Consider the following 61,711-nt stretch of genomic DNA (forward strand, 5'->3'; position numbering starts at 1 on the left):
ATTCCATGTAAAGCCCATCTCATTCCGAGCGGTATTGCAAGTGATCTTTTAGGGCAGTTCTGTGCTTTTACATTCTTCCTCTGTTACCTACTCTTGCTTTCATCTCTTTGCACATTTATTATTACAATTTTAAATTAGTTTTTGTGTGGCCACATTAGTCTCTTTAAATAGCTTTTCTTTATTGGAATTATTTTTATCTTCAGAATTTCACTCTTGAATTTTCCATTCCTTCTCAGCTGATTCCCAATTTATAATTTATGAACTTGGGCTCCTGATTATCCTTTCTCTTTGAAATGTTTCTCCACACTGCAGCCCACTTCACTCAGTTGCCAAATTGATCTTCCTAACGGGTAGGTAAACTCTTTCCCACCTTCCAATTTAGTTAACTCTGGTGGATATAGGTTAGAGAACATTGACCCCCAATATGAAATCCTCTGTTGGATATTCAAAGCCTGTCATAACCTGACCCCCTGCCTACCTTTTTAGTTTTTCTTTACCTATTCAGTGACCCATTGACATTGGCCTCCTCAGTCTTTTAAACAAGATATACATGTCCTGACTTATTTTACTGGTATTTTTACTAGCCATCTGGAAGTCTTAGATGACAAGTCTCAGTTAAAGTCCCTTTCCTTATCTCCCTTTAATTCTAGTGCTTTTCTACAGATTATCTCTAATTTATCATATGTATGTGATATATGTTTGGACATGTTTGTCTATTTTCTCCTTCAGTAGACTGAGCTCTTTTAACCCAGGAACCATTTTTCTTTTTCTTTGTAACCCTGAGAGCTTAGCTTATTACTTGGCACTTTAGGAGCTTCATAAATGCTGCTGCTGCTGTTGTTCTTTTTTTTTTTGTTTGTTTATTATCTCTTCCTTATTTATTTGTTTGTTTCCCAACTACATGAAACTTTGATCTTTTTTCAAGCTTTTGAGTTCCACATTTTTCCATCACTCTCTTGACACCCACCTCCATTTCTTTGTGGCAGAAAACATTCTGATATAGGTAGTACATGTATAAAATCTGCATTTTAACATATTTCTATATTGGTCAAGCTGTGACTAGAACTAAGAACTAGAACTACGGAGGGGAAAACATGATAAAAAACAAAAGAAATTTTAAAAAGTGAACATGTTATGTTTTGCTTTGCATTCAAAAAAATGGATGTAGATGGTTTAATAAATCGTGACTTAACTCAAATCTAGGGTATATAAGACTGTGCTCAGCATATATTGTTTATCACAATTTACAAGTTGGAATGGTTACTTCCATCCCAACAACACCCACCTACATTTGTACTCAAGAACAAGTTTTTCCTTGTTTATGAGAACTGAGTCTAGTATAGCATTTCTCCCAGTGCTTCCTCCAGGTTTTGAAGGATGCTGCTTTTGACAGCAGCAACAGACAGCTAGAGTCTCCCATCACTACTATTTATTTATTTTATTTTTTTGTACTAAACTTGTGATCTGTTTCTTTAAATTCTTCATCTCCTTCCTCTTTTTGTTCAGGTGGTCTCTAGCATATATTCCCTTGACAATCTAGCTTGTTTCAGGCTTATTTCTTAGAAGAAAAAGTTGCTTCTTTTTCTTTATTTCTTTTAATCACAGCTTATACTATTCATTTTTATAAAAACTTGAGGTTATCAGATAGTCTTATTGATGACTACCTTAGATTTTCATCTCGAGAATTTCTGCTCATCACTATTGCAGTTTTTCTTCCCACATTTTAACTATTCTTTGTCATCTGGCTGGAAAGGGCATACAGGTAGGCATTTTTCTCCCTCCCTGCTTTTCATTTAAAATACTTTCACCCAAAGTCTAGAAATCTAATCAAATAAATTTTTATTAACCAGTCCTAGCCAGGGACTCATTAATCCTATCATTTAAGTTGTGATGTGGAATTTCAAACAGACAAAATCTTTTTAACAATTTATTCACGACTAATTCATTCATTTACTAATTTTTCCTTTTCTCGTATGAAAGAGACTTTTGACTGACAGGACTTCAGGTTCTTGCCCTAATTCCTGGAGTCTTTTTTTAAAAAGTATCTTTTGTGGCATTAAAATACCAGGAGTGTAGTATAGGAATCTTTAGATTTGGCAAGTACTGAAAGGGTCTCAGATGTGATTCAGTTCTGTTTTTATAGTGTCAAGTAGTATTAGCTGGGTATCACCAATCAACACTACTTGTCTCTTCCTTCCTGGCTATTTTTTTCACCTATTGCTACCTGTGGATTCAAAATTATTGAAGGTGTTTTATGTCCTCTTGTGGTAGTACCTTATAAGGCATAATGATATTGTTGTTAAAGATACAGTTGGAAGGGACCTTAAAAGCCATTTTAATCCAACCTCCCCCCTCCCCTCTCATTTTACAAGTAAGCAAAGGGGAAGTTAAGAAACTCCTCAAAAGTCCTAAGAGGAGTTTCCAGCATTTTAACTTTTCCCAACAAAATTTTGTCAAGGTGGCCCTTGACTAAAAGGGTGGGACACTCCTGGAGGGTATTGTGAGAAGTAGTAAAATCTAGATTGTCTTGATTCCAGAGTTGGGTGTTCTTTCCACTCTACCATGCTGCTTCCATGCTTTTTGACTCATGGTAATATTATCTTAATTAAGTCTTCCAGTAGAGATTTCTTTTTTGGAGAAGACCAAAGTTATTTGCTATATTTCTTGGGGCTGTATTTTGCCCCTGATTAATACTGTCATTTATTTTATCAGTAATGTTTCCAGTTTGGGAAGGCTTGGTTATTTTATTTGATTTTTACATTAAGATTGTAGCTTGAAGGCAAGATGTAGAACTCTTAGGAATTATGAATAATTTAAATTTTTTTTTTTGCAAGGCAAACGGGGTTAAGTGGCTTGCCCAAGGCCACATAGCTAGGTAATTATTAAGTGTCTGAAACCGGATTTGAACCTAGGTACTCCTGACTCCAGGGCTGGTGCTTTATCCACTACCTCACCTAGCCACCCCTTTCTTTTATTTTTTTGAATAATTTTTTCTAAATGATTAGAGATTAGGAAGAAGGGAATCATCTCAAATTTTTTTAACAAAGTTTGAAGTGAGGTCCTGTGCTAAGGAGGAGGGTGGAGAAAGGAATTGTGAGTACCTTAAGGAAAGATAAGGTTGGAAATAAGTCTCTCTGGACCATGGGACAACCAGGCTATTAGATAGGAATGGAATGTTTAGTAGGAAAACCCAGGTCATTTTATACTATATCAGTGTATGAAATTATAAGCTGTGTTTGAAAATTCAAGTTTACATCAAAGAAATACTTATTCATTTATTTTATTTTTGGGGGGGTAAGGTTATGGGGTTAAGTGGCTTACCCAAGGTCACACAGCTAGGTGATTATTAAGTGTCTGAATGCAGATTTGAACTCAGATCCTCCTGACTCCAGGGCTGGTGCTCTATCCACTGTACCATCTAGCTGCCCCTAGTTTTAACTTTTTACCCTTATACTTCCTTGTACAGAAAGGTTGCTGTGTCGAAAATTTTGCTGTATGTTTATTCAGATGCAAAGATGCAGAATCCTACCTAACAAAACACTTAGTTGAGCTCTTTCAGCAAAAGACTATTTATTAAAAAAATAAGTTCATAAATCAAAATAATTCTGAAGTTTCACCTCATATCCAACAACAACCTGGAAAATATGGAAGAAGACAGGAATATCAATTGTAGGGATGCAACAGGCCAAATGACTGTTGAGTCGACCATTCTGGAAAGCAATTTGGAATTATGCTTTAAAAAAAAATGACTAATGGCCATACCCTTTGACCAAATGGTCTCACTGCTTTGCGTGTATATATATATATATATATATATATATATATATATATATATATACATACATATATATATCTTAATACAATTAGAAATAGAAATAGAGTCCTTTATAAATAAATCGAAGCATTTTTTTTCCTGGTAGTAAAGTACTATTGGAAAAAAAAATATATGTTCATTAATTAGAGAATGGACCCCCCCCCCTCCAAAAAGGCACTCTTATTTTACCAAAAGAACTGACTAAAATGAAGAATTCCGAGAATTAATGAAAGACTTAGGTGAACTGACAATGTACTCAGTTAAATTTTAATTTAAAACAATTTTTTAAAAACTCAAGTAAACTGAATGCTATGTAATAATAATAATAACTACACTTAACCCTGGGAAAAAGATGGAAAATTCTAAAATTTCTTCTTTCAGAGATTGGAGATTATGGGGGTACAAAACTATATACATTGCTTCCAAAAATGTTTTTAAAAGATTAAGTAATTTTTAGAGGTCAAATTGAAGTTAATGAAAAATAATTACATTTTTTAAAAAAGACCTAAACAAAGGCCAGAATAACAGGCTTCAGTAGTTTTGTCAACCTCCCTCTGCCCACCCCACCCTTAAAATTTGTTGTTGTGAAGAGTCTGGACATGACGAGCCATTAGCAGTATCTACTAAATTGGTTCATCACCTGGTGCCTTTGATGGGCATTTAACTTACATTTCAGTTGCTTGAAAAAAAAAGCTGGGTAGTAGGGAAAACATAGTCCAATTTCATCTATTACAAAGACCTGGACAAAGCTTTCAAGTTTGCTTGATATTAAATCTCTTCTCTTTCTACTCTGTACCATGTTAGCAAGCAAACAGAACTTGACATGACTGAATCTTGGTGATACTATTAGAGGAGTCTTAGTTGGAATCCATTAGTAAATGTATTTATTGATTTAAACTGTATGACAATGCATAGGCACTTAATATCTCATTCTGTTTTCTCTGTCAAATTAAGTTTCTGTATATGAACAAAATTATAAGGACAGACAAGTGGAATAATAAGCGGAAATTAAAACGAGGAAAGACAAGACTGTCCTTTGTGTGCTTTGACTTGACCTGTTGGTGAAAAATCTTTGCTTCCTTTTTTTTTTTTTCCTTTTTCAAGGTGTGAAAGGAAAGGATAAGTAGAAATAGTTATGGTAAGAATTGGAATCAGCTTTCTGGAGAAATGTTTATCTGGCAGTTTGACAACTGGAAATCTTAGATTTTGTTTTGTAATAAGAATCTCCCCAAATTTCAATGCAAGTGAATGCATTATTCTCCTTTTTAATAATCCTCTTTTCTTCCATATTTTCTGCAATATGTATGTCTTCCTCATCTTTAAAAAAAACTCACCTAAATTATCTGCTGGTTTTCATCCTAAAATTCTCTTCTCCTTTGACTAAATTCCTAGATAAAACTCACTCACTTTCTTTTTAAACCCTATGCAGTTAAGAGTTTTGACCTTATCTTTCAGCTAAAACTTCTTCAGCGTTACCAATGGCCTCTTAATTGAATCTTTGCTCAATTTTGATCTGTCTTGACTTTGCAGCATTTGACAATTATCTCTAGTATTCAGTCTATTTTTTTCTCTAAACTTTTTCTCTTTTCATTCTCTTCTCAATTTCACTGTTACTTTTCAGTTTCCTTTGTTGGTTCATCATCATTGTTATATTTCTAATTGTGGATGTCTCCAAGACACTGTCCTGGGTCCTCATCTTTCTATGTAGTATTCCTAGAGATAGATTTTGTATTCTGTATTGTCTCCTTGAACTCCAGTCCTTCACCAATCCAAGTTGAATGTGATGAGAGAGAAACCATAGATATCTCAAACTGGTTATCTCATCTCAAATTCAGCATATCTAAAGCAGAAGTCATCATTGACCTGAATTTTCCCACTACAATTTTTTTTTGGTGAGGCATTGCGGTTAAGTGACTTGCCCAAGGTCATATAGGTAGGTAATTATTAACTGTCTGAGACTAGATTTGAACTCAGGTCTTTTTTTTTTTTTGCAGGGCAAATGGGGTTAAGTGGCTTGCCCAAGGCCACACAGCTAGGTAATTACTAAGTGTCTGAGACCGGATTTGAACCCAGGTACTCCTGACTTCAAGGCCGGTGCTTTATCCACTATGCCGCCTAGCTGCCCCAGACTCAGGTCTTTCTTACTCCAGGGTCAGTGCTTTATCCATCTAGCTGTTGTTATCTTCTACTTTTCACTGTTACCCCACATATATAGCAAAATCTTATCTTTTCTACCACTACAATCTCTGTCATATATGAGATGTATTCTCTTCACCTTACAGACAGCTAGGTAATACATTGAATAGAGTTCCGGGCCTACTATTTGCCATCACCCCTGTAATAAAGTAGGTTTGACAGTAGATTTCTATGGAGATAGAGCTTTAATTGAAGCATTTAAATCTTTCCCTTCTAGTCAACTTATACTGTTCCATAAATGTTTCTTCAGACTGCCCCTTTTAAAATAGGTTTTTTTGTGCACAGTACATATTTGCAAATAAGGAAATCAGTCACAAGAGCTAAACTATAGTCTTGTTTTAAGGAGTTTAAAAATCTTGAAATTTGAGACCATTTTTTTGTCTTAGTGCACTGGACATATAGAAAACAGATTTTAAAAGAGTTCATTCTGTTTACACCTGCCAAATTTTCATAGGAATTTTCTCTGTCATTAATGTAGCATTTGGGGAGACTTCTGTTAACTAAATGCTGTTAAAAGGAGTTGATATTGTAATAAACTTGATTTCCTTATTTCTTATTATTTAATCAATTTAGCCTTTTGACTTTTGAAGCTTGAAATTGCCTTTTGTCCTTTTTTTTATTATTTATAAAATTTGTTATTGTATGATAAAACCCACTAGGTTTCTTTTCATCTCTGACAATTTTATTTGAGAAAATATCCTTTCTTGTTTTAATCAAGATGAATATGTCATTCCTTCTAAATTTAAATAAAATTTTTATTTTTAATTTTTTACAATTTTTCCCCTAATCCTAATCCCCCCCCCCCCCCCCCCCCCAGAAGGCAGTCTGCTAGTCCCCACATTGTTTCCCTGGTATACATTGATCCAAGTTGAATGTGATAAGAGAGAAACCATATCATTAAGGAAGAAAAATAAAGTATTTGTGCCTGATTGTTGCACTAATAGAATGAGCAAGTCCATCAAGATTGATCATCACCCCCATGTTGCTGCACAGTGTTCCTCTGGTCCTGCTCAGCATCAGTCCATGCAAATTTCTCCAGGCTTCCCTGAACTACTATATCTCCTGGCCTTCAATAGAACAACAGTGTTCCATCACATACATATACCACACTTCTCTGAGCCATTCCCCATTTGAAGGACATCTACTTAACTTCCAATTCTTTGCCACCATGAACAGTGCTGCTATAAATATTTTTGTACAAGTGATGTTTTTTTTAATACATTACTAGAATATTCCTTTTTAAGAGCAAACACAATACCCCCTCCCCACCCAAAATATAGAACCACATGAAAAATAAAGTAAAAGAAAGAGGAAAAAAAACGTGTTTCAGTATCATCAACTCTGTCTCGGGTGGATCACATTCTTTATCATAACTCTATCATAGAAATTACTTACATATTTTTCCACACTTGCTGTTGCTGATTGTAATTCCCTCTCCATCCATTCTTCTCCATTATCATATATTATATTTTCTCTCTCCTTTCACTCTGTCCCTCTTCTAAAATGTGCTGCAGGGGTAGCTGAGTGGCTCAGCAGACTGATCACCAGCCCCGGGGCCAAGAGGCCCCAAGTCCACATACCATCCCTGAGGCCCAGCAACCACCTGGCCCCATGGTCCCGGACAGGTCACTGGGATTCAGCCCCTTGCCAAAAGTAAAAAAGAAAGTATTTTATATCTGACTATTCTTTCCTATGATCTATCCTCTCCTCTATCACCCACATCCCCCCCAATTCCCCCTTGCCCATCTCTCTTTTTTACTTTAGATGTCTATAACCTATTGAGTGCATATGCTGTTTCCTCTCATTTCTGATGAGAGTGAAGGTTCCCTTGTTCCCCCTTGCCTTCCCCCCCATATCATTGCAAAAGCTCATTGCAAAAAAAAATAATATATCTTTATATGAATTATCTTAGCCTGTTCCTCCTCTCCTTTCTTACTCCCAGTACATTTCCCTTTTAGCCATTGACTCTAATACCTTCTCTCCTGTGCTTCATCTATAAAAGCTCCTTCTATCTGCTGTATTAAATGAGAAGTTTCCTGAGTATTATCAATATCATTTTTCTATGCAGGAATACATGCAGTTCATCATCATTAAGTCCCACATATTTCACCCTTCTCCTTAGCTCTCTAGGCTTCACCTGAGTCCTGTATTTGAAGGTCAAACTTTCTGTTCAGCTCTGGTCGTTTCAACAGGAACATTTGAAATTGCCGTTTCATTGAAAGTCCCATCTTTTCCCCTGGAAGAGGATGTTCAGTTTTGCTGGGTAGTGGATTCTTGGTTGCATTCCAAGCTCTTTTGCCTTCTGCGGAATATTATATTCCAAGCCCTATGAGCCCTTAATGTAGTTGCTGTTAAGTCCTGTGTGATCCTGACTGCAGCTCCACGATAATTTGAATTGTGTCCTTCTGGGGAAGCCTTAATTCTTAAATTTTACATGGTCTTTATTAAAATTCTAGGGTAGGTGTATACCTCATAGTTCTGTTAATAAAGCTATTTAAAGCTGTTGATGTAATACACATTTTAGAAGAATTCTAGTGAAGATACACTTTTTATCTTGAAATATGAATTGTTTCTTCATTCTAGATGTAATTATACCTATTAAAGATAAAAATTTAATTTTTCCCCTTTTAACTTAAGAGTTCTTTTTTTAACCTGCCAAATTATTTGGTAGTCATAATTGTGACTAGTGATAGGTTATGAGGGAAGTAAATAACAAAATAAATTCTTTTATTTAGGTGACTTTTATACAAAATGCTTTTTGCAAGTCTATCTTTTGCTGTGTCAACTACCAAAATAATTGTTTTTATGATAAATACAATATTATACAAAATTTTTAGTGATATTGTACAATATTTTAGTAATAGAATAGTGCTTGATCTGAATATAGAAAAAATTTTAAGATTACTGTTTTAATTTAGACAGGATACCAAGTTGATATTTCAGCTCCATGTACTAATTGTAATTATAAATTCTTTAAAATCTCTTTTTTTTCCTGTAAAAAGACCTTTGACAACAGAATTGCTTTTACCAGTACTTACTTAAGATAGAAGAATGTTATCTGAGTCATGAACTTTATAGTTATGTACCACACCTTATTTATTCCTCTAGGTTCTCAGGCAATTCTAACTGTTCTTAGGTTGAGATTCCTATAGATCATGAGAAAAAAATCTATTGTTCTCACCTTACTACTTTTAGTGCAGCCTGTTCCTGCAAATGAGATAGAATATCATTAGTTTTAGTAACATTTATTTGAGAATGAAAAGGAATGTCCAGTAATAGTTAATTCGCTGACCATCTACAAATTTAAAAAAGAGAACACAAAGTACAATTTTATGTAGGAATAACCTTTGAATTTTGCTTATTTTTAAACTTGTAAAAGTTAGGGGTTAAATATTATAGAAAATCTTTAGAATTTTTTTTTGTTTGTTTTTCTGCAAGGCAGTGGGGTTAGGTGATTTGCCCTGGGTCACACAGCTAAACAAGTATTAAGTATTGGAGGTCAAATTTGAACTCAGGTACTCCCTGACTCCAGGGCTGGTACTCTATTCACTGTTCTACCCCCAAAATTTTTAAAATTTGACAGTCAGGCCAAATGAAATAAAAAAGCCAAAAAAATGTTTTTGTTCTATGTCCTCTTTCAAACTTCTCCGAAGTTCTACTTTTTTAGTTTTGCTCTGTCTATACAATTTTAATCAATATGTACACTTGTGTTTTTTTTTTTATTTTGTTCATTTTGTATTACTTTGCATAGGTCTTTGCTTGCATGCTTTATCTTGCCTTTTTAAAGGCATAAAATTACATTTGTCAGTTCTTGAAGACATTAAATATTATAGTTAACTAGTATTAGCTTCTTTTCTTGCTTATAGATATTAGGATTAGTTATGTCAGCTCTTAGTCTGTATTTCTATTGCATTCTGAAAACCTAAAGATCTTCTCTTCTAGGAAGGTTGCAGAGTGTTTTAACTCCATATAGTTTCAGATGTTTGTAATAGCTGTCAGAAAACATATTAGCAGCATAATATGTGTGCATGCATATGTATGCATAGATGTAAGAGCTCTGAATTTGTAGTCAAAGGCTTTTCTGAACTTAACATTTCTGAACCATGTCTTTTTCATGTGTAAAATAGGAAACAATCAGTAATTTATTAAGTGTTTAGAGTGTGCAGAGCTTTGGGAATTCCAGGACAAAAATAAGTCTTTGCCTTCCTTATATTCTGTAGGGGGATGACAAGAGGAATTATATTCATATACTACCTACCTCTTAAGATTTGTTGTAAAGAAAGTGTTGGATGTTCCACATGTTGCACATTCACCCCTACAATAAATATTAAGTGCATAGTAAACACTGTGAATCACATAGATATTAAGAGAGATGTGGATAGAGCACTGTTCTTAGAGAACATTCAACCTAATTCAGACAAGAAATTATTTTCTAATAATTAATAGAGGAGAGAATTGTGCAAAAACATAAGCAAAATGCCACATGTTAAATGAATACAACAACATTCTGTCTCGATTAGATGAAATATAATAGCTAACTCAATTTGTTCTATTTTTGTATTCCCCACAGCAAATGCTGAACACATAGGTGTTCGACAAATAGTTATTGATTGATAAATTTGACTGACGATATGCTTCTGATCACTTCTTGAGTTGATTTTTAGAGGGATTTAAGGAAGCAAAATATTCAGATTCTTCTGTTCTCTTGTGGAATCATGGTAATGCTGACTTGGTTCCTAGGCCTGGAATTTCAGTCAGATTATATGTCACATACCTAGTCCAAAAGGCCCTGAGAAGGGTAGATTGATCTTGACCTGGATTGTTTTGAACTGGAGTTTCAAGCTCCCACTTTGGTGGAAAGTACTGAACAATTTTCAGTAACCTTGGAAATCATATCCACCTTGTTCCTTTTGATTGATCTTGGTATTGTCCTGAACTTTGACTATAATTCCCTAATGGCAAAGATTGCATTTGTGTATTGTAATTTCCTTAGTTATAATGTCATTGTTTCAAAATACTTGGTATATAGTAAGTACCTAATATATTATCACATAAGTGATTGAATAAGCACTTGCATGCTCTTTGCCAATCATGGTGATGGTTTGGTGCTTCTCATCAAATTCATGGTCTTATATTGAGAGGTTAAAAAACACTATGTGCTAGTTGATATGCAGATTAAGCTGAAGGGGCATAGTGAGAAGGTCATTTGGATTAAGTTTGTATGTTTAGCCCAGAGAAGAACTGATTGCTTGAGGATGGGAGAGGACCATCATGTGAAAACTTAATTGTTTAACCTTAGAAGGTAGATAAAACAGAAAAATGACAAATATATCTACTTGATTTGAAGGAGGGGAAAAAACCTACTTCTAACAGTTAAGATCTGTTCTAAAGCGAATTGAGCTACTTTGGGAGGTGATAAGACTCGTAGGAGGTTTTTTTAATTTAAGTTTTTTTTTGAGGCAGTCAGGATTAGGTAATTTGCCCAGGTTCACACAACTTGCTAGCCAGGTGTCTTTGAGTATAGATTTGAACTCAGATCCTTCTGACTCTTAATACTGGTGCTCTATCCACTGTGCCACTTGATTCTCCCACAGGAGGATTTTTAAAGTAGATGGCTGGATTTCCACTTGTTGGTGATTTAGGACCAAGTTAGATTAGTGTACCTCATGTGTGTGTCAATTTCATGATTCTATTGTTTGGTTATTGAAAGGATTAGTTTAATTGATCTGAGGGCCAGTATGCCATAGTGAATATCCTAGATTCAAAACCTGCCTCTGACACATTGAGTGATTGAGGTCACATCACCTCACCTCTCAAGAGATGTAGACAACTCTTAAGACTTGTAGAGTAAGTACCAACCTGAACAGGTAAAAGGAAGTTGAGACTGCGACAAAGTTAGAAATACTGGGGAGGGGCAGTATACTTTTTCAGACACTTATACTAATTTAAAGAAAATCTAGACTATATCAAAAACATGCTGAAATATAATTACATTTAGAGCAAAATTTTCCTAATTTTGATCTTAAGATCTTTAAAAAAATGAATTTTTTTTTTAAAAATCATGGTCATCTATGCTGCATTAAATGTAAATTTTAACTTCTCATATTTGGTAGGTCTCAATGATTTCACATCTACTTGTAGAGGCTCCTTTTTTAGTTCATGGGACAAGAATTTTTCAAAAATGGTGTGATACAGCAGAAGACTTAAGAATTGAAGGTCATGGTTTGCTTAAATAAAATTTTAGTTGTTAATATGCCATTTACTTTAGGGGATTCTTGCAGGGGATTCTTTTGACATTGAAAAGACTGTTCAAGATACTTGATTTTAAGAATGAAAGTTTAAAATTTTTTTTTAAATGTATATTCAAATCAGAAGTTGTTCTATTTTGATCATAGTTTTTTACTTTCACCCATAGTAAGCTAGATTTTTTTATCTTTTTCAGAGCCCCCTCAGTAATGCAAATAAGCAGTTATTCTATAACTTAGAGGAATGGTTCTTAATATTTTTTATCATTATTTTAGTGAAGCCTCTATATTTTATTTTGTGCTTTTAGAGGCTGATTAGAGGCTCATAAACTTCATCAAATTGCTCAAAGGGGTCCTTGACACAGAACTGGTTAAAAACCTCTGTCTTACAGGATCCACTAGGGTTCTGAGTGGTTATGTTAGCTAGAATGTGTCAGAGGTTAAACCAAACTTGAACCTAGGTATGACTTCTGAGGCTGAGATCAGCTTGCTTTCTACTGTGCCCAATGCTCCCTCTCTACTAAGTTGATGAAGCAACAAGCATTTAAGTGGTTATTATGTACCAGACACTATCCTGACTCTAGATAAAATGCTATAAAACTTTTTCTATTTTTCAGCTTCATTTAATTTTACTCAAGTCATTTCAGAGCCTAGGATTTGAAGAGATAAATGTTATTTTATGTGGAACTAAGAAGTTTTCTGCCTGAAAGATATTATGTTTTCTAGGGACTAAGAGGTAGGGAAGAAGGCAGTGAAAACCTGGGGTGGAGGGGAGAGAAGAAATTGATTTCAGATAAATAATATCAACTTGTAGAGTAGAATTTTGTCTTAACCTACAGGCAAAGAACCGAGCATAAGATTTTTTTGTTGTAGCACTGTTACATGTGACAGTCTTCGTATTAAAAGTATTGCTTGAGGAGTGTTTTGAAGTCAAGAATGTGAGAGCTGGAGGTAGTTGGGAATGCTTGGAAGGCATTGGGGAGAGTCATATAAAAGTTGTGGAGTCAATGAAACCAATTTAACCCAAAGCACAAAGTCAAAGTCTCAGAAGGGGGAATGACGAATAATGTTGGAGGGATAGTTTGAAGTTTGGTTGTAAGAAACTGAACCAATGGAGCTTACCCTCGATCGCAGAGACAAAGGAACCACTGGAATTTAATAAATAGCAGATGAGTAGCATGGTCAGACCTGCATTTTAGGAAAATCACTTTGACAGCTGTGTGAAGGATGGAATAGAGAAAACTATAAGGCAGGAATGAATTACATTATTGTAGTAGTCTTTGGGAGAAATGATGAGTAACAGGATAATGTTTATGTACATAGAAAGTAATAGATGCAAGAGGTACTGTGTAAGGTAGACACTAAGATTTGTCATCTGATTCAATATGTGAGGTAAAGGAGAATAAGAAGTTAAAAATGAAACTGATCTTACAAATCTGACTGATTGATAGTGGTGCCCCTTAGAGAAAGAGAGAAGTTTTTGAAATTGTGAGGGTTTGGGGAGAAAGATAATTAGTTCAGTTTTGGATAAAATATTAAAAGTTGTTGAATAGTTTTGATTTGGTTCCTAAGAGAAACCATTTTTTAGGATTTAAAAAGAACTCACTTTAAAATGTTGAAAGGTTTCTTGTGTAGATACAATATAGTGAAGACATGTCAACTTCATATCTAAGAGAAAATAGAGCTCTTGTTTGGACATCAGACTTATTATACCCTAGAGAATAGTCAATTTTTTTTCTTTTTGTTTTCCCCTTTTCTGCAAGGCAGTCCTTGTTAAGTGACTTGCCCAGGGTCACGAAGGCAATAAAATACTTGACACTGTAGCTGATTCAAACTCAGGATCTCCTGACTCCAGGTCCAGTGCTGTATCCATCACCACTCAGGTGTTCCAAGAATAGTCATTCTTAGAGATAACTGTCATTCTTAATAATAATTGAATCTTAAAAAAGTTATAAATTGGGGGTGGCTAGGTGGTGCAGTGGATAAAGAACTGGCCCTGGAGTCAGGAGTACCTGGGTTCAAATCTGGTCTCAGACACTTAATAATTACCTAGCTGTGTGGCCTTTGGGCAAGCCACTTAACCCCATTCGCCTTGCAAAAAAACCAAAAAAAAGGTATAAATTGTGTTAAATTTCAAGTTCTAGTAATAGGTGAACTTAATCTTGGTAATCTTTGTGTTATATATTCCATACAAATTTCCAATTTTTAAAAAAAGTTTTTAATAATAATCTTTATAAAATTAAGTACATTTTTGTTTGCCACCTTAAGCAGAGAATTCATTTTAAGTTTTTTCCCCTTTTTTCTTTTATTAAAGATTTTATTTGAGTTTTACAATTTTTCCTCCAATGTTACCCCCCCCCCACAGAAAGCAATCTGTCAGTCTTTACTTTGTTTCCATGTTATACATTGATCCAAATTGAGTGTGATGAGATAAATCATATCCTTAAGGAAGAAATAAAAAGTATTAAGAGATAACAAGATCAGAGAATAAAATATCTGTTTTTTTCCTAAAATAAAGGGAATAGTCCTTGAACTTTGTTCAAACTCCATGGCTCTTTATCTGGATACAGATGGCATTCTCCATTGCGGACAGCCCAAAATTGTTCCTGATTGTTGCACTGCTCCTTTGCAGACAGCCCAAAATTGTTCCTGATTGTTGCACTGATGGAATGAGCAAGTCCATCAAGGTTGATCATTGTCCCCATGTTGCTGTTAGGGTGTACAGTGTTTTTCTGGTTCTGCTCATCTCACTCAGCATCAGTTCATGCAAATCCCTCCAGGCCTCCCTGAATTCCCTGGTTTCTAATAGAACAGTAGGGCTCCATGACATACACATACCACAGTTTGCTAAGCCATTCCCCAATTGAAGGACATTACTTGATTTCCAGTTCTTTGCCACCACAAACAGGGCTACTATGAATATCTTTGTACATGTGATGTTTTTACCCTTTTTCATCATCTCTTCAGGGTATAGACCTAGTAGTGGTATTGCTGGATCAGAGGGTAATGCATGTTTTTGTTACCTTTTGGGGGTAGATCCAAATTTCTCTCCAGAAAGGATGGATGAGTTCACAGCTCCACCAACAGTGTAATAGTGTCCCAGATTTCCCATAACCTTTCCAACAATGATCATTATCCTTTCTGGTCATATTGGCCAGTCTGAGAGGTGTGAGGTGTTACCTCAGAGAAGCTTTAATTTGCATTTGTCTAATAAGTCATGATTTAGAGCAGTTTTTCATATGACTATGGATTGCTTTATCTCCTCATCTGTAAATTGCTTTTGCATACCCTTTGACCATTTGTCAATTGGGGAATGGCTTTTTATTTTTAAAATCATGACTCAGTTCTCTGTATATTTTAGAAATGAGTCCTTTGTCAGAAACATTAGTTGTAAAGATTGTTTCTTGGTTTACTACATTTCTTTTGACCTTGGTTACAGTGGTTTTTATCTGTGCAAAAGCTTTTTAATTTAATGTAATTGAAAATATCTAATTGGTTTTTGGTGGTGTTCTCCAACTCTTCCTTCGTCATAAACTGCTCCCCTTTCCATACATCTGACAGGTAAACTAGTCCTTGATCTTCTAATTTGCTTATAGTATTGTTTTTTATGTCTGAATCCTGTATCCATTTGGATCTTATTTTGGTAAAGGGTGTGAGGTGTTGGTCTTAATCTAAGTTTTTTCCACACTAACTTCCAATTTTCCCAGCAGTTTTTATCAGAGAGTTTTTATCCCACTAGTTGGACTCTTTGGGTTTATCAAACAGCAGATTACTATAACTGTTTCCTGCTATTACACCTAGTCTATTCCAGTGGTCCACCACTCTGTTTTATAGCCAATACCAAACAGTTTTGATCATTTTAACTTTTTTCTGGTCTTTGTTGTATAATCTGTTTAAATAACTTTTGAAATATGTTGAAGAATTGAATTTATTTTCTTTATTTAAAATTTTTTGAACCTATTTTTATTTTACATAAAAAATGTGCCTACCAAAAAAATGAGAATTTATAATATAAAACAAATTTTGATTTCAAGAATGCAATAAATATTATACATTGTGCTCAAAACTATCTCTATTCTTTGCTTTCTTGTAGGTTTTCTTCTGTTCTCTGCTGTGCACTTTTTATTTTTTCCTTCCACCTTCCCTCAGGAGAGCTATAATTAAGCATTGCATATACATAAATTATATTTTCATAGACCTATGCACTTATATACATATTCTCATAAACATATATACCCATATATACGTAGACATTTTCATAAATTATGTATACATATACATATATCCACATACATTTACCTAGACATACAGATACACATGCATATTCATAGATACTTGTTTTGTGTATAGCTCTCATTTTTATAATATTTCTTGGAAGCACCAACACCTCCTCATTCTTCTTCTCTTACTACTTTCTACTTGCTACTTTGCCCTCCTATTCCTTGAAAGGTGGTTACCGTTCAAAGAGTCCTTTCTTCACACTTCTGAACTGTTGATTAAGCGACACACCCTTGTGTATATTCTCTTATCTTAATCCCTTACCTTCTAACTCCATTTCTCTCTATCCCTTCCTCTTATTTCTGTCTGAATTTAGAAGACAGTCATATACATACATGCACACACATGTATTTATATGTATATATGCATATATGTCTTTAATCCATTCCTGATGTAAGTAGGTTTCCAGAGCCACCAGCAATCCTCCATCTAATTTCTCTGCATTAATTCTTCTTACACCTCATTTGTATAGATGGTAACTTTTTTTTATATATTTTCTTAGACCGTCTTACTTTTAAGAATTCTATTCTACTCAGTTATACCCCTCCATTTTTCCTTTTAACTACCCAGTTACTAATAGCAGTCTTGGACATGGTTTACATTTCTATGTATAGGTAGAAAACAATTTGTCTTCATTGAGTCCTTTAGTCTTTGATATTTACCTTATATTTCCTTTAGTTCTTGTATGTCAAATTTTCTATTAAATTCCTGAAAAAATCTGGCAGTTCATTGAATGTCCATTTTTTTCCCATTCAGGATTATGATGTTTAACTTTGCTAGGTATGATATTTTTGCTGCAAACCCAGTCATTTTCTCTTTGTGTTGTGTTCCAAGACTTGTGGTCTTTTAAAGTGGCTACAGCTAGGTTGTACCTTGTTTGAATTGCTTTTTCTTGTTGCTCTTAATATTTTCTCCTTAATCAGGGGTTTTGGAATTTAGTTATGATATTTCTGTCAGTTTTCCTGCTAGGATCCCATTCAGGTAGTGGTCAGTGAATTTTTTCTGTTTCTACTTTCCCCTCTTGTTTTAATATTTTAGGACAATTTAATACTTTGAAGCTTTCAGTTAGTTCAATTATTATGTTTTCTCTTCTTGATCTGTTCTCTAAATCATTTTTTTTGTGAGGTGTTTTTGTTTTATCATTTCTTTGTTTCTTTTAACTTCATTGATTTCCACTTGTTCAATTTTGATTTTTCAAAGTCATTTTCTTTATTAAGATTCTATATCTTCCTTTCTAGTTGGTTACTTTCTTTTCATAATTTTCTTTTTTCCTCAATCTCTTTTATTTGATTTTAAAAATCTTTTCCTGAGTTCCTTTTTATGAATTCTTTTTGAGCAGAGAACTAGTCATTTTGATACTACTCCTTAGAGTAGAAAAGACTTTTTTTTTTTTGCTTTAGTGTCTTCCTCTGAAGATGAATCTGATCTTCTCTATTCCCATAGTAATTGTCTATGGTTGGGTTCTTTCTCCTTAGCAGCTTATTGTTGACTTCTACTCCTGCTAGGTGGGGGGTGGTGCCTCTGGTCTCAGGAACTTTGTCCAAGGTCCAGTCTATGCATTCTTTTCCCCCTCTCAAATCACAACTGGGGCCTCTCAGCACACTGCTGGAAATGGTCTTACTGCCTGAGAACCCTCCAGTAGCTATAGACATCTGGCCTGGAACCCACACCAAGAACTCTGTTCTCCTCTAAGTGTTAAAAAGCCAGTAGTATCCCATGTCCTTCTTGTCCTTGTGTCTCACCTGCACAGCTGGTCCTATTTGTTACCAAACAGAGGTTCCCCTACTCAGATGCCTGACTCCTCATGCTATTCAGAGATGAAAATTCCTGTGGCTGTGGCAGAGGCTGCCTCTTGGGCTCACCCCTTGCTGTGTCAGGGAGCTATCCTGGAGGTGTTTACATTTTACTCAGCTAGCAGGATCATGATCTTTCTTTGCATCTTCTCCCATCTACCCAGAAGGAGCACTGTCCTGCTAAAAAAAAAAAAGCCTCTCTACTTTTACTTTGAGGTATTTTTTTGACTTGTTATTGGAGGTAATTTGAAGAGCTTGGAATTTTCTGACCTACTCTACCATCTTTCCAGACTCTCCCTAACAATTGAATTATGAGTATTATGATGTGTTTTGACAGCATCAGAAAAAATGGCATTGTCAGTACAGAAATTCTTGTGGATATGTTATTTCATTGATTTGGGAATTCCTTCTGTTTATGAAGATTGCAATTCATCAGTGCCTGGTTCTCTTCTGACTTTTGTCCTTCCATAAAGTTGTTAAAAGAGTTTGTTTAACTTGCTGGAGATTTTCCTCAATTACTTCTGAGATTTTTGAGGGTACTGGTAGAAAACTCTTAACTCTCCATCTGACATCTCTCACCAAGGACCAGCCTATCTATTATTTATATTATTGTTTTCTTGATGGCATTTTTTCCAGTTTTTGTTCAGGGATCCTCATTGTTGTATTCCATATATCACAGTCATATAGAAAACTTGTAGAATAATAGTAGTAAAAAGATGGGGCCTTTTCATGGGGTCTTTAAAGAAGCCCTGTAATTTCCTAATGGCAGTCAAGACTAGTCATTTCCTTTTTAACTTGGGGTCCAATTTGTTCACTTATTGTCAGCTCAGATATAAATTCTGATTGACTAATATATAAGCTCTGTAGATTTCCATCCAAATTCTTGTTGTAATCTGTGCGATAGCCTATTTTTACTGACTTGACCAAAAATTGATGCTTTCTGCCACATTTTTTTTAATCCCTGTCCCACTCTTACCATCCCAGGCAGCACTCTGAAATCTGAGGTCTGGAGCACTCTGCCTTGTCTCCCTCAAGCCCACCTTTGTCCCTTCCCCCTGAGACCACCTGTTTCTCCCTACTTGTCTAACTGGTGACCAAACTCAAAATTTCTGATATTTTGGAGCTGAAGCCCAGATGTCTTCCTCTTCTCAAAAATCTTTAGCAAAGGCTCATTTTTGGTCAGAAAAGTGTTGGATTTGGAATCAGGAGAACTTTGTCCAAATTACACCCCATCACCTAGTAATTGTATGTGTTTTTCAGTAGCTGTGTGTGTGGTGTATTTTAATTCTTCGACTGAGAAGACAGTGATGTTATAATTAAGATTTTTTTATTTTTTCTTCTTAAAATCAAACAAGCAAGTTATTGAGTTTAGCAGAAATTGATTAAGCAACTCCTAAGTGGAAAAATCCTGTCATATATGTTAAGTATATGAAGATTGAACCCAGACCTTGTTCTCAAGGAGTTTATCTTCAAATTGAGTTTACATGCAGTTTTATTACAGCCTTAAGTAACCATTCAACCCCTTTTGAAATATGGATATGGTAACTTATTTAAATAAAGGGAAAATTGCATAGAAATGTTGTAGCATTTTAATGTTAATTTTGTAAAAATGATTAACAAGGACAATTTGTATTTGACAAGGTGAAATAAGACTACAGATATCTCAGTCTTTTTTGAAGTCTTACAACATGTACAAATTGATATAATAGGGTAGTAGAAGAGGCATAATTTCATGAAATCTTAAGTCATTTTTATGTCTCCATTATGTATTCTGTACTTTTTTTTAAGGTTTTTGTAAGGCAAATGGGGTTAAGTGACTTGCCCAAGGCCACACAACTAGGTAATTATTAAGTGTTTGAGGCAGGATTTGAACTCTGGTACTCCTGACTCCAGGGCTGGTGCTCTATCCATTGTGCCACCTAGCTGCCCCTATTCTGTACTTTTAACCAGAGGGAACAACAAAAAATACCTGCTTCCATTATTAGTCAGTACTCTTTAGTTCAGGGAAGCTTAAAAAAAAATTTTTTTTTAATTAAAGATTTTATTTGAGTTTCACAATTTCCCTTCCAATCTTACTCCCCTTCCCCACCACGGAAAGCAATCTGTTAGTCTTTACCTTGTTTCCATGTTGTACATTGATCCAAATTGAGTGCGCTTATCCATACTCTTAAACCCTCTTTTAAATAAGATTGAGATTATCTTGCACAAATTTCCATTTTTTTGCGTCTCAAAATTTTTCAATCTTTTCTGTCTTTCCTTTTTTCTGTTTATAGGCAGGTGAGGTTGCATTCCTTACATAGACACACACACAAACACACAAACACACACACCCCAACATACCCATATGCCCACCCCCACTCCACTCCCACTTACAAAGTTATGAAGTAGCTGTATCTATTTTGATTGAATGAACAACAACAAAAATTTTTTTTTAACTTTTGCTATATTCCAGGCACTCTGCTATGCACTGAGGGTACAGGCAAAAAGGAAGCTTGATAATTTCTTTATTCTAGTTGCTTACATTCTAACAGGAAGGTCACATAAAGGAGGGACAAAATTGTAAAATAGGTGCAAATCATGATCTGGACATGACCTTGAAGTGGAGTGGTAGCCTGATTCTAGGAAGACTAGCTAAAAGCTCACCTATCAGACCTCAAGGTCCCAGGGCCAGAACCTACTTTCTTTTTAGAGAGTAATAAAAGGATTGGGGTCTAGGCAGCTTTTGAAAATTACTGGGAAGAATCATTATTTTGTATCTTAGTCTTTTGCTTATTTTTCTACTTATTTTCTCTCTTCACCAGGAGAGGCTTGCCCAAGGCCACCCGGCTAAGCAATTATTAAGTGTCTGAGGTTGGATTTGAACCCAGGTATCCCTGACTCCAAGTCTGGTGCTCTATCCACTGCGCCACCTAGCTGCCCCTAGATGTCACTTTTCAAATACTGTGTAATATAGCTCATCCTACTGCCTAAGTTCTTGGAGACAGCTGACTTGGTCACTAGAGATTGTCCTGGGGCGCAAGAGATGGGATGCTTTTCCTAAAGGTGAATTTAACTTCTTTAGAGTACATATGAGTTTTATAATAATTATTTGCCAGGGGTCCTTTTAATTTCTACTTTCTACATGGTGTTAGAACTAGTTAGAATTTATGGAAGACTATCCTCAAGTAGTGGTTCATTTTGTATATGTCTGTGTTATATGTTGACAATTGCTTTAGAGTTAGATACCAAGTACATGAAAATAACATCAATGAATTTTTAAATTTTGAGAATGTAATATGTGTTAGAATTGATCCAGTTGTTCTGGGTGATATTTTAATAAAACTTTTGTGGGACATGAGACTTGTATGCATGAAACAACTAGAAAACAAGAGAGTCTAAAGTAGTACTAGAGTGTCTGATAGACACTGAATGTAATAAAGTTAGAGGGAAAAGAGGTGGGTGGAAAAGGGAACAAGTGTTTACTATATGCCTGGAACTGCACTAATACGGGCTTTACATATATTTTATTTGATCCTCATCACAGCCTTCTGAGGTGGGTGAGGAAAAATGTGTACAGGAATCATAAAAAATTTTCAAATATAAAGGCATTGAACTCTACCTTGAAGGCTTGGAGAGGTAGAGTGGAATAGTTGAGTTGCCTTTTTCCTTTATCAGCTGTTGCCAGATGTTGCTTTGACCAGAATATCTCTCCTTCCTTAGTCAACTGGGAAGCAAACTTAGTCTCGGACCTTTTTTCCCCTATTAGATCCATATACTTAGAACTAGAAGAGATCTTGGAGGCCATCATTTAATTCAATTTTTTTTGTTTACAGACAAGGAAACATAAACCTAAGAAGCCAAATGATTTGTTCCGTTTTAGACTGGTAGGTAGTAAGTGGCAGAGTTGGGGCTAGGAACCCATGTCCTGTGAATCCAGACTGTCTCTTACGTATCTGAACTGGTTATTGCATGAGTATCTCAATCTAAATGTGTTTAAAACAAAACTCATACTCTTTACCCTCAAATTCACCCCTATTTTCAAATTCCCTATACTGTTGAGGATTATACCATCCTCTTAGTCATGGCTTACAACATAATTTTATCTTTAATTTCTCACTCTCAGCCCATATATTCAATCCAGTTGACAAATCCTTTTTTCCTTAACATTTCTTTTTTATACAATCTTTACAATCTTAAATACCTCTTACCCCCCCCCCCATCCTTCCCCATTCCAATCCATCTTTACTCAACTGCCAAAATGATTTTTTTGTAGAAATAAGTGCAGGTCTGACCCTGTTACTATCTTCTTGCTCAGTAAATTCTAGTGTCTCCTAGTTTACATCCAGGATCAAATGTAAAGTCATTTAAACTCGCTTTCCAGTCTTAGAAATTTACTCCCCTCCAAAGTATCTATGATGTAGCTACACTGATGGAGTTGCTGTTTTGGTCACATACAAAATTCTTTTCTCCAATGATTTTGCCTTTGTACTGGCTTCCCATACCTCACCCCTCTTAGATTCCCTGACTTTTTTCAAGACCTAGATTCTCAGTTTCTGTAAGGGACCTTTCATCCACTTGCAGGAAGGTCATCTACCCTCAGCTGCTACTGCTTTGCTCTCTAAAATTATCTTCCATCTGATCTCTGTATCCTCTCGGTGTATCTACTTTACCTGTTTGGAGACACGAATACATGGATAGAGTGCCAGCCCTTGAATGAGGAAGATTGATCTTTTTGAGTTCAAAGCTGACCTCAGACACTTACTAGTTATGTGACCCTGGCAAGTCACTTAAGTCCATTTCCTTCAGTTTCCATGACTATAAAATAATCTGGAGAAGGAAATGGCAAGCCACTCTTTGCCAAGAAAACCCCAAATGGAGTTAGGAAGAGCCAGACATTCGACTGGCCAAATTCCTCACTTTTTTCCTCCTGTTTCTGAAACCAGGGTAATAATCCTTTTGGCCTTCTAAGAATTTTTAAAATTCGGTCTAGGGAATATTTTATTTTTTATTTTTTTATTCTTTTTTCATTTGGACCAAAGAAGGGAATAGAAGCCTGCAAGTGAGAATAGATCTAGTAGTAGAAAGCTAGAATAAGATTTATCTGTATCTCAGAGGCTTATATAAGTTTATTGTATTTTATAACATTATCTCTTTAGAGCTGGCTAGAGGTTTGTAGTTGGGGAAGAGAGATTAAGTGTCAGTAGGGTTGGTATTTTTTTTTTTTCCTGAAACTTTCCCAGAGGTATCAAATATGGACCCCTCAACTCTTGAATGTGATCCAGATATTGGAAATTATTTAATAAAATAAATAAAAACCAACAAAACAGATGATACTAATGTAGTTTTCTAAGTCAATATGTGACTCACAGAAATCCTTGTATATAATTCAGTGCTCCCCCATTTCTCCTAGTGTGTGACACAAAACCAATATTTAGGCCCCGTCCTATAATGGTACTGGAATGAAAGCAGAAACTGGGACTAGAGTGTGGTGTCAGTAGTAAAAGAGTTTTTAGTTTACTTTATTGGACAACTGGAAATTGGGTAATTAAGTCAGTCTGTCTATAATCAAATTTATGTAGTTGTGAATCCCCCCCCCCCCAAGTTTATTCTCATTGAATTTACTAGAAATAAAAACTGACCACTGGGTAGAAATATTTCATATTGTCATATTTATAAGTAAGAAAGAACTGTGAGAAATTTCCCTTCATTTGTATAATTATGTATAAATATACTCTTTGGCAGGATCCTTTTCCTCTCCTTTGGGTTTTTTCTGAACGTGACATTTTATTTTACTAAGGGCAAAAGTGGTGAAACCTGCAATTTTACTTTTCTCATTGCTTTTTATTTCCAAATTTTGTTTTCAAATATTAAAAGCAACATTTTAATGTAAATAATCACCATGTTTACTAGAAAATGATTTGAAGAAACTTATAGTTTGAAATCTTAACAAATTATACTAGAGTAATTCCTAATGATTAAATCTGAACTTTTTTAAAAGATGAGATTTTTTTTTAAAATCTTAATTTTCATTTTAAAGCCTGAAAATGTTCTCCTCAGTTACTTTTGGATTTAAGAATCCAAATATTAAACCATTTTTGCATGCCTGGTCACTTCGATTTTTAAATCTTAGAGTGCTTATTGTTAATTTTGTGACTTGAACTTAGTTTTTTGCTATAGGGAGCAAAATTTAGTAAATTAATGCAGAATATATTTATGAAGCTAATTTCCTTTTTAAAAAGTTAATAACATATTTAAATCCAGACAAATAGTTATAAAAAGCCTAATCAGAATGTGACCTAATCAGAATGTTCATTCCCTAATGCAGTGTTGCATGCACTGCTGAGCATAATGTGAAAAAAAAAGTGCCATAAAAAGTTAAGTACCAAGTAACTAGCTGGAAAAAGACCTTAATGGGAGAGCAGCCATAGTCATTAATCTGGCAGAATAGTTCTTGTGGAGATATTTATGTGTGTTAAGCCATACCAGCCCTTTGGTAAGTGAAATAGGCCACTCAGAATTAAATAATTTATGAATGATAAAATATCAGATTTCTTACGGTAGCTCTTAAATACGTAGTGTTCCATTTTTTTCAAAGTATACTACTATTTACTTCTGTTTTAGAACTCTTGACAACACAAATCACATTTTGGTCTTCTTATCATTACTGTGATGGCTGATTATTAGATTGGATAGTTTTGTAATTATGAATGTCCCTACAAATGTTCTATATGAAAGTAAGTAAATTACAAATTCTTTGCTAATGCTAGCAATATCTTTTTGTTTTAGGTTTTTGCAAGGTAATGGGGTTAAGTGGCTTGCCCAAGGCCACACAGCTGGGTAATCATTGTCTGAGGCTGGACTTGAACTTAGGTACTCCTGACTCCAAGGCAGGTGCTCTATCCACTGCGCCACCTAGCTGCCCCATAGCAGTATCTTTTGTATTTTATTTTGTTATTTAATATAAATAGTATTTTTTCCAGGTACATATATATTTTTTTTCTTTTGCAAGGCAAACTGGGTTAAGTGGCTTGCCCAAGGCCAAATAGCTAGGTAATTATTAAGTGTCTGAGACCGGATTTGAACCCAGGTACTCCTGACTCCAGGGCCGATGCTGTATACACTGTGCCACCTAGCTGCCCCCCATATAATATTTTTAACATGAATTTTCTAAATAAAATTTTTAAATTCCAAATTTTCTCCCTCCTTAAAATGACAAGCAGTCTTATGTAGGTTTTTCTACACACACACGCGCGCGCACACACACACACACACACACACACACAATCATATTTAAACATTTTCGTCTTTGACAGTCATGTGGAAAAAAAGTAAACAGTTGAAGTCTGAATGCAAATGAAAGTTATTTGGAAGTGGATAACATTTTTTATCATGAGTCTTTTGAAATTGTCTTGGATTATTGTAATGCTGAGAAGAGAAAGTCTATTATAATCAATTATCACATAATGTTGCTGTGAACAATGTTTTCCTGATACTGCTCACTTTACTCAGAATTAGTTCAGGCAAATCTTGTCAGGTTTTTCTGAAATCTGCCTGTTCATCATTTCATCAATAGTTTTCTATTAAATGCATATATCACTCCCCAATTGATGGCCATCCCCTTGAGATTTCTAGTTCTTTGCCACCATAGAAAGCTGCATTTTTTGTTTTGCATTTTTGTACCTGTAGGTCCTTTTTTCCCCCTTTGTTTAGATCTCTTTGGGATATGGACATGGAGAGCAGTATTTCTGGGTCAAAATATATGTTCAGGTTGATTGATCTTTGGGCAGTTTCGGTTTTTTTTTTTTTTTTTTTTTTTTTTTTTTTTTTTGCAAGGCAATGGGGTTTAAGTGGCTTGTCCAAGGCCACACAGCTAGGTAATTATTAAGTGCCTGAGGCCAGATTTGTACTCCTGACTCCAAGGCTAGTGCTCTGTCCACTGTGCCACTTAGCATCCCCATCTTTGGGCAGTTTCAAATTGCTCTTTGGGGGGGGCAAGGTAGTGGGGTTAAGTGACTTATCCAAGGTCACACAGCTGAGTCAGAAGTAAGTGTCTGAGACTACATTTGAACTCAGGTCCTCCTGACTCCAGGTCCAGTCCTCTATCTACTGTGCCAGCTAACTGCCTCCAGAGCAGATAATCTTAATGTTAAAATATTTGAGAAATATTCGGATTTTTGGGTGGCTCACATTTATATAACACATTATATATAGAATAAGTTCCCTTGCATGTTGTGTGGTTCCTCTGAGAAATCCATAAGACAGGAATAGGATGAAAAAACATAGATGGTGTTGTATGCCTGCTGTTATAATAATTATGCATCCTTTGAAATACTAGATTAGCATACTAAAAGTATACTGATAAGCTGAAATTTATTATTATAATACAATGCTTGTATTATAAAAATTTTAATATTCTACTGTAGTATAGTACATGAATTTTAAAAGAGAATTTAAAAGTTATTAAAGTTTTCATTGAGACTTAATATTCATTTTAAAAATTCACTCAGTTCATACAAGTCTTACCAGGTTTTTCTGAAACTATCTTGCTCCTCATTTCATGAACAAGTTATGTATATAATTGTGATGGAATACTATTGTGCCATAACTTGTTCGGTCATTTGCCAGTTGATCATCACCTCAATTTCCACTTCATTGCCATCACAAAAAAATGGTGCTTTAAATTTTTTTGTATTCATAGGCCCTTTCCCCTTTTCTTTGATCTATTTGGAATAGAGACAGAAAGCATATACAGATTTATGGCCTTTTGACTATAGTTCCAAATTCTTCAGAAGTATTGGACCATTTCACAACTCCACCAGTAGTGCAGAATGAGTCATCCTTTTTCTGTGATGTTAGACATCTGATGGGTGGTACTTTAGGGTTTTAATTTGCATTTCTCTCAATTGCATTTCCTTTTCTTCTTCTGAAAGCTCTTTTGGAAACTAGGATTTTCCCAAAACAGTTTGTGCCTGAAGTAGGTGGGACACCATGTTGTGTAGGATTGGGTAGGAGAGAATATGTAATTTTTAAATGCCATGTACTTGTTTTTTTTTTTTTGGCTAAAATGTATATTCTGCTACTTGCTGTAAATTCTTCATCTCCCCCCCTTCATTTGGGCTGCATTGGTTTTGTTTATGGGAAACTTTAATTTTGTGTGATTAAAATTATACATTTTATTTCCTGTGATCCTCTCTATTTCTTGTTTGGTTATAAACTCTTCCCTTACTCTTAGATCTTACAACTATATGTTTTCCATTCTTTTTTATTTAAGGTATCATTCTTTATGTCTAAATTATATACCTGTTTTGACCATATCTTGGTATATGGTGTGAGATAATTGACCCTTGCCTAGTTTCTGCTGAACTGCTTTACAGTTTTCTCAATGATTTTTACAAAATGGTAAATTTTTATTCCAAAAACTTGATCTTTGCATTTATCAAACACTATATTAGTATGGTCATTTACTATGCTGTATTGTTTACCTGATCTATTCCAGTGATTTATTGCTCTATTTCTTAGCCATTTCTAGATTGTTTGATCATTACTGCTTTGTAATATAATTTGAAATTTGATAGCACTAGCACTCCTTCCTTCTTCATGTTTTTTATTGATCCCCTCGAATATTCTAATGATCTTTTACCAAAATAAATGTTGGTATTTTTTTTTCTAATTTCATAAAATTATTCTTTGATAGTTTGGCATAGCACTGAATAAGTAAATTATTTGGTAAAATTGTAATTTTTGTTATATTGGCGTAGCCTACTTATGAGCACTCAATATTTTATTTTATTTTTTATTTTTTTATTTTTGCAAGGCAAATGGGATTAAGTGGCTTGCCCAAGGCCACACAGCTAGGTAATTAGTAAGTGTCTGAGACCGGATTTGAACCCAGGTACTCCTGACTCCAGGGCCGGTGCTCTATCCATTGCGCCACCTAGCCACCCCCACTCAGTATCTTTCTAATCTGTATTTGTGTGAAAAATGTTTTGTATTTGTGCTTATATATTCTGGATTTTTTTCTCAGGTATTTTGTCTACAATTATTTTTACATGAAATTTATCTGTTCCTTTTGGATTTTGTTAGTAGTCTATAGTATGTTGATGATCTATGAGTTTATTTTATATCTTGCAACTTTACTAAAATTGTTAATTGTGGGGGCGGCTAGGTGGCGCAGTGAATAGAGCACCGGCCATGCAGTCAGGAGTACCTGAGTTCAATTTTGACCTCAGACACTTAATAATTATCTAGCTGTGTGGCCTTGGGCAAGCCACTTAACCCCATTGCCTTGCTAAAACCTAAAATTGTTAATTGTGTCAACTATCTTTTTTTAGTTGATTCTCTTGAATTCTCTAAGTATACTTTCATAACTTCTACAGAAAGTGAGTTTTTTTCTCATTGCGTATTCTAATTCCTTAAATTTTCTTGTCTTTTGTTGCTACAACTAACATATCTAGTACTACAACTGAATAATAGTGACGATAATGGTTATTCTTGTTCAATCTTCCTGGGATGACTTCTATCTTATTCCTGTTACAGGTAATATTGACAATTTTAGAGATATTATTTATTTTAATAAAGTGTTTATTCCTATGATTTTTTAGTATTTTAATAGGGATGAATGTTGAATAATTTGTAATAATGTTTCAATTTTGAAAACTTGTAATTATTACTTTCTTGTAAACATGTAAAATTAGACTAAAGCTTACCTAGAGCATTTACATAGCTCAAAGAATATTCATCACTGAATTACTTGATTAGTGACAATATAATCAAAATAAAAGTACTGTCAAAATTAATTTACAGATTAAGTGTTCAAAACCAAACTATGAAAAAGACACAACCAAATTCTTTTGGAAGAACAAAAAAAAGTCTAGATTTTCCTGGGAAATAATTTGAAAAGGCAGAAATGTAGGAGGAATAGTATTTCTAGTCCTCCAATTATATTTTAAAGTGGTTATTGTCAAAAACATTTGTTATGCTGTTTAAAAAAAATTGATAAGTATAGACCAGTGGAATATAGAAGTTAACTGGAGTTCAGTTAGTATTAGGGAAGATATTTGAATATTTGTCAAGAAGTTTTGAGAAAGCTAGGAAATAGTCCACTATAAATTGAGACCAACAAGTTATGCCATATACTACAATATTTTCAAAATGGATATGTGAGGTGAATACAATTTTAAAAAAATCAGGAGAGAAGTACATGATATACAGTTCACAATTATGACTTTTTTAACCAAAGAAAGATAATTACAAAAAATATGATTTTAGTTAAGAATTAAAAGGTGTTTTTTTTTTTTGTGAACAAAATTAACTCAACTAGGAGAAGATAGGAAGTAATCAAATTGGGAGGAAAGTTTTCTTCAAGTTATCTCTGATATGCATATCCATGACATCGTTCTTTCTCTGAATGTGGAGGGTTTTTTTCCATTCCAAGTCTTGGAATTGTCTTGGATCACTTAGAAGAGCTAAGTTTGTCTTAGTTGGCATCACAGAGTGTTGCTGTTACTGCATACAATATTCTCCTGGTTCTGTTCTACTTTATTCATTATCAGTTTCTTTCCAGATTTTTTTGAAATCTACCTGTTCATTAGTTCTTATAACACAGTAATATTCCATTTCATTCGTATACCACAACTCATTCAGCCACTCCCTAATTGATGAGCATCCTCTCACTTTCCAATTCTTTGCCACCCTGAATATTTTTATGCTTGTAGATTCTGTTCTCTATTTTGAGATCCAGACCCAGGAGTGTGATACTGCTGGATCAAAGTATGTGCACAGTTTGATTGCCCTTTGGGCATAGTTCCAAATTGCTCTCCAGAATGATTGGATTGGTTCATAACTACACCATAGTCATTAGTGTTTCAGTTTTCCCACATTCCCTCCAGTATGTCATTTTCCTTTCTTTTCATCTGATAGAGGTGTGAGGTGGTATTTCAGAGTTGTTCTAATTTGCTTTTCTTTAATCAGTATTGATTTAGAGCATTTTTTTTATGTGACTAGATAGCTTTACTTTTCTTTTGACCATTTATCAATTAGAGAGTGACTGGTATTATAAATTTGACTTGGTTTTCTGTATGTTTTAGCAATGAGGCCCTTATCAGAAACACTGACTGTAAAAATTATTTCCCAGCTTTCTGCTTTCTTTCTAATCTTGGTTGCATTGGTTTTGTTTGTGCAAAACCTTTTTGATTTAATTGTAATCGAAATGATCTATTTTATATTTTATAATGTTCTCTTTCTCTTGTGTGATCATTACCCTCTCCATAGATCTTACAGAAAAAACCTATTTCTTACTCTCTTAATTGGCATGTGGTATATCCCTTTATATCTAAATCATGTATCTATTTTGACTTTATCTTGGTTAGGGTGTGAGCTGTTACCTCTTGTTTTAACTGAGTTCTATGTGATCTCATTCCTTTGACACTGTTTCCATATTCTTAGAATTTCTGTCATAATGGTTCTTAACTTGGGGCCTGAAACTTAATTTTAAATATTTTGATGACTATATTTCAATATATTTTACGCATTTAAAAATGGAATTCTGAGAATGGATTCTTATGCCTTCACCAGAGTGCCAAAGGGGTGACACAAGACACCAAAAAAACCTTTTCAACTTTTGAGATAGCTAACTGGGTTTCTCTGGCAATGACTTATTTTTTCAGAGAACTATATACCTTAATTCACTCTCAGAGAAGTGTGATTACTTTTAAGTAGGGTAGGATAAATCTTTGTAGCCATATCCTTTAATATTGACATAATCATCATTCTTATCACCTAGGCATAAGTTATTTTCAACTTTTTCCTCCAGAATCAAAAGAGAAACTGTGCCAGATAGAAAAACGCTAGGAATAGTGTGATCTGTTTTGGATAACTACATCTAGCATTTAGTTTTTATTTAAGGCAGTGGGGTTAAGTGACTTGCCCAAGGTCACACAGCTAGGTGTCTAAGTGTCTGAGGCCCCATTTGAACTTCCGGTCCTTCTGATTCCAGAGTTGGTGCTCTACCCACTGCGCTACCTAGCTACCCCATATTCAGTTTTATTATAGACATTGGTAACTTGAAGAACATTCAGAGCCCAGAGTGACTAAGATGATGAATAACTTCTAGGTTATTTCCCTAACTCTATAACCTTTTTTTTTTGGAGAGTCACTTCATACCACTTTACCTACTATTGGATTGGGTCTCAACTCCCCAGTCCTAAAAATTATGGATCTCAAGGTTTTAACACAATAGGTCCACGATACTGTTTTGCTTTTTAGTCTTTCTATACCTTATTGATCCCCATACACTCTAGTAAAATGACCTTGTTCTCCTTGCTGGCTGCATACATTTTCACTGACTCTTTATCCCACCTCCTCTGTTTCAGCCTGACTTCTCTCAAATCCCAGCTAAAATCCCACCTTTCTTTATTGATAGTGCTTTCCCTCTGTTAATTGACACTTAGCACAATGCCTGGTACAAAAGTAGGTACTTAATATATGTTTATTAATTCAGTTGTGTGGGTGCTGTCTCTCCTTTGACTGTGAGCTCCTTTAGCACAGGGTCTATCTTTTGTCTGTCTTTGTCTGCCTAGCACTTAGCACAGTGACTGGCATGTAGGCACTTAATAAATGTTTACAGTCAGAAGTGGTCATTTTAGGCTGAAATTGTCATAAGATTTTAATGAAGTCTGGGGCAATGGGCCTAGAGACAGAAGGACCTGAGTTCAAATCTGCCCTTAGATACTTAATAATTACCTAGATGTATGACCTTGGGCAAGTCACTTAACCCCATTGCTTTGCAAAAATTAAAAAAGAATTTGGCAAATGATAGAAAAAGACATTCCAGTCAGGTGAGAGAGATTATGAGGAAAGGCAAGGGGATCTGAATGCCAAATATGTCTTATACATGGGTCATTCAATTACTTGGGACAGAGAAGTATGTGGAGGCATTAGAGTTAGACCTGATTTGACCAGGTTTGATTAATGATACAAGTGACATACTGAAATGCAACAAAAACTATAAATACAAATTTAACAATTGAAATATTATATATATATTATGTGAGCTTATTTTTCTGACCTCTTCTCCAGTTTCACTAGGTTGAGTTTCACAGAGATTCAGACTTTCTACTATAAAAATAGTGATAGATGTTTTCTCAATTCATATCTTAGTGAAGAGAGAAAATTTAAGGCTCAACTCAAACATTGTCTCTCTTGAACCTTTCATGGGTTCTTCTTATTTCCATAAATCTATTAAGTGAAAAGGAGAGATTCCTCTGTGTGTGTGTGTGTGTGTGTGTGTGTGTGTGTGGTGTTCGTTCCAACACCACCAGTTCTGTCGCAGGTGGATCACATTCTTTATTATATGTTCATCACAGAAGTTACTTCCATATTTTTCACTGTTGCCATTGCTGATTGCAGCTCCCTCCATTTGTACTTCTCTACTACCATGAACTATATTTTCTCTCAAAAGGAGAGATTCCATTCAGAATTCCTGTATGTAATACTTTGTTTCTATTTAAATAGTGATACTTAATCACATTCTAGTTTGTATTAGTTGCCTGTGTTGTATGTGTCTCTCTTTAGTACTACTTACCACCCCCACCCCCACCACTGCCACTATCACCACTATCCCCAGCCTACAAACTTATGGCTGTTCTTCACACATGACATTCATATCTCCCATCTCCATGTTTTTGTAATGACTATTCCCATATCAAGAATGTACCTGCTTACCTCAGCTTCATAGAATTCTCTTGATCCTTAAGACCCAGCTCATGTACTCACATTTTCAGCATGAAACTTTTACCTAACTTTCTAACTGCCAATGCCTACTTTGTATTTAATTACTTGGTAATAATAATAGTGATGATAACAGAATTACCATGCATATTAAGCTTTGAGGTTTGCAAAGTATTACACATGCTATCTCATTTGATCCTCCATCTTTTGGTTGATTTTAAACTCAGCACATGCCAGCATATTAAAAATTATAACACATACTTATAATAAGTGGAGTAAAGTTACAAACTAACTAAATACAGTGTAAAAGCTAAAAAAGAAAATTGAGTATTTTGTTTAATTGAACATCCTGATGAAACTTGAATAAAGGTGACTGCTCAAAAAGGTTGTATAACTGCCCAAAAAGGTGGTATAATTTTGTCATAATTAAAAGAAGTTTGCTTCAGACCTTGAAAATAATACTCACTGATGATCTTGAGTATTCAAGTCCAGACCCTTATTTTATAGATGAGGATACTGAGGATCTAGAGGGTAAAGTGTTTTATTCAGTGACATATAAGTAGTAAGTTGTTAAGCTGAGTTTTGAATGCAGGTTATTTTATTCCAGATCCATTCGTTCCTTTTACTACTTCACAAAACATGGAGACGTGGTCTAAGAAAATAGTGGGTATTTAGTTTTCAGAAGAGATTTATAATGGACTATTATGGTAGGTGTCTTTAAATACTTTAATGACAGAAAATAGACTTTTCCCTGTCTTTTCCTCCCCACCCATAGGAAAAGTTTAACAAAGAAGGTAATTTATTACATATTAAAATAACTGTATGGAAACTTTGCTACAGAGTTCTCCCAGGGTTAAACTGAACAACTAGTTTTAAGGCATTTCTGTTTATTAAAAACAAATAAACAGATAAAAGAAAGCATGAATGATTGAAAATCTTTTTTGTTATTGTTAAGTCACTTCAATCAAGTCCAATTCTTTATGACCTCATGTCGGATTTCCTTGGCAGAAGTACTGGAGTGGTTTGCTATTTCTTCTCGAGCTCATTTTACAGATGAGGAACTGAGACAAACTGACTTAACCAGCATCACTTAACAAATATGTGTCTGAAGGCAGATTTGAACTATTGAGGGATGAGTATTGCTTGTTCTGTTATGTCACGATGATGAGTTAAAGTCTGAACAATCCAGTAATTGATTTAGGATTTGCCTCAAAGTCATCTGTTTTAGTGTTCTTTCTGTTCCTTTAAGGACCTAAATATAAGAGTTCAAATTAAGATATCTTAGGAATCTAGTTCTTTCACATATACTCAAGCAACATGCAAGAGAATACCAGATTGAGCATGGATTGAAAAAAGACTTGTAGAGGGGCAGCTAGGTGGTCCAGTGGATAGAGCACTGGCCCTGGAGTCAGGAGGACCTGAGTTCAAATGGCCGCCTCAGATAATTAGCTAACTGTGTGACCTTGGGCAAATCATTTAACCCTATTGCCTTGCAAAAAAGCCAAAAAATAAAAATAAAAAGACTTGTAGAAATAGTTCTTAATGCAGATAATGTAAAAAAATTCTTTATTGGTATATAATAAGACATTTAGGAAAATTAATCCCCAACAGTTGAGAGATTGACTTAAATCCTGACAAATAATAGAGTTTGCTAGTTAAACTAGCAGAAGTTGTTGATTGTCTTGACAAACTGGGTTTTGCCAGGGTGGGAGTGGGATAAAGTGTAAATCTTTGGGAGAGAGAGAGAAAGAAGAGTGTGTGTGTGTTTGTGTGTGTGTTGTAAGCCATAAAGAAGTGATTAAACACCTAAAAGCCAGTTTAAACTGATGACTAATTTTGGTTTGTAGGCAAATGACTGGGGACAACCAGACAAATTTTTATGGTTTTGAGCTGGAAGAATCTCCTCCTGGTCTAACTATTTTAGTAGCAATACTTTATTATGCAGATTTTTACTCATTTGTTGACAGGTTTGGGGTTTAAAAATGTTTTTGTTGTATTTTAGTGACTTAAAAATCATGTGTTCTGCAAAATCTGGTACTGGTGTGAATGAAGAAATGATTGAAAATAATACATTTCTCTGAAATTGATACAAATATATAACAAAAAACAATTTCTCCAATAAGTAAGTGTTCAAAGATTTTGAAGTTTTCAAAAGAAATGCAAATAAAAGATTAATAAATAAACATGGAGGAAAAACACTCTGAGTAACTGATATTAAGAAAAATACACATCAAAACAACTGAGGTTTTACCTCACTATGCAAAGTGACAAAATGATAAAAGACAGAAATGATCAGTATTATTGTAACTGGTGATAGTGTTATTTACTTTCATTTAATGCCAACTATGATAAAAGTGGGGATTGAGGGAGGTACAAATCCAAAATGGTTTCTGTCCTGAAAGAATTTGCATTCTATACTGATTGAATACAGCATATAAACAGGTGAATAAAGTTGGGAAAGAATATCAGATTTCTACTTTTTTTTCATAAAAGAAAACTGAGCATTTTCAGATACCCATTTAGGTTAGTGGATTCTTTGTTCAAATCTAGTTTTCTCTAGCATATACCACATTTCCTTCTCTGTGGTGCTAGATTCTTACAAGATGAGAACACTGACTTATAAAGATTCACTGTCATTGACAAACTCCTTTTGAATTTTTGAACTCTGTCTTCTGGCCTCTCCCTTGGTGACCCCTCATTAACCCAGCTAGAAAAACCTTGGAAAGATTTTCTCTTATCTACTATATACAAGCACACACAGAGCAGCGATTGTCTGTCAGTAGTATAAAATTTCTTCTTTCAAATAACAGACAAGAGAATCCCTTACTTTCCCCTTCAATACCTACTAGTCTTTTGCTAGTCTTAGATGCCTTAGATTTTTTGTTTAAATTTTCTTAGACCCCATTACATTTATCTTCTTTGATGGCATTCTGATAAATCTTTTTTGCTTAAAACTTTTTATTATTAATTACCAAAGGACAATTTTTTTTGTTAATATGCTATTTTCACTTTTTTTTTAGTTTTTTTTGCAAGGCAAATAGGGTTAAGTGGCTTGCCCAAGGCCACACAGCTATGTAATTATTAAGTGTCTGAGGCAATATTTGAACTCAGGTACTCCTGACTTCAGGGCCGGTGCTCTATCCATTGTGCCACCTATCCGCCTCTTTTCACATGATTGTTCATTTCTTCTTTCCTCTTAAATAAAAACTTGAAAGTTTTGCAGAATTACTAATCCTCAGTTTTCTAACTGAAAGTAGAATTCTTTAGTGTTATACAATGGTCATTAAAATTTGAGCTTCACTGGGACCACTTATCTCTTTAGTTTAAGTAGTAAATTTGACTCCCACAAAAACAATTCCTCTAAATTTGAGGAATAAGAACTGACTAAAGAATGGGTAATTTAAGTTGACATCCAATGTAGTTCATAACAGATGTGGATTTCTCTTTCATCCTCAAAAGTTTCTCACTTCATCTTTTCATCTCCACTGACTCATTCTATATCTGTTTTTGTGCTTAAATTTCTTGAAAAGATGATCTACAACTTGTTAGTCCTCTATAATCCAACTTGTGATTCTTATCGTTCTACTGAAGCTGCTTTCTTCCACATTACTAATGATCACTTAGATACAAATCCAATGAATAGCCTTTTTCCTTAATCCTCATTCTGCCTGATCTTTCTGATCAACCTCTTCCTTGATTCTCATTCTCTCTCTCCCTCCCTCCCTCCCTCCCTCCTATCAAACCACTCCGTCTCAGTATCCTTTGCTGGATCCTCATCCACAATACACCATCTAATCATAGGTTTTCCTCATAACTTAGTCCTTAGGCCCTCTTCTTTTTTTCTTTCTCTGCTTCTTTACTTGGTGATCTTATTAGCTCTCATAGATCAGTTAATCATTTCTATGCTGATGATTTTCAATTTACCTTTCCTGCCTCAATCTCTCTGTTGACCTCTCTTTTTCATATCTCTTGACTCCTTGATATATCAATTTGCCCCAAAATGAATTCATTTTCTTTGCAAAGAGAGGGTTTTTTCCAAACTTTGTTGTTGCTATCAAGGTCATTTTCTCCATTCATTTTCCTAAGAAAGTGGGTCACTTTCCTCACTCATTCCCTACCCGCTCAATAAACTCCAGTGACTTTCTGTCATCTCCAGGATAAAATACATTTTTCTCTGGTTGTGCTTGTAATTCTTTCAATTCTCATCTTTATTTCTTAGCTTTCTTTATTGACTTTCTAAATTCCTTCTACAGGTAGCCTTTCTAGCTCATTATTTTCCCCACTTTCCATCTGTTAATCATTGCTTATTAGATTTGAAAGCTACTTGAATGCTTCTTTTGCTTCTCTTTCTATCCCCAGGGCTTATCACAGTGTCTGACCCATAGTAGATGCTCAATAATTGTTGTTGTTTGTCATTTGTTCTCAGAGAAGCCCATGATATCAGGAAGGTGACAACATTTGATAAGCATGTGAATTGGATTTGAGTGAGGGGGTACTGCTCACCAACCTCACTTTTCCTCTTGAGCCATCTGGGATGCTTTGGCAGTCAGGGTTAGGTGATTTGCTTAAGGTCACACAGGTAGTGTCTGAGGACAGATTTGAACTCAGTTCCTCCTGACTTCATTGTCAATACTCTACTGACTAGATTATTCTCTAGATTTTTATTTTGTCTTCTTACTGGTCAAATTTTTCCTTTATAGATTTATCTCCCCTTGATGTATTTTCCAGGTCAGTTTTTATTTTCTTATTAGATTTGACATCTTTTCTTGATGAATCATGAGGTCATTAGCTTCTGTTGGACCAATAAGTAATTTTTTTTAAGGTTTTATTTTTACAAGGCAATGGGGTTACTTTAAGTGGCCTGCCCAAGGCCACACAGCTAGGTAATTATTAAGTGTCTGAGGTCTTATTTGAACTCAGGTACTCCTGATTCCAGGGCTGGTGCTCTATCCACTGCGCCACCTAGCTGCTCCAGCCAGTAGTAGTTTTGGAGGAGTATTTTCTTCAGTTTATACTTTTATAAATCTCCTAATTCTCTTTTTATAACTTTATTGCATAGCTCTCATTCTTTTTACTGTTTTTAAAATTTTTTTTTGCTTTAAAAATTGTCTTGGGCTTAAATATTTTCAAGTCATTTTCTTTTTTCTTTGCTTGTATTTTGAACTTTCTAGTCTGATTCTTTTTTGTTGTTTGATTGCTCATTCTTTCCAGAGTATTTTTTTTTTTAGGTTTTTGCAAGGCAAATGGGGTTAAGTGGCTTGCCCAAGGCCACACAGCTAGGTAATTATTAAGTGTCTGAGGTCGGATTTGAACTCAGGTACTCCTGACTCCTGGGCCGGTGCACACCGCACCACTTAGCTGCCCCAGAGTATTTCTTGACCATGAATTCTGTGTCAGTCTTGGACATGCTCACTTCTGAGAGGAAATTTTGAATCTTTTGCTAATTTGACAACTGTCTAAAAGTCAGTATGTTGTTTCTAAGGTGGTTTGTTCTATGACCTAGGTTTGAGTCTACTGGATTGCATAAGGTTGAATTTCATTAGGTTATTGCTGGACTCAGTAGCTCTTTGGGAGGTTCTGCAAGTTTAGAATGACTAAATCTCTAACTCACTTTGGTCTTACTCTCTTGCCTTGGTTATTCCACTGCAGGCTCTATGCAGGGTAAGAAGTTAGACGTCAGTCTCCCTTCTGCTCTTGAGATCAGCGCCTCATAGCTAAATTTTTGAAACTTTTTCCCTTACTCTCAGTGCTCAGTTAGGTCCTCTCGCTCATGACTGCAGCTGCTTCTCTCTGCACTGTTACTGTGACTCAAATTGGGTAATGGGTGACAGAGCTGCCAAGCTGGCAGCCATTTCTAATCTCAGTACTGTTTCAAGGGTGCTTTTGTTTCTGCTCTGGTGCTTCTAGCCCTGAATTCCTGGACTTTAGAATGCTCCTTATCTTTGCTGCTACTACCCTGTCTCCCCCAAATGTCCAGACTTTTCTCTATCTTTCTAAGCTGTCCTTATCTTGAAAAATGACTAATATTTTCTAGACTTTTTTGATCAGAATTTTCTAGAGCTGGTTTTGCAGATGGTTGTGGAGGAGTAATGCTGGGTGAGCAAAAATGCTGAGCCTTGCTCCATCACCTTGACTCTCTCTGATTAGATAATTCTCATTAAGAACTAGAACATAGAAGAATTGAACTTGTGAAAATTAGATGGAGCTAAGTTGGAAAGAAATGAGCAAGGTAACTGAGGACAGACAGTAGTGATCACGAAATTCTTTCATAATCTCTGCTTCTCTTTTTTATTGTTGGAATATTTCAGGGAGACTTGATGTGAGAGGAATGCCCCTAATAGTATATTAAATATTACCTAAATGCTGGAAGAATCCAGTTATATAACTTTTTTGTACGTAGACCTTTCTCCACTTGGTATATTACAACTTCTAGATCTTCTTTTGACTTTGCTATTTAAAGACCAGTTTGTTTTCTTTTGAGGTACTATTTAAATATTCAATTTTTAGTATAAAGAATAATTAATTTTTAGTATAAAGAGTAATCATAGAAACCTCGGCTTGGAGCTGGAAAGGTCCTTAGAGGCCAATGAGTTCAACTCCTTCATCCTCCATTTTGCAAATGAGAAAGCTGCAAAATAAAGAGGTTAAGTGACTTAACCTAACATTTCCCTACTGAAAATGTCTGATAATAGGATTCAAATTCATGTATTCTTAAGATTTGAAGCCCAGGGCCCTTGTGATTTCTGTTGTGGTGGACTGTTTAAATAGAACCTGAGTTCTCTCATTTCCTGCAATGCAGATGACAGGGTAACAACGCTGACTGGCCTTGAAACTTGATTGTTGTGCACCTTCCTGCACATCCTAGAAAATAAAAATCCTACTTATGTGGCATAAGGACCCATCCAGTTTTATTAATTTCTGAAAACCACACAATTCCTGTATCCTTTCATGATGACCAGATTCCATCTAGAGACAGGGTGGGTCTGAATCCAGAGTCGCTAAGGGCCACTAAATTCTTATCATATATCACATATCCTTGCTTTATTAGGGCAAATTAAGATCTTGTTTTGCTAGTACCTCATTTCATCCCAGTGTGAAATCTAAGGATGGTGTGAGTGGTAAACCCATTGCTAACAGATGTCATATACTCTTCTCTTGAATCAGTAAGGTTAGGAATTGTAAAAGTATAGATGCTCTGTTAGATTAAAAACTATGCCAATTCTTCATTGTTACTTGAAATTCCAGATACTGTACTTTGCCCAAATGCCTCCAATGTAAAGGTTCACTTAGGTCTTGAGTTTTAGCAGCAGAATTTAATATTACCAAAAATGAATGACTTCACCATAAAAATAACTGAAAGTACTTAAATTCTTGCTTTTTTTGCTTTTAGCCTTTTTTTTTTGCAAGCAATGGGTTAAATGACTTGCCCAAGGTCAAACAGCTAAGTTAAATATCTGAGGCCAGAATTTTACTCAGGTCCTCTTGACTTCAGGGCCAGTATTCTTATCCACTGCCCCTACCCACTTGCCCTGTACTTAAATTCTTTAAGTGAATCTTGTAACAGAAGGTAAAGGAAAGAATGATGTAAAGGAATGGGGCTATTTCTAGGACCATACCATAACATAATATGGGGGGAAGGGGAAAGAATGTAATGAAACAGTGTAAGTAAATCATGTTTGTAGTCTAGGAAATGACACCATAAAGCTTATGTTTCAAACCATAAACATTCTTGTTCCAACAGGAAGAAATCACACCATAAAAAATAGCTCAGTTATTTGGGTAATACTTATGTGAACAAATGTTTCAATTGTTTATTCAGACTCCTAAGTCTGTTAGTGTGTTAGTAATGGAAGCCATGTGTGGTAAGCCTACTTACTAGCTTGTTACTCTGACTTATCAAAGCAATGTAGGTAGGGGGGAAAAAATCAGTGAAACAGGTAATGTTGCTACATCTTAAGTATATTTTAAAGGTAAATCAAATTGAAATGACAGCAATTCCTTTGGATTAGCCATCCTTTTTTATGGATTCAATAATAAAAAATGTGTGAATCATCTCACTGTTACAAACTCAGTTTCTTAAGGTACCCTTGGCATTTCTAATATATTGGAATTTAGGAAATTCCTTATTTTTCATACTAATATTACTAATAGATATGATGCTTACCTTGGAAAAACGTTTGAAGTTTGCTTGTGAAAGAGGGTATCAGAATGGTTTTGCTTATGAGTTACTTTGAAATGGTACAATTTTCTGTGTTCTTAATACTTCTTGTGGACTAAGTTGCAAATAATGATATAATCATGTTGGAACATTTTTGTTTTATAACAATTTGTAGAACTTATAACAGCTGCTTAGATATGATATAATTTTCTGGGAGAAAATTTTTAAAATTCATAAATTTTCTTTACCAACCTTTTATTATTGTAATCTTTTTTTATTGGTCTTTGTGCTTATGGTAATTTTAGTGATATTTTTTCCTTTGCCAGTTTAAGTAGTTTATCTGGTAGTTATTATTTAAGATTCTTCTTTGCTTTATAACCTTCTACATTCTCAAAAAATATTTCAAAACTAAAATTTTTACTTCAGATCTTTAATCCCAAGTTTTTCTTTCAGTTAATACTAATTAAACCTACTGTCATCTAGAAACAAGACTCAGTGTTAAATGTACAAGAATTTATAAGGAGCTGTGGAGTTTGAACAAAGTACAAGGACTATTCCCTTTAATTCGGGGAAAAAAAAAACCCCAGATGTCTTATGGTTTGATCTGGTTACCTCTGAGAATTCTGTTCTCTTTAAGGATATGATTTCTCTCTCATCACACCCAATTTGGAAACAAAGTAAAGACTGACGGAGTGCTATCTGTGGGTGGGGTGGGGGGAGGGAAGCAAGATTGGGGGAAAACTGTAAAACTCAAATAATATCTTGAATAAAAATAAAAAATTAAAAAAATGTACAAGAATTTGTTAAGTGGCCATTATTATTGAAATACTAGGTCTCTACCAAATCAGGTGGTATTGGCTTGTATTGTAATGTCATTGTGAAACAAAGAAATCTAGGAGAGAGCATAATGCAGTAGTATGCAACTGAAAACTTCATAAAAAGTAAGGATTGGTTAGCAGACCAATTGGTCTGAGTTAGCAGACTTGTGTTTTTTTTCCTTCTACTGTTGACTACTCATAGGACCTCAGGCCATCCATTTTGTCTCTTTGGATACCTTCAATTTCATAATTTTGAATGCTTTTCAGATTCCTCCATTGTGAAATGCAATTTGAGTCAATATCCCCATCCAGCAAAATTGGCAATATGACAGAAGATAGAACTTTTAAATCCTAGATGGGCTATGAAAAGACTGATACATTACTATTGGAAATATGAATTGGTTCTGGAAAATAAATGAAAATTTTGCCAAGAAAGTTATCAAAACTGTCTATAACCTGTTGATTCAGGGGATCCCTCTGCTAGATCAAAAATAAAAAAGGTCCCTCACACCTCTCAGATTGGCCAATATGACCAGGACTGATAATGATCATTTTTGGAAGGGTTGTGGAAAATCTGGGACACTACTACACTGTTGGTGGAGCTTTGAACTCATCCAACCCTTCTGGAGAGCTATTTGGAACTATGCCCAAAGGGCAACAAAAAATGTGTATACCCTTTGACCCAGCAATACCACTACTGGGTCTATACCATGAAGAGATGAGGAAAAAGGGTAAAAACATTACTTGTACAAAAATATTTATAGCAGCCGTGTTTGTGGTGGCAAAGAATTGGAAATCCAGTAAATGTCCTTCAATTGGGGAATGGCTTAGCAAACTGTGGTACATATGTATGACATGGAACACTATTGTTCTATTAGAAAGCAGGAGGGATGGGATTTCAGGGAAGCCTGGAGGGATTTGCATGAACTCTGATGCTGAGTGAGATGAGCAGAACCAGAAAAACACTGTACAAACTAACAGCAACATGGGAATGATGTTCAACCTTGAAGGACTTGCTCATTCCATCAGTGCAATGATTGGGAACAATATTGGGCTGTCTTTAAAGGATAGTGCCATCCGTATCCAGATAAGGAGCTGTGGAATTTGAACAAAGATTAAGGACTATTCCCTTTAATTTAGGAAAAAACCCCAGATATTTTATTGTGTGATCTTGTTACCTCTGAGACTTCTCTTCTTAATTTCTCTCTCATCACACCCAATTTGAATCAAGGTACAACATGGAAACAAAGTAAAGACTGACAGATAGCTTTCCGTCAGGGGTGGTGTTGGGAGGGAAGAAAGATTGGGGGGAAAATTGTAAAACTCAAATAATACCATTTTTTTTTTTTTGCAAGGCAAATGGGGTTAAGCGGCTTGCCCAAGGCCACACAGCTAGATAATTACTGAGTGTTTGAGACCGGATTTGAACCCAGGTACTCCTGACTCCAGGGCTGGTGCTTATCCACTGTGCCACCTAGCTGCCCCAATAATGTCTTTAATAAAAATAAATTAAAAAAAATAAAAAAGGTTTAATATATATATATATATATTTATATATATACACACACACACACACACACACACACACACATACCAGAATAATTTACCCACCAGCACTTTTTCTGGTGATTTAAGAAAATGAAACAAAGTAAATGCACATTGATTTGAGGAATGGCTAAAAATATTGTGGGATATTCATGTAATGGAAAAATTAATAACTGTCTTAAACATTTAATATAAAGAATACAGAGAAGCATTCAAAGAGATTCAATTGTTGAAAAGTGAAGTGGAATTAATAAAACATAATACACAGTGAAAACCATAAAGTAAGTGTAAAGAACAACTTTGAAAGAAAAACTATTTTTCCATTAATCATAATGACCAAACTAATCTCTAAGGAATCCACAGAAAAAATTATCTCCCTTTTTGCTGAAGTATGAGAGTAAAGGGTGTGCAAAATTGTAAATACTTGTACCCTGTTGATTTATTGGTTGAATCTTTCTGAAATCCTCTTCAAAAAAAATTCTGTTAAAGTATATGGCTTTCTGTGTAGGAGAATGTATATGAGGAAGTGAATGTGATGATAAAGTAAAAAATGAAAGTTACAGGTTGCATGAGAAACCCTACCAGTTCAAGGGTTTGTTGTTACTAAGTTAAATGTAAAATCATGAATTTTATAAAATTATCAATTGATGGTTGATAACTTTGTTTTTATTTCTACTTTTATCTTCTAGTATATATCCCCTGTCCTTCCCCAGTTACCCTTCTACAGCAAAAAAAGGGGGAAAAAAAGGAAAAAAAATTGGGGGAAGAGCTCCAGCAAAACAAATGACTGTTTAAAAAAGATATCTAATAGTGTTCTATACCCATAGCCTCCCACATGTGAAAAAAATGTGAGAAATATTTTTCTCATCAGTGCCACCTTTTGTCTGTTCTCTGCCACTCTTTGTCTCCAATACATGATAGAGCCTGGTATTCAAGAGGTAGTTTTCATGTTCTAAGTTTGGGAAATCATTGTATCTTACACTGTAGCCTAAAAAGTATAGAAACCTAACTAATGTCCTATTTTATTTAGATCCCTATGCCAAAATTAAATATCATGAGATAAGCCTATATTTTCTTTAACCTAATTATTTTTACCTGTTTCAGATTTGACCATGAATGGGGCTGAATTATGCAGATTGCTTAGCATTTTAAATACTATGAAAACAACTTTCTGCTTAGAATTTTTTTTTTTGCTTTGTTTTTTAGGTTTTTTGCAAGGCAAATGGGGTTAAGTGGATCGCCCAAGGTCACACAGCTAGGCAATTATTAAGTGTCTGAGACCGGATTTGAACCCAGGTACTCCTGACTCCAGGGCTGGTACTTTATCCACTGCGCCACCTAGCCACCCCCCCGCTTAGAATTTTTCAAGAAATGCTGATCATATGTCAGACTATAGATTATTTTAGAAAAATTATTTCTTTCATCTAGTCTTCTTAGTCACAACTTTATTTTTTTCTGTTGGTGTTACCACTAACCTTTTCAATTACATTCATAACTTCTATGTTATTCTTGATATATTCTCTCATGTTTCCATTCCATTTGGTTGCTAAGTCTTGCCAACTTTTAAAATATACATACAACTCCTTATCTTTTCTTCTTTTTTTTTTTTTACTCATGCTAGCACTACCATAGTTTGGCATCTCATCATTTTTCACCTGAGCTATATTTTTATAGCATTCTGATTGGCCTTCCTACCCCAGGACCTCTCCATATATGGGATGAATTTGAAATAATCCACAGAAGGTACTAGAATTAAGGAAGATTTTGCATAAGGTAGACTTTTAGGTGACTTAAAGATAAGCCAGGGAAGTTAGAAGATGTGGAAGGAGAGTATTCTGGGCATAGGGGAGGGCAAGTGTGAAAATGTCTGGAATTGGGAGATGGATTATCTAGTTAGAGGAAAAGGAAGGAGGCCATTGTCATTGTTGCAGAGTAGATGGGATGAAAGAGCAGTGTGAGGGAAAGGTAGGGAGTGGCCAGGTAATGGAGGACTTCAAAAGTTAAACCTGGGATTTTACATTTGAACCTGAAGGCAATAGGAAGCCAGTGAAATTGATTGAATAGAGGAGGTGACATGGGCAGACTTGTGCTTTATGAAGATCAGTTTGACAACTGAATGGAGAAGGGACTGTAGGGAAGAGTAACTCACAGCTTGTTATTGTTGTCTAGGCATGAGGTGATAAGGGCCTATTTCAAGTGTCAGAAGAGAGAAGGCAGTGCATGCAGGATATGTTAAAAGGTAAAATCGACAAGCCTTGCCATTGGATAGAGGAGTAAAAAGTAGTAAGGAGCTGTGAATGACACATAAGTTTCAAATCTGGGAGACCTGAGAAGATGTTAACAAGAAAGTTACAAAAGAAGAGAAGGTTTGGAGTAAGATTAAAGTCTGGATAAATAAGTCTGAGAATCATTTGTATAAAAATGATGCAGATATTGAACCTTTCAGTGGACAATTTTTTTATAATATAAATTTGACAGCAGACATGTCCTTATGAAGGGAAGGGGATCTGGAGCAGAGCTTGGAGTATAAGGGAAGGGACCAGGGCGCCAGCCAAGGGGGCCAGGGAGAGGCCTGTCGAGAAAAAGGGCATGAAGGGAGCCAGACTCAAACACAAATAGGAGAAGATGGGAGACAAATGAGGGTTTAGGGACAGCCTCTACCCAGGCATAGATGAATTTAAGACAGATACATGGGAGCTGGACATGTGGACATAGGGGCATGTGAGCAGAGTGGGGTAAAAGTTTCTTCTCCCTGTTGAAGAAGATTCAAGTAAGCCCCAGATCTTGCTGCCAAACTCAAGCTACCAGGTGGTGGCAGCAGCAGTATCTCCACAGATCTGTCCTTTTGCTTTAATTTGGAGGACTTCTGTTTGTTTTTTTAAGTTTCCCTAGGGAAAGGGGCCTTTAGTGTAAGAAGACACAGAGAGCTGACCTGAGGGATTGGAGAGGAAAGAAGAGAGGAAGCACGGTATTATACAGTAAATATAGGTGGTTTTTGTTTGTTTGTTTTTTAATATGGGTTTTCTTTCAGAATTCACTACATAAAGTTGAATTTGCATAAAGCAAATTTATGTAAAGTGAGACCTGTTTATAGTTGGATCCATAGAAATGATGAGATCTTCAAGTGAAATTATATAAAAGGAGAAGAGGAGGATACAGGACAGAGCCTTGGTAGATTATACCACAGCTAACAAGTGTATTCTGTATGAAGAACCAGCAAAGGAGCCTCAGATTTTTGAAATGGTAAAAAAGTAGGAGAATCAGGAGAGAGTAGTTTGAAAGCCTAGAAAGAAGAGAGTAAAGACTGCAAATAGGTGAAGGGTTAGGAGTGAGAAAAGGTAATTACATTGATTTGATATAGAAACTGTTAGTAATTTTGGAGAGAACAGTTTCTAATTGAGTTAGAAGCCAGATTGTAGATATTTAAAAAGAGTTCAGTGGTGGTTCAGTGGATAGAGCACTGGCCCTGGAGTTAGGAGGACCTGAGTTCAAATCCAGCTTCAAACACTTAATAATTACCCAGCTGTATGACCTTGGGCAAGTCACTTAACCCCCATTGCCTTAAATAAATGAAATTTTTTTAAACATGTGAGAAAATGAAACGGGCTCACCTCAGAAGGTAGGAGAATTATTAGATGATAGCAGGGTTGGATCGATCAAGTGAGGATTTTTTTTAAAGTGTGGGTGTGTTTATCTGTCATTTTTAAGCACTTCATGTCAGGTACTTTGTGCTAAGTCCTGGGGATTTCAAAAAGAGAGGTACCAACCTGTCCTGTCTGTCACAAGGTCTCGCTCTAATGGAGGGAGACAGTGAGCAAACAGATACACAAATAAGCTATATACAGGATTAATAGGAAATAATTAAAAGAGGAAAGGCATCAAAATTGAGGGTTTGAAAAAAACTAATAAAATGTGAGATTTTAGTTAGCGTTTAAACGATGCCAGAGAAGCCATGAAGGAGAAACATTCCAGGAATGAGTGATAGCCAAAGAAAGTGCTTATAGCTAAAAGATAATATGTCTTGTTTAATGGGACAGCAAGTGGGCCAGTGTTATTGAATTGGAATATATGGTGTGGAATAAGCAGAAAGAAGACTGAAAATAGTCAAAGGGTGGGGGTAGGTTTTGGGAAGGAATTTGAATGCGCAATGTTACCTTTGTAGGTGATAGAAAAATTGGAGGGTGACATGTTCAGACCTGCACTTTAGAAAAATTACCTTTGGTGCTTTGCTGAAGGCTGGATTGGAGTGGGGAAGACTGAGGCAGGCAAAATCACCATTAGGTTAGATAAGATTGTTGAAATAGGTGATTAGGGCCCTATTGGCCACCTCCAGGGTGATGGAAGTACTAGAGAAGCTATATTTGAGAGATGTTGCAAAAGTACAATTGACTGACTTTGGCAATAGCTTGAATGTGGGAAGGAGGAGTCAGATAATGAGATAACTGAGGATGGATTGATGTTGGTGGCAGTAATCATTAGGACACGAAGAGAGTAATAATAAGTGAAAGAATAGAGATAATGGGTGGGAGGAGAAGAAAGGCTGGAAATGAATTCATATTTTGTATGAAGAGGTATTTGGCCATGGCTAGAAGACCCACCTCATTATGTTAGATGATCATGAATGTGAAGAGTATGGGAGATGTGTGTTTAAAGGGATGGAAGAAGAGAAAGCACTTCGTCTCCATTTTTTTTCAGTAAAGTATGGGGCCAGGTTTTCATCTGATTGGGTAAGTGACTTTTGAAACCGAGGTGAAGTTGAAGGAGGGACATTTGGAAGAGATGCTGTGTTCTTTGGGACAAGTGAAGTTATTTAGGGAATTGTAAAAGGCATATCTATCACCTTCTGAACAGTGCGAGACTCAGTTGTAATTATGTAAAAATAAAATTGTAATGAATCCAGTGGACATCATAGTTTTTTTTCTTTTTTAATTCTCTAACTTTGTTTAGCAACACTAGTGTGTAAGAAGTAAAAGAAAATCCCTCAAGATATTCAGTCAGATAAAGGGTCACAGGTCTACAGAGAGGGTGATAGTAGAGTCTTAACTGGTTCACCAAGCTCTCTATGAACTTAGTCTTCATGGTCATTTGTCTTTATCTAATATGTAATTATGTAATGATATAATTATATTATACATAATAATATAATAGCATTTTTGTATATGCACTTGAAGGTTTGCAAAATACTGTACAAATATCCCATTTGATCTTCAAATCAACCCATGCAAAGTAGATGCTATTTTTATCTTGTTTTACAGATGAGGAAACTAAAGTTAAAATGATTTGCCTGGAATAGAAGTGGGTCTTTCTGGCTCACAGGCACAGCAGCCTCTCCACTCCTTAACACCTAGCCTTTCTCAATTGAACGGTGAAAACTCACAATGATACGAAGACTAGGTTTTTGGCCCCAAATTGATAAATGGACAAAGTATATGATCAGGTAGTTTTGGAAAGAAGAAATTGAAGCAAAATAAAGTAATATAAATATACCTTTAATTATTATTGATTAGAGAAATCCAAATGAAAACAACTTTGCTATTTAATCTCACACCTGTGAGATAGGCATGTTTTTTTGAAAAAAATTGGAATACTAATACAAAAATAGGTGGAACTGTGAACTCATCCTGCCATTTTGGAGAACAATTTGGAATTATCCAAAGAGTTACAAAACTGAGTGTACTCTTTGATAATCACTATGGTCTGTTTCCAAAGGTAATTGGGGAAAAAAATGAAAGTTCTCTTTGTGGTGACAAAGAAATTGGAACATTGAGAAGGGATGCCCATCAATTGGAGAATGACTGAAAATGTTGTGATTGAGATGGAGTTACTACTGTGTTATAAGAAATGATGAGGTGTGTATGAAATAATAAAAAAAAATGAAATAAGCAGAACAAAAGAACATTATATAGAATAATAGCCACATTTGGAGAAACAGGTGTGAATGACCAAGTTATTCTGAGTATTATAGAAAATTGGATCAGTTACAAAGTACATGAAGGTAGATACTATCTGCCTGCAGAGAAAGAACTGATAAATTGAAGAATGCCTAGTATGATTTAACATTTATAAACTTTGCATCATAGTGACCAATTTCATTTTTGTGAAATTTTTATTTCAATTTTTTCTCCTTTCCCTCCTCTTTCCCCAAGTCAACAAGTAATCTGATATAAGTTATGCATACACAATCATGTTACACGTTTCCATATTAGTCATAAAAGAAGATTCAGAACCAAATGGAAAATGTGGGGAAAAACATTTTTTTAAAAAAAGTGGGGGCGGCTAGGTGGCGTAGTAGATAAAGCACAGGCCCTGGAGTCAGGAGTACCTGGGTTCAAATCCAGTCTCAGACACTTAAATAATTACCTAGCTGTGTGGCCTTGGGCAAGCCCACTTAACCCCGTTTTGCCTTGCAAAAACCTAAAAACAAAATTAAAAAAAAGTGAAAATAGTATGTTTCAATCTGCATTCAGACTCAGTAGTTCTTTCTCTGGATGTGGATAACATTTTCCATCTCAAGTCTTCTGGAATTGTTTTGGTTCATTGTATTGCTGAGAGGAGACATTTGATAGTTATACAATGTTGCTGTTAATGGTGTACAGTGTTCTCCAGGTTCTGTTTACTTCGCTCAACTTCAGTTCATGTAAATATTTCCAGGTTTTTCTGAAATGATTTTATTATCTTTCATAGCACAATATTTCTTTACATTCTTATACCACAAAAAAGAGTTGCTATAATGGTTTTTTGGACATATGAAAAGAGGGAGACAGTTTGACATTTAAGGGAAATGGAAAAAAAAAGAATAGTTTTGGATTTAGTATTACAAGACAGAAGATGGAAAAAGACAACATTATCCATAAAAGGAGTTCATGATTGTTAAAGTGATGCATTTTCCGGTGTTCACAAGATCAAAGTATTACTATATATATAGGTGAGCTAGAATAAAGTAGTAGGATATGAGAATTGAAAATTGTAAATTGAAGAACTGGAAAATGATAGAGGATCACTATATAATGGTGAAATCCTCTGAGAAGAGGGCAAGAGTTGGTGAGGAGAGAATCTGTTAGCCAGGCATGAATTTATTGATGAAAGTGTCCTAGAGGTCAATTACTAATATAACTATTAGCATCTTAATTTTTGTATGTTTTTTCCCTGATATTGATATTCCCTTGTTTACTCTAGCATAAATCTTGCTTGTCATAATTAATAATTTTTTAAAAATGTATTTACTGTATTCTTTTAGGCATCATACATTTGGCAGTTTATATTCCTTGAGGAAATTGATTTCAGAATTTTTTTCATATTCTTTTCTCTTTCATGTTTTCCAGGTTTTTTAAGAAAAGTCTTGCCTCCTACCCCCAAATTACATGTCAAAACAATTTTTAACAATTGGTTTTTGAAATTTTTTTCTAATTCTGATTTTTTCTAATTTTTTTCTAATTTTTTTCTAATTTAAATTTATTTTTTATTAAAGATATTATTTGAGTTTTACATTTTTTCCCCCCAATCTTGCTTCCCTCCCCCCTCCCCCCCACAGAATTCATTCTGTCAGTCTTTACTTTGTTTCCATGTTGTACCTTGATCCAAATTGGGTGTGATGAGAGAGAAATCATATCCTTAAAGAGAAGTCTAAGAGGGTAACAAGATCAGACAATAAGCCTATCTGTTTTTTTTCCCCTAAATTAAAGGGAAAATAGTCCTTGCACTTTGTTCAAACTCCACAGCTCCTTATCTGGATACAGATGGCATTCTTCTTTGCAGACAGCCCAAAATTGGGAGAAGTGACAGATTCCAGACAAATCTCTGTACTAACACTGGGTTCTGGATTGAGAGAACCATTTGAGGGCGCACACGACGAATCTCTGTACTAACACTGGGTTCTGGATTGAGAGAACCATTTGAGGGCTCACTTGCCCAGTTTTGGTTGCAGTTCCAGAAGGGAAAGGAGTAGTTGGTGGGATCCTACCTGGGTAAGGACTGGAGTTCAGAGAGCCATAACAGACCACACCAGATCATACTAATTTGGAAGCATCAAAAAATTTTACAGGCCCTCAGAAATCTAGCTTTGAAAGCAGTAGTATACACAAAGCTAAAGCTCAGGCTAGTCATCCCTCTCCTTCTAGAGGTCAGCAGATTCTAATTCTAGCATAAAGTCAAGGATCAGTCTGGGGAGAAAAAAAATGAACAAACAACAAAAGGGAACGCTGACCAACTATAATGAAAGGAAAACAACACATAATCTCTGAAGAAGGCCTTGACTTGAACATATTTATAAGCAGAGCCCCAAAGAATAAATGCAAATTGAACACATGTCCAACAAGAATTTCCAGAAGAACTAAAGAAGTATTTAAAAAAAAACATGAGAGAAACTTGAGAAATCAAATGAGATAGAGGAAACATTGGAAAAATGCAAGAAAATTATGAAAAGAGAATTAATAATAAAATAATAAAATTATAATAATAAAATAATAAAAGAGATATAGAGCATATTGAAGAAAATTGCCCAAATGACAAAAGAAGGTACTGTCTGAAGAAATAACTCCTTAAAAAATTAGAATTTGAGAAGTGGAAGATGACTCCATGAGATATTAAGAAACCATAAAAACAAAGGCAAAAGAATGAAAAAAATGTGAAATAAATAAATAAAATGTGAAATAATCTCATTGGAAAATGAAATCAGGGAGATAATTTAAGAATCAATGGATTACTTGAAAGCCATGATCAAAAAAGAACTTAGGCACCATATGTCAAGAAATCATCAAAGAAAACTGCAGAGATATCTTAGAACCAGAAGACAAAGTAGAAATTGAAAAAAACTTACCTTTTACCTCTTGAGATTGAGAAATGAAAACTCCAAGTAATATTCAAATTATAGAGCTTTCAGTTCAAGGAGTAAATATGAAAGGATATAGAAAAAAGGAATTCATATACCATTAGAGCCACAAGATTTAGAATCACACCAGTTTTAGCAGCTGCTACTGTAAAGGAGCACAAGAATTGAAATATGATATTCAAAATGCAAAGGGGCTAGGATTACAATCCAGAATAACCTATCCAGTAAAACAGCATAATCCTACAGAAGTTTTATCGACCATCAGGAAATGAAAAGCATACTTTTCCTTGGGTTTTTCAGGTATTGTTGGTCAATTCTTAAGTCTTTCAAATTTGTTTTGTTTTACAATGTTATTAGTATCCTAATTCTTCTCATTTTCTCTGTATCAGTTCATAAATGCCTATCCTTTCTCATTTCTCATATGTTTATTTACTGTAATTTGTTCAGCCATTCCTCAATTGATAAGCATTTTCTTGTTTCCAGTTTTTTGATAATAATAAAAAGCGCTGCTATAAAATATAAACAGTCTCATTGTGATCCTAGTCTACTAATTGTTGGATCCCTAGTTCCAAATCATTCAAGATCAATGATTCTTGGGGAGACAAGTTTCTTTTTTACGTAGAGGGCAAAAAAATATTACCTTAAAAATAGTTTCCAATACAAAAAGTGAGAGACATTTTCCAAATCCAAGACCTGTTATATTCCCCTTATGATTTTTCCCCTTCCTTAAGTACATCTTAATCTTCTGCCAGTTTTTCCCATCCACCCCCTCTCTGAAGATTAATCAGTTTTCTTCTGAGTACGGGCATTTCTCAACTATCTACAGTGGATACGACCCCCTCCCATTGTCAGATTCTTGGAATTTTTGATTTTCCTCTCCCCAAGATCTCTAAGAATAAGATCACTCCACAAAAGCCATTGCTTTGGAGGGTTCCATGCCTTACCCACTTGTACCTGTAAGAAGCGAGAAACTATTTTTAATGTAAATCTTTTTGTATAGTATAACTTTTCTTTGCAGCTTCATGTATAGCAATGTAAACTAAGCCTGGTAGGTAGTATTACTTAAAAGAAGTGGATTCCTCAACATTACTAATGAAAAAATAACTTATTTTCTGCAGCCATCACTGGATAACATCCTTGGCCTTGGGAAAATAACACAGACCATGAACCATCCCCTTCCCAACCTTACCCTGGGGATGGAGTGGGGCTTTTTTTGAATTGTCTCAATTTAAATGCTACCCTCTTTTTATGTGATTGTATTGCTTTGGGAAGTTGAATTTGACAATAAATGACCTTTTTTTTTTCCTGATTGTACCCTTCCTACATTCTCTGTCTTACTGTTCTTTACTCTGGGGAGGCAGGGCAGCTTGTTCAGACTTTTGGAGTTTGTTCTTTTGAGTTATGTGAACTCCAGTTTTCTTTCCACTGAAAGTTGTTTTAGCCACAACTGCTTTACTTCACTGTTTTCCATTTTAAAATAAAGAGAAACTTGCCCCGACAAAAAAAAATAATTATTAGTTCAGTTCATATCTTCATCCATAGTGTATTATCTTTCTTCCCTTCCTTTAAATTATGTTTTAATTGGCCCTTCAGTGCCCTCTGGATCAGTTTGTCTCCATCACAGATTTCTTTTTTATGTCACTTGTATTACTGATGACTTGTCCTATTTTTTTAATTTAATTTTTGCAAGGCAATCGGAGTTATTAAGTGACTTGCCCAAGGTGACACAGCTAGGTAAGTGTCTGAGGCCGGTTTTGAATTCAGATCCTCTTGACTCGAGGTTCAGCGTTATATTCACTCAGCCACCTAGCTTGCCCCTCTTAAAGTTTTACCTTTTTTCCTCTCTAGTGTCATTTTCAACCTTCCCTGTAAGCATGAAGGGTGGATCCTAGTGTGATGATTCTGCTAACTTTAATGGAGAAAAAACTAGTTTGTGAAAACAATATTTGTAAGCCTTTTTTCAATTTTCTTATGTTTGTGATTGTCTTTTTTTTTTCATCCTGGGATGAGTTTGTTAGCTTTATTTTTAGTTCTTTGCTATTTTTTTTTTTGCTTCATGATGATATTGTTTCTATTATAATTCTTTAAAAAGGTTTTTATAGAGGAGCGGGCTGGGTGGTACAGTGGATAGAGCAACGGTCCCTGGAGTCAGGAGTACCTGAGCTCAATTCTGACCTCAGACACTTAATAATTACCAAGTTACTTAACCCCATTGCCTTGCAAAAAGACCCCAAACAAACCTAAAAAAAAAAGATTTTTATAGATAAATTTTCCTTCTAAACCTGGCTTTGCCTGTGGTAGTTATTTCTCTCTTTGCCAAGTAAGTCAAACATTTGCTGACTAAGGTCTTGGATTATTTGGTTTCCTTGTTTTAGGAAATAATTTACATTGATTTAATTTCTGAGGGAAATTATATAGAGTTTGTCATTTCTGTGGTTATTTTCCCATTTCAAAATTTTTTTTAAATACAGATTTAAATCTTATGAAAGTTATAACTTTCTCATTACTATTTTATTATAAAAATTTTAAATTAACAATCAATTATATAAGAATAGCATAGAGACATCACATATTAGGGATAACACCTACAATTAAATGAGCCTTTTATTTAATCTCTTTCAATGACTGAGGCATTATGTGGAACTTGCCATATCCAATGCATGCCTACCTTTCATTTTTCGAATATTCGTTCATGTTAGTGAGATAGGTATGAGGTTTCTATATAATCTGCAAATCTTTGATCCCTCCAGTTTCTTTTTTCCCCCATATATTTCACCCCATCCTTACCTTTTTCCATCGTGGCATAAAAGCTTGGCATAGGACTTACCAAGTTCTGTACTGAATTTCTTGATTACTTTGTTCTCAGCAACTAATATTGGTACATGAAGCATAATTATTTTGCTTGGTCCTTCTGCAAATTACTTTTTATTACTATAATACATTACACTTAAGTGGGTTGATGAAATAATTTTTGGGGGGTAACCCTCTCCACGAATTTTTTTTTTTAATCTCTTTAAGGAGAATCTCTGAACCTTCCTTTCTTTTAACTGCAACTTGCTTTTTTCTTCAGATTTCATTTATAGTAAGATATTGAGATTGGTATGATTTAGTTCTTCCAGAAATTAGAATCTTTAGATCTTTAGTTGATTGTTGGACAAAAATTTCATATTTTATGTATCAATAGTCAAATATTTTAGTTTGATGGCACTGTAAAAACTCTTCTTGGAACCATCTTTCTTTTCCCTTTTGCTAAAGTGGAAAGGGATGTCAGAAGTCTGAGGAAAATAATTCACTTTTATTTATATTTTGACTTGGAGTAACTAAAAAATATTTATCACTAGATCGCAAGATCTGTTGGTGATAGGCCCTCTCCATAATTCACTGGACTCTTTTTTTTTTTTTTTTGCAACTGGACTCTTTCTTGGAAAAGACTTGGTCTATTCCTCGGCCCATATCCTAAGTCTTTCCAGCCTGATAGAATCTGGTACAAAGATCTGTCCTGCTGCCACCTCATTTTCAGTCTTAGGTGAGAATTCTGTCACCTCAGATCATGTTTGTGGTAGTGCTCTGAGCCTTTCATCACTTGGCTGCAGTATGAGGAAAAGCTGTTGGGGGTCCAGCATCTTCCTTCCATCTTACCACCAACCATTTTCCATCTCCAGCACAAAGCATCTTTCATCTCCTTCTGCCAACTCAGTATCTAACATAGGATTAGGTTATCTATTATTATCTATTATTTTTCTTCCCCCCCCCCCCCACCCCCCCCCCCCCCCCCCCCCCCCCCCAGTGCATAGAACAGCTCTCCCTTGATTTCAGGCCTTCCATCTCTTGCTATACGCTATGCCTGTCCTTTGATGATAGAACAGTGGCACCCTCCACTCAGTGATGAACACTCATACCTAGTCATACCCTTCATGTAGCAGTGACTCAGAATTCCAATAGATTATCATCCAAATCTTATTCTACACCCAATTCCTCACTTCCATCCCCCTTAACCCCAATTTCTATTGCCCTCTGAAATGCCTATTTGTCTTAAATCTTACTTTCTTACATTCCTTCCATCTACTAGTTCTTACTGAACTAGCTTCCTCTGAGCGTTTTTTTCATATGGCTATAGATCCTTTGACCATTTATCAATCATGAGTGGGCGAACTTTAGGAAAACCTGAAAAAGACTTGTATGAACTAATGCTGATCAGCTATGGTTGGCACTCTTCTCAGCAGTTCAGAACAATTGTCAAGGACAATTCTGAGAGACCTGTTATGGAAAATACCATCCTCATTCAGAGAAAAAGTGGAGTTTGAATCACTGCCATAGGGAGGGAGAAGGGAAGAAGGAATCTTAGAAAAATGTGGAACTCCAAAGCTTGAAAAAGGATAAATATTGAAATTTTTATAGATGCATGTAATTGGCAAAAAAGACAAATTTAAATTTAAAAATGCTTATTAATTGATTAATGTCTCATTATGGCATAGAGGTGACCCTGGATCCTTGAAGATTATGTCAGTGGCATATAAGTTCCATGCTATGTACTTTTTATAGAAAAGCTTTCTTTTGTGAATTTAACTGTTGAATTGTTTGGGTGTGTGTACATCAAGTATCATTCGATATTTATTGTTCCTTATTCCTGTTAGGTAATGAGCTTCATTCATATCTCCATAAATATATTCTAATTTAAATTGTACTGAAAAGTTTCTGAATAACAAAATTAATACATCTAGGACAAGATGGGGGGGCGGAGAAGTACCAATCTCCAAAATACCAATCAAACAACCAAATAACTACCAAGCTAGAAAAAAAATAGTAACAATTCATCGGGAGCAACAAAAGGGCAAGAATAACAGGGGAAACTGATATAAAAAAAAAATGTAAAGGAAGGTGGCCTAGCTCTATCAGATCTACAAACTATACAATAAAGCAGCAGTCATCAAAACTGCCTGGTCCTGATTAAGGAAGAGAGTAGTGGATCAGTGGATTAGGATAGGTTCAAAAGAATGCAGTAAATGACTACAGCAATCTACTATTTGACAAACCCAAAGACTGATTATCAGCCTCTGGGATAAGAACTCGCTATTTCACAAAAATTTTTGGGAAAATTGGAAAATAGTATGGCAAACCTATACCAAAGTAAGGTCAAAATGGGTACAGGATTTAGATATAAAGAGCGATACCATAGTTAAATTAATAGACAAGAAATACTCAGACCAAAAAATAGTCTATCTGATCTATGGAAAAGGGATAAGTTTATGCCCAAACAAGAATTAGAGCACATTATAAATTGCAAAATGAATGATTTTGACTATATTAAATTAAGAAATTTTTGCACTAATAAAATCAATGCTGCCGAAATTAGGAGGAAAGCAAAAGTTTATAAAGTATGGAGAGAATTGCATCAAATTTATAAGATCACAAGTCATCCCATAATTGATAAATTATGGATGGATATGAATTTTCAAATGAAGAAATTAAAGCTATACATATGATTTGTAAAAATGCTCCAAATCTCTATTGATTAGAGAAATGCAAATTAAAACAACAATGAAGTATCATTTCATACCTATTAGATTAGCCAAGATGAGTAAAGTTTGAAGATGTTGTGGGAGAATTGGGACATTGATGCATTGCTGATGGAGTTGTGAATGGATGCAACCTTTCTGGAGAGCAATATGGAACTTTGCCCAAAGAACAATAATAAAGCTGTTCATACCCTTTGATCCAGCAATCCAATTCTAGATTTATGTCCGGAAGAAATTATTAAAAATGGGAAAAGTCCTACATGTTCCAAAATACTCATAGAAGCTCTTGTTGTAGTGGCAAAGTATTGGAAATTGAGGGGATGCCTATCAATTGTGGGATGACCAAACAAATTATAGTACATGAATACAATTGTTCTATAAGAAACCCTACATGGTCAGACTCTAGAGGATATAATGCTGAACAAAAGGAGTAGAGCCAAGGGAACAATATACATATCAACAACAGCATTGAACAACCTTGATCAAAACAGCTCCTCTTGTCTTTTTCCCCTTAATCCTAATTCTTCATTATTTATTATTATTATTATTATTATTATTATATATTATTATTATTAATTTGTAAACATGTTTAACAAAATATGTATGTAAAATGCTAACCTGACTGTTACCTGCTGGGGGGGGGGGAGTGGGAAGGAAGAATGGAGAGAAATTTTATAACTTGGAAATGCACATATACATACTGATGAAAAGAAATTAATTAAAAAAAGATACAGGGAAAAAATCTCTCAAGTTTCTTAGATTATGGTTTGGTTTTCGAAATATATACTTTTACTCAATAGATAGATGATAGAAAAGGCATGACAAAAAGTTTTCAAAAGATGGTGCAAGGTGTTAATAAGCATATGAAACATGCCACAAATCACTATTAAAAGATTTGCAAATCAATATACAACCCTTAATTTTCACATCAAACCTTGCAAATTGACAAAAACTAGTGTATTCACTGTTGAAAGAGTTATAGGAAGAAAAGTATTACTAGTGCATTGCTGGAGGAGCCACTGAATCAGTACAACTATTCTGAAAAAGTAATATAGAGTTAAATGAGTAAATAACCATATCCGTTGACTTATAGATATCATTTCTAGCTGGACATATACTTCAAGGAGTAAGGTAGGTAAAGAACTTCCTATCCCTATGTTTATAGCAGAAATTATAGAAATGGAAACATTTGGGAATGCTAAATAAATTGTGGTATATGTCATTTTTGCTGTGAGAAAAACACATTATAAACATAGAAAAGCCCAGAAAGATTAAAAATTTGAATAATTTAGAGGGAAGTAAGCAGAGTTAAGACTGACCACAATGTAACTATTTTCCCAATTCCTCAAAAATAGTGATGGTTACAAAATTATAAAGGAAAGGCATGGCTTTAAAGAGAAGGAGAATTGAATTCCTTGAATTTAGGACATTGGCCTGGGACCTAGTAGATGCCTGAGAAAGGTTACCTGATTGATATTCATCTCTTTGCACCTTTGACTGTATTTGTATGTGCATGTTTATATAACTTTTGCCAAAAATAGCTTATCCTTTATTTAATACTTGACTTATTTATCTTTGACAGTGAAGTATTTTTCCATAATTATCAAATTGAACAATTTTTTTGCCTTAAGAGCTTTTTAGATAATTTTTTTCCCTTAAAATTTACCTGGAATTTTTCCTTTCTAGAGGCTCTCTAACCACTCTTTCTTTTTATTATTGTTTTCTAAAGTAACTAAGATTTCTATTACTCACTGTAGTTTTCAAATCGATTACTGGGTCCTACATAATGTTTGAATTTTTTTTTTCAAGTTTTTGCATTTTTGTTTTATTTTTTCAGCTATCGATCTTTGTTCAACTGCAATTATTTTGTTATTACTTTTATTATTATCATCATTATTTCAATTATTAAGCATTATTTTCTATTTTCCTAATTATATTCCAAATTTTTTTTTTTGTGTTTGCTTGACCCCAAGGCTCTATCTTAAGTTCCTTTTTCTTCACCCTCTACTTTCTTTTCTTGGTGATCTTCTCAGTTCTTACAGGCTTAATTTTCATTTTAATTATTGCCAAATCTTTATATTCCACTCTACTTTTCTTGGATTCTAGTCATATTAGGTATTTCAAAATGAATATAGAAGGATCATCTCAAATTCCAACCTGTATAGAAGCAGGACTTTCCCCCAAAAAATCTTCCTCTTTTGAATTTCTTTACTTCTCCCACAGACATTGTCCTTTTTCTATTTTCTTAAGAGTCACAATACTAGTGTTATTATGTTATATTCAAATCTTCTTCATTAGTGTGTCCCATCACTTGCCAAGTCATATCAATTCTGTCTTCACACAGTCTTTCATATCCATCTCTTTCTCTTTGTTCATATAGTCATTGTTCTAGTCTTTCTTAAAACTTCTAACCTGGACAGTAGCCTCATAATTGATTAACTTGCCTCAGTCTCTCTCCACCCCCTCTACCCTCCCAATCCATCATTTATGCAAATTTTTGAAGTAACATTCCTAAAGAACGTCTCTAACTCTGGAACTCACTTCTTCCCTGCTTAGAAAGCTCCAGTAATTTCTCTGTTGCCTCTAGGATTAAATCTAGACTCTTCCTGATACATTTAAAAACCCTTATAATCTGACTTCAACCTGCACCTTCCTGTTTGAATATAATGTCTTCACACATTTTATTGCTCAGAAACTTATTATGTCTTATTATATTTCCCATCTTTGTGTACAGGCCCTCTCCTCATCACTGTAGTCCCCACTCTATGGCTCCTTAGAATCATGCTACTATTCCTGAAGTTTCCAGTTCATTCATATTTTATTATGTCCTTATTTTGTGCACATTTCTTCCCAATAGTATATAAATTTCTTGATCACAAGGACTGTTTTATTTTTAATCTTTGCTGTCTGGTTAAGGGTCTAGGTCTTATTGACTTGACAATGTAGGAAATAATACTATACTAGTATTGAATTATTTAGACATAGATCTTAAGAAAAACCTAAATTACCATTTAGTTGATTCTTTAAATATTTCTATGTAATAAACTAGGTGGATTTCCTAGATGAGGTTAATTTTTTTAATGTTATATGTATTTCACATATCGTTTGTATGTAACTACACTCTAGAAAACTAAATGTTTGAATTGTAAACATTAAAAATAATCATGAGTTTATTTTACTTGGATGCTTTTGGCTTGTAGAGGGAAGAATAAATTGATTAAAGTATTTTGGGTGCTTAGGAAAAAGAAGTATCTGTGCTCTTTTTATTTTTTTTAAAATTTTATTAAAGACATTATTTGAGTTACAATTTTCCCCCAATCTTACTTCCCTCTTCTCCCCCCCCCGCCCCCAGAAAGCAATTTGTCAGTCTTTACTTTGTTTCCATGTTGTACCTTGATCTAAATTGGGTGTGATGAGAGAGAAATCATATCCTTAAAGAAGAGAAGAGAAGTCTAAGAGGTAACAAGATCAGACAATAAAGATACCTGTTTTTTCCCCTAAATTAAAGGGAATAGTCCTTGCACTTTGTTCAAACTCCACAGCTCCTTATCTGGATACAGATGGCACTCTCCTTTGCAGACAGCCCAAAATTGCTCCCAATTGTTGCACTGATGGAATGAGTGAGTCCTTCAAGGTTGATCATCACTCCCATGTTGCTGTTAGGGTATACAGTGTTTTTTCTGGTTCTGCTCATCTCACTCAGCATCAGTTCATGCAAATCCCTCCAGGCTTCCCTGAAATCCCGTCCCTCCTGGTTTCTAATAGAACAGTAGTGTTCCATGACGTACATATACCACAGTTTGCTAAGCCATTCC

The 61,711-nt window shown here is 34.9% G+C and overlaps 1 long non-coding RNA gene across 1 annotated transcript; it reads left to right on the forward strand.

Moving 5' to 3' along the window:
• Window positions 1–6,817: 6,817 nt before the first annotated feature.
• Window positions 6,818–41,892, forward strand: LOC141493407 (uncharacterized). The gene is made up of 3 exons (XR_012470204.1): window positions 6,818–21,368; window positions 22,139–22,189; window positions 25,092–41,892. It is a non-coding gene; the product is annotated as an uncharacterized LOC141493407 (long non-coding RNA).
• The last annotated feature ends 19,819 nt before the right edge of the window (window positions 41,893–61,711 follow it).

This window comes from Macrotis lagotis, chromosome 7, assembly GCF_037893015.1.
Source record: "Macrotis lagotis isolate mMagLag1 chromosome 7, bilby.v1.9.chrom.fasta, whole genome shotgun sequence".
Classification (NCBI taxonomy): domain Eukaryota; kingdom Metazoa; phylum Chordata; class Mammalia; order Peramelemorphia; family Peramelidae; genus Macrotis; species Macrotis lagotis.